The sequence below is a fragment of the Lepus europaeus genome, chromosome 9, assembly GCF_033115175.1.
Source record: "Lepus europaeus isolate LE1 chromosome 9, mLepTim1.pri, whole genome shotgun sequence".
NCBI lineage: Eukaryota > Metazoa > Chordata > Mammalia > Lagomorpha > Leporidae > Lepus > Lepus europaeus.
In genome coordinates this window covers 94,266,725-94,337,826 of record NC_084835.1, presented here as the reverse complement: position 1 = coordinate 94,337,826, position 71,102 = coordinate 94,266,725, and the positions used below count along the sequence as shown (strand labels likewise).

Here is a 71,102-nt window from a genome sequence, read left to right as displayed (position 1 = left end):
TGGTTTGGTTCCTGGGGTGACTGCTCTCAGAAGGGATTAATGTAGTTATCATGGGCCTCAGTTAGTTTCATGAAAGTGAGTTGCTTTAAAAGATTGAGCCTGACCCTTCCCACTCCCCCCTCTTCCTGTCTCACCAGCTGGCTCCTCTCCCAGGTGCTCCCACATTGTGATGCCATCTACCACGAGGCCAGTCAATGGGGCTATGTGAACCTGACCTTCCAGCCTCCAAAACTATGAGCTAAATAAACCTCCTTTCTTTATAAAGTACACACACAGCCTCAGGAATTTTGTGATAGTAATGGAAAACTGACTAATACAGTATTCCTGTGTAGCTTTTGCTGCTCAGCATCACCTAGAATTTTGGCTCCTTCCGACTCAGAGTTTTGCAGGATCACTTGACTGCCATAGAAGCTGACAACCAATTGCTCAATAGCTTCTTATCCCCCACACTGGAAAAAGAGAAAGTTGCCTTAAATGAATACTTGGGACAGCATTGAAGGGTGAAGAAAAGTTACTCATGGGCAGCCTGGTGGTAGTGTTGCGTCATGCTTTTGGGTTTAATGTCCCTGACTGTGGTTAATGTTCTTAAGTCTCACTACTTAAGGAGTGACCTACAGACCACCAGCATGGACATCTGCCGACCTTGTTCAGAAGTGAGGAGTCACAGCCCTACGCAGGGCTTCTGTATGTGAACCTGAATTTTAGCCAGATCCCCAGGGGGCTGGTATGCACATTGCAGTTGGAAAGCGCTGCTCTAAAGCATCCTTGACCTGAGACTTGCAGAAAAGGGATGAATTCAGGCCCCTGGAGTGGTGACAGCTTACAGATTCCAACGTCTTTGCTGGAGATGCCATGGTGGCCCCAAGTGAGTCACAGTTGTAGTCCAGCCAGAAGCATGGAACACGCTGCCACACGCTGGGCCATGTCTGCCCAACATTGCGTTAGAGTACATCAGGCCTCGCCCTCTTCCTGGTGTGGTTGCTTCACACAGGCCATCAGTCACCAAGAGAGATTGTCATAGGTCACAGGAGGAGGATGCTTGCATGCATAGAGACAGGTCTTTCAGCCAAGGGAGCCTGACAGTGCTCCCATGGTCCAGACAGAGGCCTCTGTGCCTGGCCACTCACAGGACTAACACCTCCTGCCCTTCAGGAGAACCCAGGGTCTCGGGGATCTTTCCTAAATATTTTTCTGGTGTCCCTCCATACCTCCTAGATCTTTGTTCTGCATCTTGGATTCCTTGACAATTTTTTAAAAAGATTAACTTATTTATTTGAAAGGCAGTGAGAGAGAGAGAGAGAGAGAGAGAGAGAGAGAGAGAAACCTTCCATCCGCAGGTTCACTACCCAGATGGTCACAATGGCCAGGGATAGGCAGGCCAAAGCCAGGAGCTAGAAGCTTCATCTGGGTTTCTCACATGGGTGGCAAGAGCCCAAGCAATTGGGTCATCTTCTGCCGCTTTTCCCAAGCCACAAGCCCGGAGCTAGATGGGAAGTGGAGCAGCCAGGACTCAAACTAGTGCCCATATAGGATGCTGGCATCACAGGCAGTGGCCTTACCTGCTACGTCACAACACCAGCCCCTTCCTTGACCTTTTAAACATAGGACCTCTGCAAAGACTCCCTCCTACCATATCCCAGTTTATAACTCCTTTGGCCCAAAGTCCCCCAAAACTATGGAACTGTTCTTTCCACAGCCCATACCACAATTAACATGTTAAGAACATTGTTCCAAGCTCTACCTGCCTTCCTATTTACTATCCCTCCTAGCTAAGGGCAGAGGTGGGCCTGTGTTTCCCATTAGGGGCCACTGGGGAAAGGGGAAGCTTCAGGCTCTGGCGTGCATCTCCCAGAGTATTTCTCTTGCCTCTCACTGTGCTTGTCACTGCTTGCAGTACATAATTGGAGAGTCTTTGCTTTACTGAGAATGCCCACTAGTCTGGAAGCTTCCTGAGGGTGGAATCTAGGCTGGTCTCGTTCACTGCTCTAGCCTCAGCTTCAGGCTCACTCTGTGGCTTGTGGTGATTCTCAGTAGGTATTTGTTGAGTCTATAGTTGAATAACTTGGAGTCTTGCAGGGACAAGCTCTTCCACAGAGTCAGGAGTGTGTGTCATTGGGGTGGCAAGGCGGTGGGGGGTAGATTTCCCCCAGATATAGCTCTCAAGGAGGGTCCAGCATTATAATGTGGACATGCAAAGTAGCCATGCCCCTGCCATATGGGCACCTGCAGATGGCCCCTGTTCATTTGCTTTTGCTGTAGGATAACCAATCCAGTCACCAAGCACCCAGCACCCCAGCCTTGCACACCAAGGTCAGAGGTTTTCTCTTGCCTCTAGAACTTTCCTGAAATTGAGGAAGGCTGAGCCCCCGGCAGCAAGTGTATAGACTGGCCAGTTCTGGGGATACATGAACCATCTTGAGGGTGGCAAGCAAAAAGGAATCCTAAATCCCCAGGGCTTCCTTGGTGGAGATCAATGTGGATAATACAGGTGGTTCCAACCCCTGCCAAACCAAGCTTGCTGAACCCTGGCTCAACCAAACTCAAGAGGCCTGGGGTTCCAAGCATTGGGCGTGGGGTATGGCTGGTGTGTCTGTCTTCTACATCCGGGTCATAGGCTGTAGGTGCGTGATGCCTTGGGCAGTTCTCTGTCCTCCTACTACTCAGGACTCAGCATCTCTTCTCAGGCCATGGGCCACATCCCTTTCCAGCCAGCCACCATTTTCCAGTCCTCTGTGTACCCAGGTGAGTCTATAGGATGCTAGGAGCTGGCATGAGGTATCAGAGAATTCTCACATTCTAGGGCAGCAGCAAGATTCAGGGAGGACTGATATCAGCGTCAGGGCCGTATATGATCAGTGGTTATGCTGTGGGAAGAATTGTGCTTTATCCTTAGCACAAAAGAGATTCGTAATATCCTCAGCCCAAGAGGCACAGGTGCTTCCCTTGCAGCGAGGGACTGGTGCCTGTCGAGTTTAATAAAGAATCGTCAGATTTTAAGGCTTGCCTAAGTGACACCAGGTGATGCACAATTAATGCTAAATTGCAGACTTCAGTGTTCTGAGGGTTTGGATAACATCCTCCATGTCTAGAGAAGCTGGAGCCAGCCTTACTGCAGAAGGCTCCGCCCATTTGAGTAGCATTTGGTGAATACAGAAAAAGGGGGAACAGCCTCCCAGGCGGAGATCTGTGTATCCGCTGAGAGCAGTGGGGCCCGTGTGTGGTGCCTTGTCCTCAGACTGAGGGCATTTGCTGTGAGTCATGGCCCACAAACGCAGCCCCAGCTTGTGACCACGAGGAAAGCCATGCTTCTTCATGTTCGTGGAAGGCACCAGAACTGAGGGTGCACTCTGACCATCACCTCCTCCGGGGATGCCATGACCAGGCATTGAGCCCCTGCTGCCTGTACCTGGGTGAGGAACAGACCTCATCCTACAGATGCAACTATGATCTCTAGAAACCCCAAGTTCTATCATATGGACACTATAAACTAGAAGGTACTGGGTCCCTTGTACAAGATACACATTCGAGTGATAACCATCATAGCATCTAAACACACAGTGGCTTGATTTTCCTTGAAACGTGGGAGAAATAAGCACCATTTTCCTACTCCTTATTTTCCAGGCACTTCTGTGATCCCTGCAATGACAGGAGATCTCACGACCTTTCTCCAGCCACAAACCTCCATCCGTGTGACAGACACGTGACAGCTGTCGCTGATGAGGGAGGTGCTGTCACCGAGAAGCCGTTTGGAAAGTAGGGCCTTGGACCTTCTCTTTGTTACCTGCTCATCCCCCGCTGTCAGTCAATATCCAAAGCTCCTCTGGCTTTCAGGACAAATAGAGGCCACCAACAAGTGAGAAGTGGCAGTTGTCACTTTAAGAGAGTCATGGAAACAGAGCTTTTTTGTTTTGTTTTGTTTTTAAAGTGCTTTACAGTAGGGCCGGTGTTGTGTTGTGTCGCAGCAGGTGAAACTGCTGCACGCGACCCATACAGACACCGAATCAAGGCCTGGCAGCTCCACTTCCGAACCAGCTCACTGCTGATGGCCTGGGAAAGCAGCAGAGGATGCCCAAGTCTTTGGGCCCCTGCGCTCAATGTGGGAGACCTGGAAGAAGCTCCTGATTTCTGGCTTTGGCCTGGCCCAGCTCTGGCTGTTGTAGCCATCTGGGGAGTGAACCAGCGGATGGAAGATCTCTCTCTGTCTCTCCCTCTCTCTCTGTAACTGCCTTTCAAAATAAATAAATAAATCATAAAAAAAAATTCTTTACATCTTGGGGCCTCTTGGAAAACAAGGGTGTTGAACAAGCTCTAGGAGCTTCTGCGATACCAGCCCTCTGGAACCAGTTGGGGGGTGCCTCTTACAGAACTGCTGGCATAGAAGACGGAGAGCCTGCCAAGCAAGCTGCCGTCTGAAACTCACCAGGACGGGGGATGCCGCATTGGACCATGGTGTGTGGGATGCGTGAACAGCACCGAAGGCTGCAGCCAACATGGCGTCAGCTTGGTCATCGACCAAGTTCGTCACTAGCCAGTCAAATAAACAGACAGAACTCCAAGGTAAAGAGCAATGGTAATAATAATAATGGTAATAGAATTCTAAGGTAGTGGGTGATCTAAAGTAATGGGTGACCAGGAGCCATGGACATTCTGTGGATGAAGCAGCATCGTGATGAGGGTGGCGTTTGGAGAGAGGAGTGGGGAACTGTCCATGGGAGGCTTGCTGTGTGCTCACAGCCACCTGCAGCAGGCCAGTGCTCGGGGGACAGGACCGCAATGATGAGGCAGTGTGGGAGGAGAAAGGACTTCCGATAGGTACGGGTTAAAGGAAGGGTGGGCGGCTCGGAAGTGGGCACCAAGTGCTGGCGAGGAGGTGGAACAAGTGGGACCCATGTGCCCTGCTGGTAGAAACCAACATCAGCCCTGCTGCTGTAGGGACTGCTGGCGGTGCCTCTGACCACAGATCCTGCCCACAAATCCTTCCAAGGACTGGACAGCAAACAGCTGGGTGTGTGTGCTCACAGTGGAGGACTTGTACAGTCGCAAGCCCAGGCACAGCAGTGCTCACTGCAGCATGGGACCAGCCAGTTGCCCTTCAGTGCTGGAATGGATTGGTAACAATCCACTGGCACAGCCGGAGAATGAGCGTCTACAACTCTGCGTGACCATAGTCACGAGCCTCGCACGGCAAACCCAGCAGAGCGGAGACTGTGTGTGTCCGTTGGTAGGAAGTTCAGAAACAGCCTACACAGAGAGGGTCAGCGTATCTGTCGCCCCTGGCAGGGGACTTCTGGGTGCTGATGGTGTTCTGTTGGCTGAGCTGGGGGCTGGCCCCCTGGGTGTCATTTGTGATAAGTAGTAAGCTGTTCACCTGTGATATGGATGCTGACCTGTAAGTCTGCTACACTTCATGAAGACGCTAAAGTGGGGCAAAGGCCGTCGGGTGCTGAATCTGAGAAGTCTAGACCGACAGGAGGAAATGCCCTGGAAGTGGCTGCTGATGTGGGACCCTGGGGATTCCGGTCTGGGTAGAACTCAGGGCTGGAGACGCTGACCTTGGGGGTCATTTACGTGGAAGCAACAGGGAGGATGAGCCCAGGGTGTGTCTCTCCAGGGACTCTGGGGAGCCGACAGAACCAGTTAGCAGGGGGAGGATCCTCGCCAGGGTCCCTCTTCTTGGTCCTGCCAGCCACTGGCTTATCCCAAGAATGCATTCTGATGGGGTGGGGGCCGACGCCCCTTCACACCTTCAGGTGCCATCGTCGTCCTTTGCAGAGCTGAGGAACCAGAGGCTTGGTGGAGTGCACCAGGGCTGTGAGTGGGGGCGCCAGCCAAGGCTTCCTTCTCCAGGGCCCCCGCACTCTCAGCCCTGCCGCAGCCAACGGCAGAGGGAGGGCAGCTCTGCGGACCTGGCTGGGAGGGCAGCCCGAAGGGCATGGCACTGCCCCCCGGGGCGCAGGTGCCTCTCCAGATAGAGGGGGAGTGTGCTGGAATGGGCGTGCACACGCAGCGGCGACGCGGGTTTGCAGTTGCTGTCGCACTGCCTCCCGCGCGGCTGCCCGGCTTGGCTCTTCCTGTCCGCACGGCAGGGCGGGAGGTCAGGGTGCCATCCCAGATCCAGGCATGCTGCGGGGCGGGGTGATGTGCCAGGAGCAGGACCAGTGCATTTCCCCTAATGGAAAATACCAGGGCAGGGGGGAAGCCTCAGGCACGTGCGGAATCGCAGAGGGAAAATTACTACCAAGGGGTCACTCCTTCCCCCCGCCACGCCGAGCGAGGACCTCACCGGGAACTCTTCGCCGTCGCTCAGGGAAGGGCAGGCAGGGCACCATAGCTGCTTGGGCCGGTGGGAGAAGCTCTGCATTTGCTCTCTGCCTCCTCCGCGGGCTGCTGCCCCACCCTCCCTCCTTAACGCTCCTTACTCATGCCTGGGACATCACACAGGTGTGTCTGCTCCCACAGGGGCAGGGTCCTGGGACAAGCTGGCCCTATTCCTACCCCAGCTGCTTTTGCTTTTGCTGTTCCTTCTTGAAAGATGCACTTGGGAGCTGGAGAGTTGAAATCCTGGTTCCGAGTGTAAGAACGTGTCGATTTGAGACAAGTCTTGTGCTCTCTCCTTGGCTTCCCTTTCTGTAAAATGGGCATGGCCCTTTCAGTGTTGTCACAGATGGCATGTATGACATCCCTAGTGGAGAGGCCGGCACAGAGTTGGCGAGTGGCCATTTACAGTTGCTCTCTATTTCTGCCTGTGACTCCACATTGTGTTCTCCAAACACTGCTATGATTTCACTCAATTGGAAAGTGCACCTGCCTCCCTCCGAGGCCCAGATGTGTCCACTGTGGGGCCCTGGCCAGCCCAGGGCTTGGGTTTTGCTTTGGAAAAGGAACAAGCACAGCGTCTTCGGATCCCCAGAGGCCTTTTGGCTTCTGTAGGGTCTAACGTGTTTTGGGAAGGCTAGTAACTGCACGTGTACTTGAAGTCTGGTGGTGCTTGGATTCTGCAGGAAGCTCCACTTGGCCTTGAGAACCAGAGCAGAGCTCAAAGAAGACACTCGTGGCATTTGAACTGGGTGCTGCAGACTGAAAGGAGTGTTTCTGGTGGAAAATGAAAGAAAGAGATAGACAAGAATAGCATGAAACAAGGCAGAAAGAGATGCCGGTGCCCTGGCTCTGAGGCTCTGCTGAGAGGGGAGGATAAGGAGTGAGCAGTGGACAGATGGTAAAGTCCTGTGGCTGGGAAGCTCAGGAGTTAGGGCTTTATCCTTGGAAGGATGCTAAGGAGGAGTCCATTGCCACCTCAATCACTACCAAGTCTACTGCCACCAACTTCTCTCCCGCCATCCCTCCCCTCTCCCCTCCACCATCATTCTGTATTACGAGAATTGTCTCTCCGGAGTGAATTATCATCATGACAATTAAAGCATAATTAAGTAGGGAACATTTAAAGCACATCTAGTTTTAATTTTTTTAAAGATTTATTTATTTATTTGAAAGTCAGAGTTACACGGTGGGGGGGGGGGGAGAGAAAGAGAGAGGTCTTCCATCCGCTGGTTTACTCCCCAATTGGTTGCAATGGCCAGAGCTGCACCGATCCAAAGCCAGGAGCCAGGAGCTTCCTCCGGGTCTCCCACATGGATGCAGGGGTCCAAGGAGTTAGGCCATCTTCTACTGCTTCCAGTGGTCACAGCAGAGAGCTGGATCAGAAGTGGCGGAGCCAACACTTGGACTCAAACCGGCATCCATATGAGATGCTGGCACTGCAGGCAGCCTTTACCCGCTATGCCACAGCGCTGGCCCCCATCACACCTAGTTTTTAAATAACTAGCACAGTCCAGAGAGAGCTGAGGGAGGCGTGTGAGGCACAGGGCTGAGCTGATCAGCCCGAGCGAGACACCTGCTCTCTACCTGGTGCTCTTCAGCTTGCTGACGGCGCTGTGAGTGGAGCTGCAAGCCACACTTCAAGGTCAGGACCCCAAGTCACAGAGGCGATGGAAAATTTTCTGAGTATAATGCATGAAAGACAGCCATGACTGAAATTAGATTTGTTAGCAATTTCTTCACAAAAAACCTGAAAATACCACTCAACTTATAAGCAATGCCAATCAGTGCCTTATGGTGGATTGGTAGCCAGGAGCTAACTAAACCTTACCTCCACTATCTCATTTAATAGTGAAAAGACCTCCAATTACAGATCCATATTAACTCCTGGTTCAGATGAGAAGCTCAGGCTAGGAGGCATTCTCAGGTTCCCCAGGCCTCACAGCTAACAAGTGCTTTTCTTAGCAGCTGTATGCTTTTATGCACTCTAATGTCCTTGATCAGGGACAGATGGGGAGAGCAGGTGCTGAGCTGGCCAAGCCTGTGTACGGAGCGCTGACTGCTAGAGAAACCTTGGACGGCTTTTGGAGGTGCTCTGGCGCCCTCTTGTGCCTGTTTTTAGGTGTCACAAGCCAGGGCTCAGCGTGCCTGCGTTCAGCAATCAAGGTGAACTCGGGATGAACAAAGAGGAAATGGGCCAAGAAGTGGGCGGTGCTGCTGGGGAGGGGAAGAAAGTTCCGGAAGAGCTGTCTTGGTCTTGGACACTGCTTATCCTGTTTCCCATCTCTCTATGGGTGGCCAGGCTCTTTCTTAATTCAGGGGTGAGTGTGGTTCTCGTACTTCGGCGTGCACGGGAGTCGCAGGTGAGCTTGTGGGTACAAAGCCTGGGTTCCAACTGCAGAGTGTGTGATGCGAGGTCTGAAGGGGCCCTAAAGGTCTGCATTTTATAACCCCCCTGTAGAGTAGCTGGAAGGTCAATTCACGATCTTTCTAATTTAGGAGAAACTTCCCCTGTGTGCAAGTCTTTTTTCCAAATCGTGCTAGCACAACTGGATATCTACTTGCCAAAGAGTGAGCACTCTGCTCACACCATGGACACAAGTGGAGTCAAAAAGGGTGGACTAAAACTATGAAACCTCAGAAGAGTTGTTGTGATTCTCCCAGACTGAGCCCCTGGACATTCAGGTACCTCACTTCTCTCCATGGATGCCCACCCGGCACCCCCACCCCCCACTGCCCCCTGGGCCCAGGAGTCCACACACACACAGAGCCCGGCCATAAGGACATCTTGTGCTCCTGATGTGTTTATCCCCAAAGTCTGTTGTGCCTCAGTAATGATAAGACGAGGGCCCCAGGCTCAGAATTTGCCAAATGAGAACTGCTCAGGTGACAATTGATATCAGACAACATAAAGTTAGTGCTAAACTGTAACCAAAGTTGCATTTCCGGTGAAAATTATACTTTTTTTTTTTTAAAGAATAAAGAAACTACCAAGACATTCATGGAAGAGAAACACATGAACATTTATACATGAGGACTTCAAAAAGTTCATGAAAAATGGAATTAAAAGAGAAATTTGTTTCTGTGAGCTTCATTTTTTTTTGAAAGGCAAAGTTACAGAGAGAAAGGGAGAGCTATAGAGACAGACAGATCTTTCATCCCCTGGTTCACTCCCCATATGGCCACAACTGCCGGGGCTTGGCCAGGCTGAAGCCACTCTGGTTTCCCATGTAAGTGCAGGAGCCCAAGTACATAGGTCATCTTCTGCTTTTTCAGGCACATTAGCAAGGAGCTGGATTAGAAGTGGAACAGCTGGAACTTAAACTGGCACCCTTATAGGATGCCAGTGTCATGTGGGGGCTTAACATGCTGTTCCACAATACCAGCCCCATCCAAGAACTTTTTGGACTCCTTGTATGTTTCTCAAGTTATGCTAAACAGTACTCATATTTTGATGCTTCCCCCAGTGTTAGCAAGAAACTGTGGCCCCAACAAGCTCTCTCTGGGTCATCTGGGGACTGATGTGTTAGTGGGGGTGGGGCATGGAACCACCTGAGGTCTGCTGTGGCTCTGGCAGATGGTAGCCACAGCTCAGACGTCTCCAGGAGAAGACTTTGCCCTCCAGTGATGAGCAAGCTGCCCCCCTGACCTGCAGCCACTCACACCACTGGGTGACCCCTGACCTGGTCTTTTGCTCTCTTCTTATTCTAGCAGCCCCAGGCCCATCAGCACTATTCCCCGGGAACTCTGTGGTGCATTTCACCTACCCTTAACCACTTAGCTAGATGTTACCTACTCAGGTAACATGCATGCAGGTCTCCATGGAGCCCCTTCTCTATTGACATCACCTGCCTACATGTCCGCTCGCAGAAGCTTCTGCTGTCAACACCTTCCTCCCCCTCCACCTTTTTCTTCTTCTTCCTCCTCTTCTTATTTTTTTATTTATTTGAAAGGCAGAGTTAGAGAAAGAGGGGGAGAGAAGATCTTCCATCTGCTGGTTCACTCCCCAAGTGGCTGCAATAGCCAGAGCTAGACCGATCCGAAGCCAAGAACCAAGAGCTTATTCTGGGTCTGCCATGTATGTCCATGTGTGTGCAGAAGCCCAAGGACTTGGGCCATCTTCTACTACTTTCCCAGGGGCATCAGCAGGGTGCTGGATTGTAAGTGGAGCAGCTGGGACTCAAACTAGTACCCATATGGGATGCAGGTGCTGCAAAGGACGGCTTTACCTGCTATGCCACAGTGCCGGCCCCAATCCCTCCACCTTCTAACCCCATCCCCCGGGCAGCACTCTACCCCACCCCACACCTGCACCTGCTCACATGGCGGCCTGCTGCCTCTCACCTGCAGCACTCCTCTGGAACAGGCCAACTCCCAGAGAGGTGGCAAGGCTAGCGGGCAGCTGACAGCTCCATTATATTACTTTTCCTCTCTGGGGCCAAGATGCTCATTCAGCAGGCTTCCAGCGCCCATGGAAAATGCTGCTGCTTTGCCAGTTCAGCTCTCTGGGCTAGATGTTTCTGGTTAGTGTCTTCATTTGTTTTTTTGTTTACCCAATCTCCATTGGGGTGTAGGTTGGCCTTACCAATACTTGGAAAAAGACTTCATTTTTTTAAAAAAAGATTTATTTATTTATTTGAAAGTCAGAGTTACATAGAGAGAGGAGAGGTAGAGAGAGAGAGAGAGAAAGAGAGAGAGAGAGAGAGAGGTCTTCCATCTGCTGGTTCACTCCCCAATTGGCCACAATGGCTAGAGCTGTATCTATCTGAAGCCAGGAGCTAGGAGCTTCTTCCGGGTCTCCCACATGGGTGCAGGGTTCTAAGGACTTGGGCCATCTTCCATTGCTTTTCCAGGCCACAGCAGAGAACTGGATCAGAAGTGGAGCAGCTGGGACTCGAACCAGCACCTATATGGGTTGCCAGCACTGCAGGTGGCTCTATTCACTACAGCACAGTGCCAGCCCCAAGACTTCATTTTTGAGGATTCTCCGTGCTAGGCAGGCCCTGCCTGCCTCCAGGTGTCCAGTGCTTCTCTCTGCCCTCCAGGGGTCTTCTGCACCTATCACCCCCCTTCCCCAGTCGGGGAGGGGGGCTGAGAATAGGGACTGAGGGCTTAACAGCCTCCAGGAACATCTCTGATTGGACACAAGTTGGGACCCAGGAAATGGACATTATAGGTTGTCAACCTTGGCTGCACATTAAAATCACCTCCAGAACTTAAAAAAGTGCTCAGGCCCACTGTTGACTTGATGATCTGGAACAGGTCCTGGGCATCAGAATCAGGAGGTTCTAATCCAGCCAGGGCTAACATCCTTTCATCCTATGCAATGATCTCGAAGTCTGGATCTTGATCCAGTAGAATCTGTATGTAGTCCAAGAGTTTGTGGGAGGTTCAGATCCTGGCTCTACCCAGATCTATTGTACCCAAGTCTAAGCCCCATAGATTGGGGTGGTTTTGTGGCACAGCTGGTTAAGCCCCTGCCTGTGTCACCAGTATCCCACATCAGAGTGTCAGCATGAGTCCTGGCTGCTCCACTTCCAATCCATCTCTCTACTAATGCACCTGGGAAGGCAGTGGAAGATGCCCCAAGTGCTTGGGCCCCTTCCACTCATGTGGAAGACATGAGTGCAGTTTCTGGTTCTTGGCTTCAGCCTGCCCCATCTGGGCTGTTGCAGCCATTTGGAGAGTAAACCAGCAGGTAGAAGATCTCTCTCTCTCTCTCTCCCTTTCTCTGTCATTCTGCCTTTCAAATAAATAAAATAAATCTCTTTTCCAAGATTTATTTTATTTATTTGAAAGGCAGAGTAATGGAGAGAGAGAAAGAGAGAGAGAGTTAGAGAGAGGAGAGAACAGAGAGAGATCTTCCATCTGAGGATTCATCCCCCAAATGGCCATAATGCTGATCTGAAGCCAGGAGCCAGGAACTTCTTCTGGGTCTCCTACATGTGTGCAGAGACCCAGGGACTTGGGCCGTCTTCTGCTGCTTTCCCAGGAGTATTAGCAGGGAGCTGGAATTGGAAGTGGAGCAGCTGGGACTTGAATAGGAACCCATATGGATGCTAGTACTGTAGGCAGCAGCTTTGCCTGCTATACCACAATGCCAGCCCCAAAATAAATCTCTCTTAAAAAAGCCCCACAGATGCGGCCTATACATTACAATGTGCAATGAAGGGGGGAAGGAATGCTTGGAGGTGGTATCCTAATTTTAAGTCTACACCAGTGGTTCTCAGGGTGTAGACTCCCAGACCCAGGCATCAGCATCATCTGAGAACTAGTTAGACTCAAGTTCTCTGCTCTAGATCTATGGAATCAAACCCTGGGAATGGGCCCATTTATCTGAGATAAACTCCTAGGGGATTTTGCTATACCCTAACATCTACCTGTATCACCTGAGACTATTTCACAGATGATCTGAGATCCAAACTCAAGAGGTTGTGTAAGGAAGGAAACGCTTGTCACAAAGGACTGCTGGTAGAGTTCTGGAGCGGCTGCCCAAATGATGACGAAATGCTTGGCGTTGGAGGGTGTGCTCCGTTCTGAAGAGTTCTGTCCCTGAACACTGTTCATGGGCATTGGGAGGAGGCTGTGAGCAGCAGATTTTAGAGCAAGATTCAGTCAACTGGCTTGAGAGGTTGTGTGTCTGCTGTAAGTCTGTTGTTGGGTGAAACAGATTTCAAATTCTAGCCAGTGGGAGTGAGTGGGAAATCATCAACTATTTCTTGGACAATCATGTGCCACCAATGAGCTAGTTCTAGGAGGGAAAGAGACAAAACCAGTTGTGTGTGCATGTGTGTGTATGATATATATGTGTGTATGTACATGTTTTATTTATTTATTTATTTGAAAGTCAGAGTTACACAGAGAGAGAAGGAGAGGCAGAGAAAGAGAGAGAGAGTGGTCTTCCATCTGCTGGTTCACTCCCCAATTGGCTGCAATGGCCAAAGCTGGGCCAATCCAAAGCCAGGAGCCAGGAGCTTTTTCTGGGTCTCCCACATGGGTGCAGGGGCCCAAGGACTTGGGCCATCTTCCACTGCTTTCCCAGGCCATAGCAGAGAGCTGGATCGGAAGTGGAACAGCCAGGACTTGAACCGGTGCCCATGTGGGATGCTGGCACTGCAGGTGGCGGCTTTACCCACTACGCCACAGTGCTGGCCCCCACATTTCTACATAGTACACCCCTCATGCCACACATTAAAAGCATTTCTTTTTCTAACAAAGTTAATTTTATGCCTTACCCCCTGGCAGTTTATCTCCGTTGGCCTTCTCTTGGGTGTGTGCTGTGAGGTCTTCCCACCATGGCTTGCTTCATGCTATTGATATGATGTCAAAGAATGGCATGGGAGGAATATGCTCACTTGTACTGTCGGCTCCCAGAGTTGCAGCAGCTGGCTCCAGCTCTCTACTGTTGGTACTTAATTGAACTGCTGGTCTACACTGACTCCTTCGGTATCCTGTAGACAGCGAGTGTTTTCACAGGTTGAATTCTTTTACGCCATCACTTTCGATCTTGCTTGCCATCCTGGATCAACTCAGGTTGCTTTATGGCAATAATACTGCACACTTAGAATGGCTGACAAGTTTTTTCAGTAGTCAGTAATTAGAATGGCATGCTCAGAGAGGGCTTCTCGCTCTTAATACAACCAGATCATAATGCTTTGGTGGGAAAACGTATGACAGTTGATACTTTAACAATTCTCTGTCATCACTTGGAGATTTTGGAGCTGCTGAGCGAGCTGTGTGCGTCAGCCGCCTGCTGGTGAAACTCCTGGATACTCACTCCCCAGACAGCTATAATTCTATGGTTGTGAAAATACAGCCTGAGACCTTCTTGGCCTCAAGGTGTGATTGCAAACTCAGAGCTGGCCTCTGGAGTGTGACTTGCTCCCTTTCCTGCATGGAGCACGCGTCCCTATAGGCGAGTGCTCCGTTTTCCTGGAAAAGTCAGTGTGCACTGGCTGTGATCTGGCAGAGAAATATGCTGCCCAGTACTCTTGGGCTGGTGAAAGATGGCTGGGATCTTGGGACAGCCAGAGAAAAGAAAAATGTAGAAACTAGCTTTTTCTAAAGGATTGATTTTAGTAAAATGTAATTCTTTCTGGAAAACTGCATCCAGAGCTGGTCTGTCTCCTCCCTCTTCCCTCCCCTGCTCCCTCTGCTGTCATCACCCATCATGCTAAACTGGAAGCGTGTGTGTAGAGGGGTTCTCACTGTGGCACTAGAGGAGGCTTGTCCTCCTCCTCTGAGGAAGGGGTGGGGGGGCTGCCACGTGGCTTGCCACAGCAGAGTTCTGAGGTTTAGGAGCTCAGTGCTGTAATCAGAGTGACGAAAGACATTCAAGAGGGATTGGGTTGGGCTTGGGAGGCCTAAGTCTAAGTTCTCCCTGAAAAAGCAAGACAGATTATTAACAAACTGTGGTTAACCCAAACAGATGACAACGTCCCTGCTTGTTGCTGTATAATTCTCTACATAATCAGATCAAAGCCTTTCTGAGAATATTGTAGCCCATCCTAGTCTCTTTCCAGACACATACTTGGCTGTGGAAAACCCCTCAAGGGGGCAGTGCTGAGCCCCATTGTAGGGGAGCTCTTGTAAGCACACCCGACACCTGCTGGCATCCTTAAACACTTTAATGACAGCATGATTATGAATACAACAAAAGGAAAGGCATTTGTTTACAATGTGATTTGAATACTGAAAAAAATCAGTTTCTAAGGACATTTCCAGCGATCTCTGTGTTATGTAAAGGAAGGCACATTGGCTTTGTCAGTGAGTTTAGGTTCTTAACCCCGAATCTGAAGAGTATCTTCCCATGATCCAAGAATAACCCTGCATGGAACATTAACATTTTTTTCTGCCTCTTCTCAGGGTAACCCCTCTATCTTTTCCTTAAGGCAATTACTGGTCAACACTGATTTCATCAGTTTATAGGAGAGAGAATCAACAGTTCTAGAGTTGAAGGGACTTTGGAGACCCTCCCTGTCATGAAGAAATCCCTGCCAGGCAGAAATCAAGGCTGAGTGGGAAAGGACTCAGTGGAGCCAGGAGCAGAACCCAGCCCTCGGGCCTGCCAGGCCCAGGCACGTTTCCTGGCACTGTGCTTTGCTACACTCAGTGACCATATCATCCATCTCTGCCCTCTCCTTGGGGACTTCCCTGTACATAGGACACTTCTTCTGCAGAAGAGGGCACGTTCTTCACATCGGGAGCTCTTACAGGCCCAGCTATGGGTACAAAGTCCGACATATCTGATAAGGGTTGTGCATTTAAGAAGGGAGAGCTTCTTAAATGGTGACCACACATGTTTCCCTGTGTTTGGGAAGAACTGTGGTGGAGGCTTGATTGGCAGGGGTGGGGGAGAATCCCAGAATAGTCAGAAGGAGAGGTTGGGTGGCTTTTGGCCTGGGGACCCGGGCAGCCTCGTGAAGGCTGAATTTCCAGTGTTTTGGAAAGGGTAACTTAGGAGACATCATAGGCCTGATACTTCGTTATGGTTGATGACCTTCTGTTTCTCTCCTGGGACAGGTAGTAGACGCGGTTGGCTTCCGGGTAGGTGACTTTGCTGAGCGGGAGTTTGTAGATGGCGGGGTTGTTGGTCGTCAGGAGCAGGAAGATGAGTGCCGAGATGCAGAAGGGCCAGGTGCAGGTTGGTAATCCAAACTGGAGGCAGAGAGAACATGAGAGAAGCCTTGGTTACATCAGATGGTTGTGCCTGTTTAATCAGCTCTTACCAATCACTGCTGTCTTGGGTGCTCTGTGGGCATTGCTAAGGATAGTGTTTGATTGACAACAAATATAAATAAAATTGTTCCAGTCACCTAGTTCTGTATTGTAATAAGTGAGCACACACTCTTCAACATGTGGGCACTGGAACCCTAATAGGGCTTAATATGCCTTTATGTTGTTTCATCTGAGGGCTGTGGCTGACCAGGCTACATCCTCAGCTTTAAAAACTACGACCATTCTATCCCATCCCCCAACACCCTGTTGAAGGACCTTTTTCTCTTTGGTCACAGCTGATTGGGCTGGAAATAGGCACCTAACTCAAATGCAGCTTCCCAATGGTAGGTGACCTGAGCTAAGAGAATCCTTCTCTGAGAATTTGAACTAAGAAGCATCGACAGAACGCTTATAGGGCTCTTGAACAGAAAGGACTGAAGAACAACCAGCAATAGGTGGTCATCTGGGGGCCATGTGCAGTAGAAATCCATCCTAGAGAGACACAAGGAAGAAGAGCAGACATATGGGGAGAGGTCGAGGTACCACATTCAGTTCCAGGGAGCTGGGGGTGGAGAGTAGCTGCTTCTCTTCTTAAGTTCTCTCCAATCCCCAGTTACCTTTCTCATCATATTGATATGATTTTTACTATTCATTTAGATGCCTTTAGGCTTTTTAATACTCCTTCCAAATCTTCATTTGAGATATCTTAGTGGATTTCTAACAAAGAGTACAAACTCAGCTAGGAGGCAGATCAGACCATGACCCCTCTTCTCCAAACATTACTTTATCAGAAGTAGTACAAGCCTAAGATAAGACCATGGGAGTAACAATGCCAGTCATCAGGTGTCCAAAGATGGCACAATCAGATGAGACTTGGGGAAGGACAAGGACAGCTTGGTACCAGAACTGAGGCTGTAAAGAATATTCATGAGTGATGAGCTCCACTCAAAGAGTCTTGCCAAAGCCCTACTGGGGACTGCAAAGGTGTTTGGGAAAACATCCCTTGGGGTCCTACAATGGCACAGGTGTGAGTTCGGAGTTCCACAGACATAGACCCAAGTCTCAACTCTAATCTAATCTGACATTTCCGGGAACTGTTTCCTCAATAGTGAGCTAGGGATACAAGTACCTGTAGCAGCTATCAAAAGTGGGTGCAGAGTAGACTAAGTACTTAGCAAATGGTCCTGAGTACGTGGTTACTGTCATCAAGCAGATGGTGGCATTGTTGGAGACATGGGGCCCCACATACATGTGACATAAAGAAAAAAAAAAGGCAGTTTCTAAGAGCTTGTCTGAGAAAACCTTAAATTAGACAACATTTTATATTCTGTTCCTCAGTGAGGTTGGAAATTCTGCCGGGGTGTGTTAATAGCCTGCACTTTTTTGTATCCCTGACAGTAGTTGACAGTGTGTTAAACTCTAGTAGGCACACAGGAAGTAGACTTGATTTTGTTTTGAAAAACATCCGACTTGAAAGACATAATATATAATTTCCTGGTGAATAGATGAAAGGGCCAGCCACTATGGTCAAGCCTTCCAGTTTTGCACCTCTTCCAGGGCCAAAGAAGGCACATGGCATGGATGGAAGACTGGGCAAGTGGGCGAGTGCTAGAAGAGACAGCAAAGCCTGAAGTGGAAGGGAGCTTCAGGGCCCATGATCCATCCTTTTGACTCCATCACTCTTTCTGATGGTCAGCTGTTCATCCCCAGCTCTTGTATTCTCCATGGTGGAGGCTTACCATCTTAGTGCTTCATTTAATCAGTATTTCCTGGGCACTCACTACATACTGGGCACTGCAATACGTAAAGATAAAGATAAGAATATGACACAGCCCCTGTTCTGCAGGAGAACATGGGCTGTGCTGGAGAAGGGCCAGTGAGTATAGACTTGTCACAAACCATACGTCAAGTGTAATAGCCAAGGTGTGTACAAAATGTAATGGTGCTCAGAGGAAGGACTTGGTCCATTGCAGGAGACAGTATAGTATCAGAGATGGCTAACTCTACTGCTGAGAATGTCCCCTTCCATGCTAAGCCCAAGCTATCATTTCTTTTTTTTTAACTTTTATTTAATAAATATAAATTTCCAAAGTACAGTTTATGGATTACAATGGCTCCCCCCCCCATAACTTCCCTCCCACCTGCAACCCTCCCATCTCCCACTCCCCCTCCCATTCCATTCCAAGCTATCATTTCTACCAGAAGCTAGGAAGAGATTTAGTCATGCATATCCATCCTGTCCTCACCTGCAGCATCAACAGCATTTTTCCTGGTTGTTCATGAGAAATGTGCTCTTATTGCCTTGTCTAAGATGAAGAGGCATTGACTGCAAGATGAGCCATGAGCACTCAGTGCAGGGCCTGGGCTGGCCAGACAATTCCTTCTGTCCTCACCCACCAGTCTATGCTGGGGCCCAGATGAGGAAGGGTTTCTGGGACTGCTTCATGTACCCATTAGCTAGCAGCTCTGGCTACTCTCTGGCTTGGTGAGGGCTTGGTTTCCCCCTCTTCCCTGAAGCCTCTCATAGTGTCCCCCCTAAAACATGATGATTTCTAGAGGACAAGAAAGATGTTTACTGACCCGCAAGCCATTTGGGAGCGTGATTTAGGAACACCCACAACATTGAGAAAAGGATTAAGAATAGTTCTAGAGGATGATACAACTGAAAGGAGTTAGTTTGTCCTATAAGGAGGCCATTGGCAATGGACTTGGTTGACTGGCAGTTGACATTTAAACTTCGAGACCCAACTTGTCTGTCTTGGAGATGATGAGGTGGATGGCGTGATCTGAAACAAATGGGATGAACCAGGGAAGGGTTTCTGGAGGAAGGGTTTTGGAGCTAGCTTTGGAAGCTGAGAGAAGGCCAGGGGATTCTGTGGGCACACTCATAGCCCTCCCTCGTTGACTCACCACAGATAACACGTTGGTCAGGGCAGCACCCACATAGGCCGCAAACAGGGCTGGAAAAAGAACCAACAAGACTCCAGTAAGGATTTAAAAGTGCCTCAAGCTTAGTCCACATATATTCTCCCCATATATTTTATGCTACAAATGCAGGTTCTCAGATTAAGACAAAGTTGTATTACATTTCCATTGCTTGGTAGCTTTAAAAGGGCTAAATTCCATGCAAATGTCAGCACAGTTAAGATAGCAGATGAACTTTGTTCAAAAGGGCCAGAATTTAGCTGTTATGGTTCTCTTGGGTCCTACCACCTTGCATTCCTGCTTAGAAACATTTAACAGTATAAACCATAAGTGGAAATTTTACTACATAGCAAAGGCAAGTGAGTCCCAGAACTCCTTGCTGGAATATTTCATCACAAGTAATTAACATGATATGGGTTTCCATGGAGGAGTGGCCTCCTGCAAGCTTGAGGAAGACCAAATGCACCTGCCCGCCTTTTTTTCTAAGCTATATGGGGGGAGGGGTTGAGCAGGTTGGCTACCAGAAAGACCCAAGGGCACTGAAGTGAGAAGCTATAACAATGGGTCAGTGTCATTGGGCTTTGTATCTGAACTCTTAATTTCTCAACTGAGAGCCTCCCAATTGTCCTTAAGATGTTAACAATGGTTAACCTTTCTTAGAAAATTGCTATTAGCAATGCCAACCATTTTCTATAGCATTGCTCCAACATAAGTACGAGTATTATCTTCAGTTCACAAATGAGAAAACTGAGGTGCAGAGAGGATAATAACATGACTGAACTGTCTGTCTTTGAGTTGGAGATGTCACTATTGGTTTAGAGGTGGGGACTCAAGGTGAAAGAGTTGGAGGAGATTAAATATGAGTTTTATGAAGCATGGGGCAGGTAAAAGTTTCATGGTTTCATGGGTCACACTGGACAACTGATTTTTCAAGAGGGAATGGGAGCCCATGCCATTCTTTGTAGTCCTCAATGACTATAGATGATAAGGGCTCAACACTTCTTGGGCACTGCCTATGTTTCAAACGTTGTTCTGCTTATATTCATGAATTACTGGGTTTGATCCTGACATAGCTTGAAGAGGTGGGCGTGGTTAGTGTCAGAGAGTTCAAGTGACTTGCTCAAGATTACAGGGTTGGGGCCAGCACTGTGGCTTAGTGAGTAAGGCCATTGCCTGCCATGCTGGCATCCCATATGGGCGCCGGTTTGAGATCCGGCTGCTCCACTTCTGATCCAGCTCTCTGTTATGGCCTGGGAAAGCAGTAGAAGATGGTGCAAGTCCTTGGGCCCCTGAACCTATGTGGGAGACCCAGAAGAATCTCCTGGCTCCTGTCTTTGGATAAGCACAGCTCCAGCTGTTGCAGCCATCTGGGAAGTGAACCAGCGGATGGAAGACACCCCCCCCCCATCTCCTCTCTCTTTGTAACTGTGACTTTCAACTAAAATAAATAAATCTTCTAAAAAAAGAAATGCTGTTACTTTATAATACATTATTGGTGTATTTGGTCTAGATATTTCTTGAATGGATCATTCTATATATTATCATTGCTTTTACATGGTTGAGAAAAAGCCTAGCTGTTGTTCTAATTATCAGCTACGTGCAGTAATAATCTATTAGTGGATCCATCCAGGGAAATGAATTTCCCTGGTGACTGGGCACTTCTGGGGATATTTGGATGAGCTCTATCAGAGTAAAATTAATTGATTCATGTTTCAAAGAAGATTAAGAATTATTTAGCATTTAAATGCTATGAATTGCAGGATCCTAGATGACTAACCCAAATAGTCATAACTGCTGTGCACCTTTCTTTTTTTTTAAGATTTATTTATTTATTTGAAGGGCAGAGTTACAGAGAGGCAGGTACAGAACCCTGGCTGCTTGGCACCAGGAGTGGACTTTGAACCACTGTGCAACACAGCCTCTAGGATCTGAGGTTAGAAAGAGAACAGCACTTGGACAGGCAAATCCAAGCCCCACGAAGGCCTTAGAATCCAGGGCAGCCAGAAGGCCTTTGTGGAGCTCTGGAGTTGGTGTTTGAGGAATGGAAAGCCACAGCTGCACCTGACTCTTTCGTGTACTCTGGGATCCAGAGCCAAAAGATCCAATCTCACCTTATTCTTCCTCTTCCTCCTTATTATTATTATTTTAAACCAATTTTTGCCTGTTACTAGCAGGAAAACTCTCTGAAAACCTCAGCTTTGGGCAATTTGTTCAGCTTCCTTTAGCCTCAATTCTCCATCTATAAAACGGAGGTAGTAATAGTATGTTCCCACTTTACAGGGTGAGGATTGAATGAGATGCTGTATCTCGAGGTTTCACAACCTTGGAAACACTGGCATTTTGGATTGGGCAATATTTTTTGATCGAGTCTATCTTGAACACTGTGGGTTATTTAACAGCCTCCCTGGCCTCTACCCACTAAATACCAGTACCACTTCACTCTTGCCCTAAGTATGACCAACAAAAATGTCACCAGAAAACAGGCAAGTGTCCTTGGGGAGAATCACCTCTGGTTGAGAGTAAGTTTCACTTTCAGGACTTGTTTGGTGAACATGAATGTTCCTTAGTGTGTTAGTAGAACTTGAAGTTGGAAGGCAGGGATATCCCCTATTCTCATGTTCCAGCTGATATCCCAGACTATTGGCCTCTGAGTGCCTAGACAAGGCTAAACCTCCAGGCCTCTGACAGTGTAGACAGAGGCTATGGTTCCAAGCCCTTGACACAGCCCTTCCCACCAGGCTACCTCCCTGCTCTGATCGTGGGCAGAGTTGTGGGGCAGGTGCACTTAGAGCCAGTATCACCACCACCCTGAATCCTGATGAAGTCTTCAGGCCTCCTTGACTTTTCTACTTTTGAGTTGATAGTTTTATTTTAAATAGGGCAAGGTCAAAATCAATTTAATAATATCAATGACTACTGATTTTAAAGATGTCTGTGAAAGTTCGCAATTTTTGTCATTGGGGCATTTTAATGAATGGAAATAACTAAGCATGGGTCTGAATTTCAGGTCATGGAGTAAATTCTGGCTTATTAAAAATTAAAGTCATTGAAATTAAAATATTCACGGTGACATTGCTTTCAAATGGACCTGGTCTGCCTGATAAAGGAGCTGTCCAGACCATTGCCTCCTGGTGTCTTTCCATGGGCGCCATATCTGAGCCAGCTGACCAGTGTTCCAGATTCCCTGGGATGGCTTCATCTTAAAATCATCTGCTCATTGAATTCATGAAAGCACTTGGATATATTATAAACTTCTTTCCCGTTTTTGATCTGAAAGTTCATCGCTGGATGATTTCAGATCTTTCTCTGACTTGCAGAAGGATGGTTGACTCTGCCTGAACCTCAGGAGCCCCATCCGCAAAGCAAAGCTTGTCTCCAGCTTCCACAATGAACGGATACAATGATGTTTGTAAAAGTGTTTTTGTAAAAAAAAATGATAAACATCAGATGTTGGTATCATGTGGTCATTAAATTCCACAGGTGCACCCAAACAGACATCTTTCAGGGCCAGTTGCCCACACACTTTTTGAAGTTCCCTCATTTAATAATGTTGATAGTCTACAGCTGTGCCAAGATTGAACCTGCCTTAATTGTCTCCGTCAGAGGAGCTTTATTTGGTTTCTGTTCATGTGACATGAAGAAATGCAGGCTGTTAAAGGCCAAGAATAGGTAAATACACCAAATGGTTATGGTCTAATTTCTTAGACCTCAGAACCGGTATGTAACCAGGAGGGATCCTTTGAAGAACATGTGTCAGTTTGCATCCTTCATGGTTATTGCTTTATATGATGCAAGTCATCTGATTCCATATAGAGGACTAACTGGCATGAGTTTTCTCCAAGCAGGTAACCCACAATCATGACACAGCCATCACAGCCACCAGACAACAGCTGGCTTAGACAATCTGTCTTCATGTGGCTGAACATTGTGTCTTCAGTGGACATAGCTTTTAATGTACCCATCACTCAATAACCATTGGAAATAGTTTAAAAGAGCAACCTACTTAAAAAACAAATGACCCCTCATGTTTCTCTCGGTGAGGGGAATTGCAGAATTTTTACAGGGATAGATGCAGGCATCATTTGAGGTGGGAAGGGGATGCTGTCCATGGTACCTACCGCAGGCAATGGCGAGGAGGTGAGTCTGCCAGGTGATGACGTAGAACATGCCTCCGACAGCGATGCATGCCAGCGTGCTGTTGAAGCCACACAGGCCAAAGTAGATGGAGTCAAAGGGTGTGGCAATTGTGAGTGCTGTGGGAGAAGGCAGGTGTCAGTGTTGTGTTGGGGTCTTATAGTGGCTCCCCTGCCTGCCCCCAAACCTACCAGTCTTCAAAGCCCAGAAACGGTTATCCTCTTAAAAATTATAATATTTAATATTATAATGTAATATTAATATATATTATGCAATATAGTTATATAATTTTACATATATTATAATTATAGAATATATTTGTTAATATTCTATAATATATATTTATTATAATATTACATTTATTCTTAAATATTATAATATATAATAAATTATATAATATGTGCTATGTAAGAATATATTCTTACATATCTTTATTCATTCAATAAATATGTATTGAATAAGATCAGCAGTCCTTTGAATGCAAAGCATTTAAAGGAGCCAGATGGACATTGAGAGCCGCATGAACACCAGTAGTTAAGCCGGCATGGGCTGAAGGACTCTTTGAGGCAGGAAAACTCTAAAGTCTTACTGAAACAGTCCAGAGAACATCCTGCTGCTGCCCAAAAAGGGGCTCTTTCTGGGAATAAATCCTTCTTTTTGTCATTGGAAACGAAAGTTAAAATATAAATCTGTCTGGAAGAAATTTCTCCCAAACTTTAGATTTATATTAGGGTGGAAATGACTGATACTGAAGCCTGTTATTGAGGGCCACCTTTGCTCAAGGAAGCATGGAGACACGAGTACCAAAATGGAGAAGTAGGGCACAGTGGCAGGGAGGAAAGTTGACAGGAATCGGTGTGCATCAAAGACACATGCTACAGCTTCCTATGGCCCCAGGCACAAACAACTTTAAAATTAATGAGGGAAAGAGATGGCACAGACCTGCTAACATCCCCATGGTGGATCCAATTGCTGCATGCAAGCAAATAAGAGGTGAAGATATGAACAGAGCGATGAGGAAAATGCCTCCAGTCCAGGGGTTATCACAACCATACACTTGGCCGATTCCAACGGGGATGGCCCTCAAGAGCTGTAGGTACAATAGGGTCACAAGCTTATTATGCAGGCAAAAGAGACAATTTGAACCTTAGCTGCAAAACCTCTGGTACCCAAGCCTCTATGATAACATTTTGTAACAGATTTCCAAGATACATCTATTCCAATGGATGAACTCTATGAGGAACGAAAGCTTTAGCCTCTGAACTTTGACTTCTTAGGCCAGTAAAGAATTAGGATGTTGAGTTAGCTTTATTCAGAAACATGAATATAAGGCATTTATCTCCCAGTGAATACCTTTCAAATTAGGGTATTATTCATTAGAAAAATAATAGATGTCTCATCAGAGTTGGGGTTTACAAATCTTCTTGTATTCTCTTAAACTAAAAAGATGCCAAAAAAGATTGAATATTAGATGGAAGGATGGTATTGTGTGTTTGCAAGAACCACATGTTTCCTATTGCCCCAGGACTGAGGACAGAGTGGGGGCCTTAGCCCCATCCTGCAGGGCACAGGCCACAGGGCACAGTTAAGAGAGTTTTGCAGAGGCACAGCACTGGGCAGCTTTGTCCCCTGCCAGCTGCACCCTTATGTGGTGGTTTGGTGAGGTGGCAGGGGCTCTCCAATGCTCAGAATAACAGAGGAGTCCTTGAGGATTCAAAAGCTGGGGAATTTTAGTGTCTGACATTTGCCATGTGTTCCCCAAAAACCCAAGACTCCAATTAGAACCGTCAAAAAGACAATTGCATTGCCACGACCCATTTAATTAGCCAGAAAGTTATTCCTTAAATAACCATCACCAACATTTAAAAATTTTCTTTCTTCTTGTGCTCTGGGGTTCTAAACTGCCTGAACAGGATTATCTAGTTTTCTTTCTTCTTCTACCATTTCTAGAAAATTCCTAAATATCCTTTCTTTTCTTTTCTTTCTTTCTTTCTTTTTTTTTTTTTTGACAGGCAGAGTGGGCAATGAGAGAGAGAGAGAGACAGAGAGAAAGGTCTTCCTTTTGCCGTTGGTTCACCCTCCAATGGCCGCTGCGGCCAGAGCACTGCTCTGATCCGAAGGCAGGAGCCAGGTGCTTCTCCTGGTCTCCCATGGGGTGCAGGGCCCAAGCACTTGGGCCATCCTCCACTGCACTCCTGGGCCACAGTAGAGAGCTGGCCTGGAAGAGGGGCAACTGGGACAGAATCCGGCGCCCTGACTGGGACTGGAACCCGGTGTGCTGGCGCCGCAAGGTGGAGGATCAGCCTATTGAGCTGTGGCACTGGCCCTAAATATCCTTTCAACTATATCCTTTCAACTTAAAAAGTGGCCTGGGACAGGCCAATACCTGACACTTGAATTTTCTAACACTGTCTCTCCAAACCACACCAAGCAGAGCAACTTCGCCTCCGAGGGATGGAGAGAGACTGGGCAAAGCACGAATGTGGAACCACGTTGCTGCCCCACTGGTGTGGCCCCTTCTCGCCCTTCTGCACGAAGGTCCTTGCACACACAGATACTCAACCTGGATGCACCCAACACAAATATAACAAGAGGCTTGTTAGAGCAGTGTAGGGCTTTTCCGACTGAGTGCTGGTGACAAGAAGCATCATCATTTCTGAGAGGAAGTTCTCCCAGAAGCCCAAGTGGCTCTAGGGTCAGATGCTGCCCTGCCAGCGGCCAAGTTTCAGAGTGAATGCAAGATCGGGGGCGGGGCCTCAGCGTAGTAGAAAATGGGAGGGCCTTGGAGCGAACCTGCCTGTTAGATAAGGAGGCTGGGGACGCCTGTCTCCCTGCTGATTTAATGCGTTTAATGGGGCTTCTTACTACCCTGGGAGCCTTCCAGGGAGCAGGATGGCATGCAGGCTTCTTGTAGGGGACTTTAAAAGCTCCATTATGGTAATTTCTTACTGCAGGAACACCTGGGCTGTATACTGTGTGGGAGCCTCTGCGAGTGAATGGGACACTGGAGGACTAAAGGGTGACTTCTTAAGCCAATGGATTGGAACGTGATGTGTAAGTGTTTTTAATGATTCAATGTGGTAGGAGGAAGGAAACATACATGACATTAAACTGGAGCAAAGCAGCAAAAGTACTTTGTAAAAAAGCAAATATATATATATATATATATATATATATATATATATATATATATAAAAGAACCCAGGCTAGAAGCCAAGAGACTGGAGCTCTAGTCTTGACTTTGACTACAGGACTGTGCGACCGCGCAGGTCTCAACGTGGCTTCTGTATCTTCTCCGCTATTTCAGGGTGGGACCGAGAGAAAGGACAGTAGCTCACAAGAGTTGTCGAGCTCTCCCTCTGTATGCACAGGGACAGTTCCAGGACCCTCTGCAGATATTAAAATCTTTGGGTGCTAAAGCTCCTTATACAATGATGTAGTATTTGCACATGCCTAGCATTCATCTTTCTGTATACTTTAAATCACCTCTGGATTTCTTGTAGCACCTAATACAATGTAAATGCTATATAAATTATTGTTACATTTGGGGAATCATTGTTAGAGAATGATGATAAGAAACACTGTTTTGATAATGTTTGATCTGTGGTTGCTTGTATCCATGGACATAGAATCTTTGAGCATGCAGGAAACCACATGTAAGCTTTATAGTGTATAATTGTTAATGGTGATTACTCATGAACATGCACGATGTGCAAAATAAGTAAATGCCCTTGTAGCATTCAGTTTGGACACACATGCTGACTTTCCTTCTTCCAGGATACATACCAAGGGCACCTGGATCTCTGACCAGGTGATGTTGGGCACGGAGGATACAGGCTGCAGCAGTGTTGTGGGGAAGAAGAGGTTGTAGTGGCCTGTGGCTGCCAGGTACAGGGTCACGGCGATGTTGAAGGGCAGTGTGAAGACTGGGAGGTCCCACTTGCTGAAGATGGTGCCCAGGGCACTGGAGAGGATGGGGCTGGGGGCAGAAGCATGATGCTGGTCAGAAAGTGGGCTGGCTTCAACAGCAGACTGCAACTGCAGTGGGGACCCCTGCTCAGCCTCCCCAGGCCTGAGCAGCCCCGGGCAGGCCTTTCCCTGGACTTTCTGCCTGTGCCCAGCACAGAGACAGGGCGTGATGGCCTCACTCAGCTTCAGAAAGAGGGCTTTCTGGGAGATGTTTAGAGGCAGGGAGCCGCAGAACTTCCAGGGAGGCTCACATAGCTCCATCCCTGGGCATGAGGAGAGAAGATGGGTTGGGAATCACATCCGTCCACTCAAGTAATGTTTGAGGAGTGGCCAAGTGCAGGGGCCTGTGACTGAAGTGCCCTGTATTTTCTGGACACAAGGGCTGAACCAGGAGCTTTGAGGCTCCAGGGCTGGGTTTTGCCTCCCTTGGGAGGTTGCCATGGTCTGGGCAGGGGTCCCAGGGATGGACAAAAGCTGGGGAAACAGGAAGGATGATATTTCTAGAAACTGACAGGACATTGGAGTGCAGCTCTTGATCTGTGTGGGCCTCAGGTTCTTGCTCTGTTCTTGGGCGGAGTGAGACCAGAAATACTTTCCACCTTAAGCAAAGGCTGACAGCGAATGGGATGGTGTACGTAGATGACCGGCATGGTACTGTCACCCTATAACAGTGTGACTATTTGTAGTGTAGTTCCTGGTGGGCAGCTAACCATGCGCCACTGGAAAATGGAATGGACACAGGCAGTCCAGGGAGAAGGGTGGTTGCCCTGGCCTCTGAAGGAAACTTACCATGACATGGACATCACGATGACAGGGAGCAGAAGCCACCAGTAATAGTCGCCCTTGTCGGAGAACACGGCTATCAGCAGCCCCACCAGCACGCCGTTGTAGCCGTGGAGTCCCGAGGCGATGGCTGACCTGGGCAAGAGAGAAGAGGCATGTGGCCTGGGACTTGCCAGTGGCCTTTTACATTTCCCTTTTAGGGCTGGGGGGCATTTGGTGGGTAAGATGCAGTTTGGGACACTGCATCCCCTATTGTTCTGCCTAATTCAAGTCCCGGCTCTGTTTTGGATTCCAGCTGCCTGCAGGTGTGCACCCTGGGAGGTAGCTGGGGATGCCTCAAACAGCTGGGTCCCTGCCACCCATGTGGGAGGCCCAGATGGAGTTCCTGCCTCTTGGCTTCAGCCTGGCTGTTGGGGGACTTTTGGGGAGTGAGCCAGTGGATAGAAGATTTCTATGCCTTTCAAATGAAATTTGAAAATGAGTAAATAAACTTCCCCTTCAGAGTCCAATTTTTCTCAGTTTGGGCCCAACACCTTCGAACAGATCCCCTTCCAGAAATGGGAAGGGAGACCACAAGCCAATCAATCCTGCACAATTCTCTAGACAATGTGTCGCTGGGAATGGATAGTCGTTGTCACTTACCAGTGTCCTTATTTTGAGGATTTGGGGGCTGAGGGTGGGAAGGGGGAGAATGAGTGGCTCCCTACAGGGAGTGACCTCGGGACCTCAGGTTTGTAGGCTGGGCTAGCAGGGACTCACCTGTCCTGACTCAGGATGAGGGCAGTCAAGGTGGACATGACGGTGCCTAGGCATCCTGCGATGGCCCACCACGGGTTCTGGATAAAGAGGCCAATCACCATGAGGATGCCACTGAGGGGGTTGTTCACAAACATCACCTGAGACGTGCCTCGGAGAACCCAGTCGAGGAACTGGAACACGGGGGACTTGTCTGAAATGGACCAGGACAGGAGGTCAGCACATAGGCTTGGGGGCAGCCCTGAGCAAGACCTGCAGCAGACCGAGGGCGGAAGGGCGTCTCAGCATCCCAGCCCCTGCTGTCACCTGACACAGAAGAGGGTGCAGAACGACCTGGGGGAGGGGGTGGTATTGGAGTGGGTTAAGCTGCTGCCTGTAACACTGGTCTTCCCGTGTGAGCACTGATTTGAGTCCTAGCTGCTCCAGTTCCCATCTAGCTCCCTGCTAATGTGCCTCAGAAAGCAGGGGAAGATGGTCTGAGTGCTGGAGGTGGTGTTCAGGTTGTGTCTCCAGCGGCTGGGGTTAGAGACCCTACAACCCCATGATAGTGGCACGAATATCCCAGAAAGCTCTCTTGCTGCATGGCGGCATTCCATCCATGAGCTGAGCTCTAGGGAAGAGTGCTAAAGAGAACTTGTTGGCCTGGTAGACACCATTCCCCTTGAGACTCCAGAGGAATTGTTTGTTAGCATTTTCTCTAGAAAATTCTAGAACTTTCTAGAATCCTGTCTGTGAAGTCTGGGTGGGAAATTGGGAGAACAGAACCGCTATGTTCAGAAATAGAGCTCACCCACTTCACGTCCTATATCAATATCCCAGGAGACTGTCATCACAGTAAAGCTCCTAGCTTCTCTGAAGAGCCATGGAAACAGAACTCAGACTAACCTAAACCACCCTGTGGCCATGGGCTTCCGAGGGGGTGTCCTTTTGTGGGTCAGGTCTCACAGGATTTTACCTTTAAGTCCCTCTGCACACTCCTTCATCTCCCCGGTGATGTAACTGAGGGCCCTGCCGATCCTTTTCCCACCAGCAGCCACGGAACTCTGGATCCAGGAAGTCCTGGAGCTGGTGGTCTCCACCTTTATCTCGGAGCTGTCCTCCATGGGGCCCAGATTCTGTTCGGGATGGGAGACGAGACATTCAGAGCTTGTTGCACTGAGAAGCTGAGATTTTCACTTGGAGTTTGTGTAAGTAGCCACTTCATCATCTCCCCATTTCTGTCTTTCATTTGGTATGTTACCAGCCACCAGGAGATACAGCATCTTTACCCTCATTTTGGGGTGAGGACTCAAGCCTGCAGAGGTTCTCATTTGCAAAGGTCAAGGTCACATTTAAGCACTGAGATTAACCAAAGATCTTTAGATTTTTTAAAAAAGAAATATTACACTCTATTTTAGTCTTTTCCAAGAAATTACTTTTCTCTTGTCCAATAGGTTATTTTTGAAAATTGGTACAAGCTCATTTTGTAAATGCTTGAGTGCTGGCTTTGGAGGAAGCCTGATAATTAATCATTCAGACAAAAGGAATACGAAAGTTGGCAAAGTATGCTGTGAAAAATGGACATTTTTATCACAGGTAATAACATTTCTGAAAATACAAATTCAAGAAACATTTGGCTGAAGCTAGTATTGTGGCCAGTAGATTAACCTTAACCCTAGCCCTAGCCCTAGCCTGTGATGCTGGCATCCTATAATAGGAGCCCATTGGAATCCCGGCTGCTCCATTTTTGACCCAGCCCCCAGCTAATACACTGGGAAATCAGCGGAAGATGACTCAAGTCTTTGAGCCCCTGCTCCCACGTGGGAGATCCAAATGGAGTTATAGGCTCCTAGCTTTGGCCTGGCTCAGCCCTGGCCATTGCAGCCATTTGGGGAGTGAACCAGCAGACAGAAGAGCTCTCTCTGAGTCTCCGTCTCTGTAACTCTGTCTTTCAAATAAATAAATAAAGCTTGAAAAAAGTTTGCCTAAGTCAGAGGACTTCTTTGAGTGGCCTCAGCCCCCATCTGCCAGCAGCTCTGACAGGTGCGGGCCACTCAGTACTCACAAGCAGTTCCACTGCGGGCTTCCGGTACTGATAGGGGAGGGGCACCTTGGGCTGTTTCTCCTGCTGCTCGCCTTTCCCAAACACTGCAGGTGGAAGGAAAGCATCATCAGATGGCATGGCACCACTCTGGCTCTGTAGCCACTCATATCTCTCCAGACTCTAGCTAAGTATTCTTATTCCCCATCCCACCCGAGGAAGCAATGAGCCTTGGAGCTGGAACCTTCTTCTACCTTCTACTGGCCGTAGACCTGTTTGGGCTCTCCCTTTAGGGGAAAAGGCACATCTTTACACAGACAGAAGATTTTACAAGATTTATGGGGAATTCAGAGTCTCTTGACCTTTAACTGAAAAGTCCTGATTTAGCTCAATCCCTGTATTTTATGGATGAGGAAACAGCAGTCCAGAGGGGTGGTGATTTCTTTCTCCAATACTGCATGGAGGTCTTGCAGGTGCACGAGGAAAGGAACTTGGATGATGTGGAAGCCCTGAACTTCCTACTATTCATTCAGTCTTAGGCTTCTGGTCTTTTTTTTTTCTCTGAATTTTAGGCTTTTTAGTAAAAATTGCCAGCTGGACTGGGACAGGTGATATCCAAATATTAGTTGGAAACAAATTTTGGTGGATTTCATTATAACTCTAGACATCTCTCAAAATGTGGCTCTGGACATATTTGTCTTTACTACAGATAATTTACTTTTTGAAGATGAGCAATCTCGATTAGGGTTTTAAGCTTGGGAGAGAGGTTCGCACCCTGCAGTTTCAGTTTTGGTGCCCTGGTTCCCCCATGTGGTCATGAGTGAGAACAGCAGGCCAGGCTCCCGCTGGGTGGCTCCCAGTCTGTGTTCTGGAGCCTCAGGGTGGCTGACGTTAGACAGGATGCTTCAAAGGCACTGTGCTTGTATTTCTGAAGGAACAGCGACTACAAATATCAGTGTGGTTGGGAAGTCACAGAACTCAGGAGGAACTAATTTCAGAAGCAGAAAGGATTCTTCTGAACAGGGAGGCCAGTGTGTGTGATGTCCCAAGCGACACAGTGCTTCTGCCTGAAGCTCCCCTCTGCCTGCCAGCGACTGATCTCCCCCTGCCAGCCTCCTCTGCCTCCTCCCTCTACTCTGCCCTCTCCACCCAGTCCACAGCCACGGCCTCAGGAGGATGTCAGGAGGGAGCTTGTTAGCCTTTTGGGGCAAATCACACAGTTTTTCACACTGGCCGGGACTCCTGTCAAAGACAAACACCTGGCCTCAGGGGATGCTAAGAGCTGCAGGCCCACTCTGCTTTGTATGTTTTCCCATAACCACTCCAGGCCTGGCTTTCGGTGTGACACAGGGAGACGTAGACCAACTGGAGGCAGAAACAGCTGCTGCGCCTCTTCTGAGAGGTGTGTGATAGAAAAGGAGGGACAACCCAGGGCTCATCTGTGCGCCTTGCAGGGCTCTGAGCCAGCTGTGTGCCTCTGGGCAGTTCTGCTCCCCTCTCGGACTCTTCTCAGGGCTGCTCTAATCTTGCAGGTGTCTGGGGGCTCGCCCCAGACTCCTCCCGGTTGCCATGGCATCCTCGGGCTTGCTGTCAAAGCTCTGGCTCCCCAGCTGCTCGACATAGTTTCCCACTGGCCTCTCCCTTCCCTCGCTTTGGGAGCCCCTGGCCATCAGGGCTGTCTATCTATCCCTGGGTCTGGGCAGTCCCACCACTACTGCAGGTGAGAAGTTTTCCTCTCTGGCCTCCTCAACCAGTGTTGGCAAACAGGAATCTCATGGAGAGATTTAGAAGCTCCTGATGCCTGCCCAGGCTGCTCCCCAGGTGAAGGACATTCGAGCTGCTGGGGCAGGATGCTGGTGATCGCGATGTGTGACCATGCTGAGACCCCCACCTCTCCAGGAGCTCACATTTGTCCAGGCTCCTGTCCCCTGACTTTGAGGGAGTCATCCAGAGCCCGGGGGGACCATGAGGTGGGAGAAGAACAAGTTGATCCCAGGGGTCTCCTCCCACCCCATGAAGTAGCTACTGTCATTGCCCCACCCCTATTTGCTGAGACCAGGGAGCTGGCCCTGAGTGCCAGGGCAGGAAGCCACACCTTTGCTCCTCCTCCGTATAGATGACCACTCGATGTGGAACACGCTCCTGTGCTTGGGGCCCGCAGGCTCTGAGCCCTCCTCGGCCTTCAGGCCGGCTGCTGGTGGCTGCTCCCCGCCGCCGCCTGGCGGGGGGCAAGAAGAGACAGGTTAGTGTCTGCCCAGTCTGCACCCAAGGGCGCCAAGGAGACAGCAGGGAAAAATCAAACCGGAAGCCTGGGAGGAGAGGGCAGCAAGCCTGATGCTGGAGCCGCAAGCACACCTGTGTTTGCGCAAACACCCACTGCCCTATTTCTCCAATTCAGCCCTCACTCCTCCCCACAGTGTTCTAAGTCAAGACTGCTGAGCCAGCCCACCCTCCTTCTCAGGCAGGGAGCTGCTCTGAGCCCCACTTCCCGGCATCCTGGACCCACATGAGCAGGTGGCTCACGGGCTGACTGCCTCTCCACTTCTCTTTGGCCAGTGCTTCGGAAGCAGGGAACTGCAAAGCTAGCTGCATATTGGAATCCCATGGGTGCTTTAAAATCATCCCTGAGTCCTATCCCAGCCCAAGTTAACACAATGGAAGCTTTGCAATGCCTGTGATGGGCCAGGTGGCTCTTGTGCGCAGCTTGCTCTGAGAACTATTGATGTGGGCTCTTGCTATCCAAAGTGTGGTCCTTGGACCAGCAGCATCAGCAGATAATGGTTAGAAATGCACAGTTTCAGGCCTTACTCCAGGCAGGTGCAATCAGAACCCATTTTCCTACAGGATTCCCTAGGTGCTTTCTGTGCCAATCAATGGAGAGCTAGGAGTCTTGAATCTCTGATGAGCCACACGCAGCTCTCTGCTGGACCTCATCGTCTTTCACTTTACTCCCCACTCTGTCTAATGGAGCCAGGGTTTCTCAGTGTTTGGTCTGGGAGCCCCCAGCGCCAAATCACCTGTGTGGCTTCTTCAAGTGCATGCTCCTTGGTCCACCACAGGGCTGTCCATTGGAGGACTTGGTGACCCTTGGGGTGTGCAGTTTTAACACACTCTGCTGGGGGTGCCTGTGCACACCTGAGTTAGATGGCCCAGTGGCTTCCTGGGATAGCGGTAGTGGTAAGAGTCGCACGATTCCCTTTGCACACCTTGTAAGTGGGCCCACTCAGTCCTCTCAATAGTACCTTGAAACTGATAGGATAGGCATTATCATCACCAAGAGAGGGAAAATTGAGCCTCAGAATGATCCCTGTAGCATCCTATCAATAGTGAACCAGGCAACTCTCAGCTCCCAGTTCTCTCTGCATCTGATCTCTGCATTATTCCAGTTCATGCACCAGTTTCTTGGATGTCACAAGAGGACTCATGGAATTCAGGAGCTCAGATTCCACCCTAGACCTACTAAACTGGAATCAGCTTTCTAACAAGACCCCAAACTGATTTGTGTGCATGTTAAAGTCTGAAAGCATGGGACCAGACTACACTGCTGATGTGGAAATGTTAGCAAAGCTCAGAGTAGTGCAGAAGTGCCAGCATCCAGAGCAAGGAGAGATGTTCTGTCTACACTTCTAGATCGAAGGGTGACACCCATATGGCCAGGTCCCTGCCTGGAGGCTCAGGATGGAGAAGCAGCTCGTGTTTCTGCACGCTGTCCACAGGTCAGAACTGAGCCCTAACCCTGCAGCTGAAAGTGCTACTCATTGTGCCTTGCAGAGATGCCTGGAACATCAGTGTGCCCTGTGACATCCCTGCAGACAGTGGCCATGCAGGACAAGGGCTGAGGGGTGTCACTGCACACAGGACACAGTGGGCTATTCCACAGAGCCAGTCCCCAGTGCACATCTGCCTGTCAGGAACATCAGCTCTGCCAGTCCATTGCTTCTCGTTCCTCGCCTGCCAAGCATTGGCAGAGGTGTATGTTGACCTTGGCATCATAAATGCAGAACTGGATGGGCACTTCAAGGTCACAGGCCACTGCCCTTGTGCAGAGAAATCAACTCACCCAAGTCGCATAGCTCATTAATGTTGACAACACAGGTATTGCACCTGGATGGCAGACCCCCTGGTTACTGCTCTTGCCACACCAACGTGGCACTGTGCTGTACAACACAGACCTGTTTGGTGGAACAAAGGAACTTTCCTTTTAACCTAGGATCTGGTCCTGGATATTGGAGGCCAGGACAAATGCCAGTCACCTGTGTTATTTTTCATATACACAAAGAGGGTGCTTCAATTTAACAAAGTAAGGCAACACCAACCTGGGAAGTTTTAGAAATACATAAAGAAAAATTTTTTGGTTGTTAACATATCCCAGATTTTTTCAATCAGGAGTCAGCCAGAATAACACAGGCAAAGAGGGTGGTGGGGCTTGCGGATAGAGTTCACGGGGTGGGCGGGCGAGTGGGTGAGTGACTGCTAAGTGGGGCTGAGACTAGCCTTCTGCAGAGCTTAATGATGGCTGCAGGAGGCCAGTGGCTCAGCCTCCGCTCCCTGGTTCTGCAGCAGCTCAGATTCTACTGCCTGCCTAGAGCTGAAGAAAGTAAGACAGGATCACATGTTCATCTCTCTCACAAGGGCAGCACTAGAGACCTGACCTGAGATGGCCAGGGAGGATGGCAGCCCCTCAAGATGTGCCAGCCAGGAGTTGAGAATGAAAAGTAGGAAGAGATGCCTCAAAGAGGACTGGAGATAAAATAAACTTCCTAAGATTAAGACTACGAGACCAGAGAGAAGGTGATATCAATTTACTGCTGGCCTCCGGGACACATTCTCAGGACTTCATGATGGCTAAAGGCAACTTTGCAAATATTATGAGCCTGTCTATCCAATTTTCCAGAAATGTGATATACCACTTGTTTGCAGAGAAAAAAGAAAACAAGAACAATACTGGCTGGGAACCAGAGTTCACTAAGATGCCTGACATTTTTCAAGTCATGTGATCTCATTGACAGGTGCATCAATGGCAGACATGAGAATCTCCCAGAAAGTAGTATACAGACCCTCCCTATGGGGCTGACCTTGCAAACCCAACCTGTCAGTGATGACAGACATCTCAGAGGGAGACCTACCACTTCTTATGAAGATGAGATAATGCTTGCAGTATGTTCTGGAAGATAATGTTGCAGGGCTCACAGATCTGGTGCCTCCCTGGGGAGGACACTGCCCTCTGATGGCACCAGGCCCCTCTCCTCCAGGCGGAAGCATACCTAACAGCATACCTGGGATTTCACAGCTATCTGTCCTGTCTCTTTCCTTGCTAGGAATTAATTGTGTGTTCTTGACCTTCGCCTTCACAGGATGGTAAGATCCTTGACAGCCAGGGTTTTACCAATTTACACTGGCACCTAACCTTAATCTGGTGTACTGCAGGCACTCAGTAGTATTTGTTGAATAAATAAATGAGGGAAAATTAACCTACAGACTTTAATTTATAAATGGTATAATGAACAAGGGCAAGATATTTCAGGGCATGAACTATTTTTGAAGTAATATATCTTAAAGAAAATGGTTCATGCTTAAAAATATTGAAATAGAGGTAAGAGTGTAGCATATGTTGATAAAAGAGATTTCTGAGTTGAGTAGGATCTTGGAAATTTCAGGGTAAGGGCTGATCATTTCCAGTGTTACTGAAATAAAAGACTTGAAGTTTATAGTTGGTGATGAAATGGTTGGTTGCCTATGATCAACCAACCAGAAACCCCGGTCTTACAAGAGTGGGAGGAAGACCTTTGTTCATGAGAGAGAAGACAATAGGCCATTGAAGAGGGTGACCTGGTATGATGTGATTTGTTTTGGTCACAAAGATACCACATACGTTTACTTCACCCAGCTGTGAAGCCCTAAGACACTTGGAGTCTGGGCTGGGCATTCTATAGCTCACAAGTGAGATTTTGTTCACAATAAGCGCTCAGTAAATGTAGATTGCATTCTTCCTCTTTGCAATGGCTCTGCCTCTGAACATCAGGCACACACAGAAAACAGCACTGGCGTGGCACAGATGGTGTTTGTGGTCAGAGGGCTTGGGCTGGGGACTCCAAAGGACTCCACCTGGCTGCTCAAAGGGCCACTGTGCCTGCTTTCTTGGTACCACTGCATTTGTGCTGTGGCATCTGTTTGGGGAGTTCAGATCTCAATAGCCTTTGGGTAATCCTTAGCAGCTGAGTGACTCCTGGGCTTGCCTGCCTGGTGTAGGAACTGCTGCTCTCTCCTCCTCTAACAAGCCTTTTAAGTGTCCCAGTGCATGTAGCTTTATGCTGGGCCGTTCAGGACCATTGCCCACGAGGATTGCCACTGTCCCATGTTTTCTCAGCCGAGAGTCCAGTGATGCTTTCTTCCCATTGACTCAGAGTAGGTAAGCATAATTACGAGCCATAATGATTTGTCCAGAAACGCTTTCTCTGGGGAGTCGTGATCAAAGCACTCATGCCTCTACTGACTTCTAGTGCACAAAAAATGCCAACTGTTCACATTATCAGTGGCAAAAAAAAAGCCATCGAAGGGCACATCTTTGAAAAAGACTTTCGAAGCTTGTTACAGTTTCTTTGAGGGGAACAAAACAAATGCAAGCCACTTGACATCTTTTAGAAGGGGAAAATCAGCTAGTCCTTCTGAAAACCAACATTTACCCAAACAGGTCTATGCCCGGACACTTTCTACAAGTTGTCTTTCTCAGCTGTTGAATGAGATTTCTTCTCTCCTGGAAGTGGAATGATGCTGTCAATACATGCCTTGCAATGTCCAACATATGGAGCATCTGGAGTCTACCAGGCAGATCCAGACCCACATGTCACCTCTCCCAGATCCCTGGGTCTCTTAACTCTTTCATTCTGCTATTTATGGACAAGCACACCACAAGATGAGTTTCTGGCTACAATGCCAGGACTCTTTGTGGAAGTGACACATCAAATATGAGTTTTTTCCTAGAACTAGTGGCCATGATTTGTACAGATATTTCCCTATATAGAAGTTGAGTTTTGCACTATGTGTTGTGTTTTTGTGTGTCTCTGTGTTATGAGAGGGAGGGGGAGGAGAGAGAGAGAGAGATGCTGGTGGGTGGTATATGGGGTGATACCATTTTTTGTTACATTGTTTTAGGTAACATGTTCAAAGATCATTCTGTAAGCCATCAGAGGTGTTGGATGTTTGATTTAGAAAAAGCCATTGAGTCTTTTTAGTCAAGCCCTCTCATCTTATAGATTGGAGAACTGAGGCCTAGCCAAATGGAGTGATATGCTCAGGGCTACATAGTTATTGGCAGAGCCAGGAGTAGGCAGTAATTATGTAGCTCTCTTCTGTATCATACCTTGTAGTCTCAGATTTATTTCCCAAAACATTACTCCCTATTAGGGTTTATTTTTGGTCTGTCAATTCAGCTCTGGTTTTGAATGCAACAGCATAATTAGGTATTTTAGAATCCATTTCTGTTTAAACTGTGGCTCCCTCTCCTTCAAGAAAACCACAAGTGTCTGGAGCCTTCCTCATCTGTCTGGGTTGAGAAAGGGAGGGGATAAAGAGGATAAAGAGGAAGACCGGGTCCACAGGAACACTGGGGATAAGTGACTTGGAAACATCAACTTCTTAACAAATTAGTCATTTAAAATATTTAAAAATATTTAAAATATTTTTAAAAATATTTTTTAAGAAGTTGGGGATGAGTAAGAATGACACTGAAATAAGCGAGACTTACCCTTATAGTGTGTGTGTGTGTGTTTTTTTTTTCCTGACAGGCAGTGTTAGATAGAGAGAGAGAGAGACAGAGAGAAAGGTCTTCCTTCTGTTAGTTCACCCTCCAAATGGCCGCTACGGCCAGCATGCTGCACCAATCCGAAGTCAGGAGCCAGGTGCTTCTTCCTGGTCTCCCATGCGGGTGCAGTGCCCGACCACTTGGGCCATCCTCCACTGCCTTCCCAGGCCACAGCAGAGAGCTGGACTGGAAGAGGAGTAACTGGGACAGAATCTGGTGTCCCAACCGGGACTAGAACCTGGGGTGCTGGCACTGCAGGAGGAGGATTAGCCAAGTGAGCTGTGGCGCCGGCCAACAGTAAATATTTTAAACCCTTTCTCTTCTCCTTCCCCACACAGCTCGTTACTTGGCCAATGGACTCACCTAGATCTTGTTTCTTTTGGCGCCTTTGACTCATTGTGTGGGGAAGCTATTAATAAGTATATGTGAGTTAATACTTCATTTAGCCTCATGGTATTTTATAATAACCTCATAAATTAGATGAAAGGGTACAAAGGTCAGAGTAACCTGGATATGACTGGGATAACCCTTGACCGATTTTTCTCCAGAATGACTTTGCATTCTGCTCTCATTGTTCCAGCCCTAGCCCATACCCTCAGGATTCATATCTACATCATTAGTCTCCCTGGTTTGTGTCTTTCCTGTTCCATTCTGTGCTTCCTATCATTGTGTCACTCTTTTATTCAGTAATCTCCATGGCTCCCTTTTGCCAAGAGTCTAAAGCTCAGTCTCCTGCCTGGCATGCCAGGTGTTCCACAAAGTAGATAGCTTCATATAGAGCCTCTTCCTCTTCTCTTGCAACACATGCCCTACTCTGGCATTCTGGCTTTTTCTCTGGCCCTCTGTGTTTCTTCCATCTCTCTTCTAAGTTCTAAGTAGCCTAAGTTCTAGCTACCCTTCAAGGTCTGGTTTATGCTCTCCTCCTTCCATGACTCTGTCTGTGGCTTATTGGCCATATGGATCATTCCATTCTTTGAATTCCCATTGCAACTGCAGAAGGAACTCTAGAGCACAGCTTTGGAAATTTGGACCATACTAGAGTTTTATATTGCTAGCTATGATGCAAATCAAAATACCCAATAGATATTTTCCAATCTAGTCAAACTACTTGGAGTTATAAATTATGGATAACCAAGCGACCTTTGAGTCCAGGCATCGGTAGAAGGAAACAGAGATCCAGAGATAGCCAGCTTACCTGAGGCTGCACACCTGGTCCATTATGGAGCCAGCTTTGGAGCTCCTTATCTGATTCTTTACTCGGACAGTATAGGTGTTTTACAGACAGCTGGAGTCTTCCCCAGTGATCTTAATAGATTTTTAAACTTTTTTTTGAGAAAGATCATGAACAAGATCATATTCAAAAGGAGTAATAAAAGTTACAAAAAATAACAATAACACTTGGATAGCGTTATGTTAGTGACATCCACTAAAAGGCCAAGGAAAGTGCTGAGCCACTGTATATTGTCTCCTTTTGTGGCAATATTTTTATGGTCCCTTCCCCCACATCCTCTTTCATGTCCCTCTTATTGCCTATCACAGATGTAGCTAATTGATCACAGCACTCTTTCCCAGTAAATTTAAATACGATCTCAGAATCTTTCTTAACAATCCAGAAAACCAATAACCTTTAGAGTTGGTGAACTTATTTCTCTCTAATCTCTCAGAAGGGTGTGGATATTGTACATCTTTGAGAGAAGGGGTACTTGAAGGTCAGGGAATGATACTAGGCAGAAGTCTGATTGTAGACATCCAAGCCTCACATGTTAGCTTTTCTTCAATTAAGTTCACCCTGGCTCATATTTTTTGGGCCAGTTTTAGAAGAGATCACATATTTTACAAGGATATCCATTTTCTGATCAAATGACCCCAAAATCTTAGAATATTGCTCCTTGTTGTATGGCTATCTGTCTTCCAGAAATATCCACTCTGAGTAGCTACACAAAATAAGTCTATGGTAATCTAAGATGGGACACCATGGAGATAAGATGTCAAAGAGCTGGAATGGTCCAGTTCTACTGGTTTGTTAGGGGTATAGCACCCAAGAAGTAAGGCCAGGGAACCTGGAGCAAGTGCCTCTTTCCTGAAGGCAGTGGGTAATGGGGCTTAGGCAGAAAGTATGTAATTCTATTCATTAGCCAAAGGTTGCATCTCAGAAGCTCAATACAACATGCTGCTGCCCTGGCACCCACCCTGAAGTCAGAGCTGTGGGTCACAGCATTGAGGAAAGGAACACAGATAATATGAAACCTCATCCAGAGGGCAGGTCCGGCGGGTGAGAGGATTTGAGAGCTGGTTGATTAAGCTGATGCCATCACTAGGTGAGCAGGAATTGTTCTGGGTCATAGGCTAGGACAGCCGGATTTTTGACCAGGCTCTTTTATCACTTGATCAAGTCTCTGGACAAGCTGTGGTTTCCTCATCTATAAAATAAGGCATTAGAACTATAAACATTTAAGAATCTTTCTAGCTTGAAGCTTCCAAGATCTAGATACCCCCCAGAGTGCTGAGTGAGTTTCCCATCCCATGACTGTCTTCCCCAGATGCAGATCGAGAGAAGAGAATTTTCCTTTGAAAAACCAGATGGGCTTGTTGGCTAGGGTTGTCTGCCTGGCTCACTTGTTTCCCCCAGGGCTTCTTACCTGGGCTCCTTTTGGTTTCCTGCACAAGGCTGGAGGAATCTAGACCATCAGGGCTTGGGAAGAGGCTTCCTTCCAACTGGACGGCGTCTCTGGTCCTCAACTCCAGGCGCGGGGAATCCTCCTAAACCTGAAATCTTTCACTTCCTTGAGGCCTCCAATCCATCCTCTTGCCAACTTTCTGAAACCTCACTGACTTGCATCCCCTAAGCCTATGCCCAGTGCATGTCTGCCAGCTGAGGAAGAGCACCATGGAAGAGGAGGAGGGAGGAGAAAGACAAATGCCCCTTCTGGAGCTCTCCCACGTCCCTGTGGCCTGCGTATCCCAAGTCTCTTTTCTAAACTCCTTGGGCAAGAAGAGCTCTAACTACCATGGTTCCCCCCTCCCAACCTGGGTGGACTTGGCAGGTTTCCTTTAAAGGGTGGAGTTGGGGACTGTCTAGCAGCTTCCCTGTAGTCTCTCAGGCATTACCTCCTCTCATTAGAATTCTAGCTCCAGGACTTGTCTTTCAAGCTATTATCTACATGTTTTCTCCTTATGAGGTCAATTTGCCTTCCAACCTCAGTAAGCTCCCTTAATTCCTTGTGCAGGCCAGGCACAGCCTGGGGATCAACACTGCCATCAGCGTCTTGGTGGAAAGTTTGGCACCAGCCCCGTGCTAGATGGTGTCTTTCTGGTTCTATGAAAAATTTCCAACCTTTCCTGCTAAATCCTGCTGACCAGGGTCTTGGGGCTGATGGGGACCCTCTCAGAGCAAGAATGGTGTGGCCTAACCCCTGTATCCAGAAAGGTCTCTGAGGTCTACTTATTAGGGAACCTTCCCAGGCCCATGAGGCCCTGGAGTCTAGTGGGCTGGAGTTGGGAGAGGGGCTCCACCCTGACATGTTTTGTTTGGCATGGTGAGTGTGATGGGTCACGCATCAACCCCATACCTGTGTTCCACCCTTGCCCCAACACACGCTCAAAGATGTGGTGTGAAGTGGCCTACCAGGTTCAGAAACAAAACCTCACACTGAGGAAATTAGCTACACCTGGGTAGACAAACATCCCCGCTGACGTCAATGGCCCCCTTCCCACTGCACCAGGTGTTTTAGAACCGGGAATAGGGGTCCTGATCACAGAGAGCTTTCTGAGCAAGGAAAGCAAACAAAGAGGGGTGGGAGGAGCCCAGGGGGCCCCACATTCCAAGGAGTGGTGGGAAGAGCAGATCAGTGCCCTGCACGGGGGCCTCTCCTGGATGTGGCTTGTTCAGAACCAATGGCCTTCACTTTTCCTTGTCTTTCTCCTCAGGAGAGGGGGGTCTCCTATGTTGAATGCCAACCCTTGACCTTTTTGCTCTGGCCTCCCCTAAGGGCCCCTGAAGGTCTTGTGGTGACCTTACTCCAGCTCCCGATGCAGCCATCCTCCCCAGACATAAAGGTGGATGCCACCTGTGAACAATGCATAACCGATCTGTAAAGATGGGACGTGCTCACCCCTAAAGAAGCCATCTGGGCAGCTCACACTTGTTCCACAAGCTACATGGAACAGTTGTTCTTAGAAGGGTTGAATCCGTCATACATGCTGGACCTAGGGTGGGGCAAGCAAGGGCTGTCCTGGAAATCAATCAGCCAAGGTGGGATCTTGGCCTCCACAGGTCCTACTGAAGTTCTGGAGGTCAAGAACCACAGACTCTTTTCTTGATGGCTCAGCCAACCAGAATTCTCTCCAGAATGAAGTTTTCTTCACAGTGCTCATGGCTCCCTTCAACTCGACGAGAGGGAGGAGACCTGCATTGACAGCCAGGGCCTAACCTTGGGGAGGTCAGATCCTGCAGGGGAAAGGGCCAGGTTCACTAAGCAAGATGGAGCCAACAGTTCTCCCAAGAGCTGCTTTCTTTGCTTCGGTCTGCTCCTGCAGTCCTTGCAGCTGCAGGAGGAGGCTGAGGGCTTCCTGTTATCAACTCACAAAGGGTTAAAAAGGACCATCATTCTCTCTTCCACTTTCTCCTTGGGACCTTGGAATTTATAGTTCAAGTCAGGGTAGAAGGTTCCTGTCCCTGTGGATTCTTCTATTTTTCTCTGAATGGCCAGAGGCAGGAATAAGCATGCAAGTCAAGAAATCTCACATAATATATGAGTGCCTTTAACGTTGCCAGATAGACTGGTTTATTGAATAAAAGTCATGCCCCACTGGAACAGCTAGCCCTCACCTGGTTTTAGATTATAGCAGTCCCCAAGCCTTTCCAACCTTTGTGACATAAGAAAACAACACTCAGACTCACACAGGAGGCAGAAACAAACTGGGGCACCCTGGTTTGCTGTAACCACAAATGCAGGCCAGGGAGATCAAGTTTGTTGATGGGTGGATCTTAGAGGATTGAAGGACCCCCTTCCCCCATCCACCCACACATACAAGGAGGGAGAATTCTGGGGTAGGGGCCAGAGAAGGTCAAGAACAGTGCCTAGTTGAGTGAAGTTGGTCTTCCAGCTTGTGACCACCCAAGCAACTGTGTTGTGTGCATTTTGCAAAACTGACCAAATGACTAACTGGCCAAGTTCTTCAAAAAACTGTTAAGGCAATAATCATATACTTTTCAGTACCTCTGTTTTCCATGTCCTTATCTTTTTGCTACTTCAGTGGGTCTTCCTCATTTCTCTGTGGGAATGCAGGGCCATGGAATGATAGAAACTTGGAGGTGGAAGAAAGAGGCTGCGATGGTCATATGTGTCAGCCCCCACACTCAAAACAAGTGTTCCCAATAGGCCAGTCCCTGCTTCTGCATTGCCCAAGCAAGGAGCTCAGCGTCTCATAGGACTCCATTTCTCAGGCAAATTCTATAGTTACAAGCACTCCTCTCCATGGAGTCAAAGTCTTCCTGAATTCACACCCACCTGGCAGCCACAGCCCTCGCCGTTTCTACTCTTCAAGCCAAATACGATCAGTCTCATCATTCTACAGGAAGCAGAGGGTCTCCAGGCTCTTACTCATCCCTCCTGGCCTTTTCCCAGCATAGTCTCCTTTGCCAAAGACCCTCTAAAAATGTGTTACCCATCTTTGCTTTGCACTCTCACTCCTTTATAAGCAAACCTATTTTCAGAAATGGCTCCTTTAACTGAAGATGCAAATGATTGCTCATGCTTGATGTGTTAGCTTCCCAGGACTGTTTACATTTTAACAGGTTCAAAGCCTTAGAGCAAAGGCATGTCTGGGAATGCTTGGGCAGCAGGTGATTGCAAGACGGGGGACAGAAAAGGAAGAGCACAGAAATGTTCCTGGAATCCTTAAAATCATGCTGGACACATTTCCTAAATAGAAGACCAACCCAACCCAGTCTATTCCCTGAAGATAAAAACTGGCGCCGTGAACTTGAGTGGCTCAGGAAATCTGTGATACAAACTTCATGGTCCCCTCAGGTGAGACTACTCATCTGGGCCAGAACTCCTCTTAAAATGAACTGTGTGAAGGCAGGAGTTGCCCTGGTTCTTTCCTGGTTTACTGTCAAGCCTAGGGCTTGAGTAACTATTAATGGCTCCTCATGCAATGTCTCCTGGGTGAATGAGTGAATGAGGTCAGGCCTCAAGGCAGAGTTTTGTAGCTCATGAAAGTTGACACATGGCCCTGGGTAGCCAAAACAAGAACCCATCTGGGATAGAATAATGGGACTGGGCAGAAGTTTGGGGTCACAAGTTACCAGAATCTATGTCTGATTTGGGGAGCAAGAAGATACAGACAACAGCAAAAGAATAAAACAAACACAGATTCACTTTTAGTTCCCATCCTGAGGATTTTCTGACCCCCAAATATGATATTTTTGCATTCAAAACATCAGTGTGTCTGTTGAAAGTTTGGACTTGAATCAGTGGACTGGAAGATTAAAGAGGAAGAAACATCTCAAAGCAGAGCAAAATCACCAGTAGTAAAAACTGTGAAGAGGAAGAGTAGCAACTTGGAATAGAGATTACAGGCATCAAAGAGGTTTAACCTCTTGATACAGGAGTTCCAGAGAGAGAGAAATGAAAAGATGGAGGAAAAGCAATAACAACCAAATATTAGGAGAAAAGTAGCTGAGCTGAAGAAAGAATTGCGTTTGCAGATTGAAAGGCAGGATTGATGAGAAAAGACATACTTGTAGGCTTAACTCCACAAAATTCCTGAACACCAAAAATAAAGAGAACATTTAAAGATCATCTAGGAAGAAAGAACAGGCTATTACCAAGGGAGAATGAGATTGCATCAGTTTCCTCACAGGTAACACTCGGAAGCCACAAAGGAACAACATCTATAGACAATGAAGGGCCAAGACTGCCCCCCAGGGACTCCACACATACATCCAAGGAAGGAAACTCTGTGGACATGCAGAGTCAGAGCACATGCCTATCATATCACCTCAAATGTTATTTGAATAAAAGGCTCAAGAAAGAATGTTAAGCAAGTAAAGGGGCTGGCATTTTGTCACAGCAGGTTAACCTGTTCCCTCTGATGCTGGCATCCTATATGGGAGCACTGGTTCAAGTTCAGGCTGCTCTTCTTCTGATCCAGCTTCCTGCTAATGTGCCTGGGAAAGCAGCAGAAGGATGGCCCAAGTACTTGGGCCTCTAGGACTCATGTGGGAGACCTGTATAGACCTTCAGGCTCCTGGCTTTGGCCTGGCAGAGTCCTGGCCATCGTGGCCATTTGGGGAGTTAAACAGTGGATGGAAGATCTCTTTCTGTTTCTGTCTCTCTGCCTTTCAAGTAAATAAAATAAACTAGTAACAGGTGAACCAGAACAGAGACCACAAGATGGAAGATGAAGAACAAAGAGGGATAAAGGTAGCACATCCACTTACAATCAGCTCCAAACAGACAGTGCAGAATTTTTAGGAAACGGTGAGGTAGGGCAGAACACAGATACGTGCAAAGAGAAGAGGCATATTGCAAGACGAGAACATGAAAAGCAATAATCGACCTCAGCAAAATGTAGGGGTGGGGCATGGCTGCAGAAGTGCAGTATTGTAAGCACTGGGGCAGTGGGAAGGGGGAGAGGGAAAGTATTAAAGCTTTAGTTCCAATGGGTGGGGAAGGCGTATTGGAGAAACGGGGTCGCTGGCCAGGGTAAGCTGTTTGGCCTCTGGTTTTATATAACAATAGAGAAATACCCTGTTGATCATGGGCGCTTGGAAAAGGGCAGTAAGCTGTAGAGGAATGGAAAACAACGAATGTCCCAGACACCTTACTCAGCACTTTTAGTGTCCCAGTTGTGCTTGGTTTGACGTGACAACTCCAACAGTGTGACTTTCCTTTCCGTGTAATGCTGCACGTGCCCACCAGCCATCTCTCTGCATTCTAGGCTGCTCCCTCTCTACCAGGTCTCCCTGACCTGCCCACCGTGGGTGTGCCTGAGAACCACTCAGCAAGCTCAATTGCACAGCATCTGCTCTTCACCTTCCCAAAAGATTAAGGAATGTTTTTGTTCTAAACCAACAATAGGTAAAAGACACTGCTGGCTTCTACCTCTGGCAAGCTCATAACCAACTTCCTTTAATGTCACACAATGGATACTTGGGCAGAGAAAGACAATCAGCTTTCAGGGCAAGGGAGTTACACTTGTGTTTGATTCGATAGAGGCAAGGGCAGGCAAAGAAGCGGAGTGCGGCAGCTGATTGGCCTAGAGCTGAGATCCCAGGGGCAGACCCTAGCTGCAGGCAAAGGGCAGGTCTGCCTGGGGCTTGGCTAGTCACCGCTTGGGGACTTCTCTTCTTCGCTGCTCTTCATTGTCAGGTAGTAGATGCGGTTGGCCTCTGGGTAGGTGACTTTGCTGAGTGGGAGTTTGTAGATGGCAGGGTTGTTGGTCGTCATCAGGAGGAAGATGAGGGAGGACACGCAGAATGGCCAGGTGCCTGATGGCACGCCAATCTGGAAATAAAAGTGTGGGGTCTGAAGAGTGTTCCCAAACTCCTGTGTGGGGCCGGGAACTCTGGGGGAGAAGGATGTGGTGGGTGCTGACGATGGAGGGCCTCTCCAGTGAGGCACTGGTGTTTCTGGATTCAGAATGTCAGAGTAGCTGGTCAAGGAATCTCAGATGTTGGTATCTTTGGGCACAGACTCTTTTAAGGATGGAGCTGAAAGATAGACCCAAGGATGGTTTCCCACCTCTGGTCCCATCTGCCTGCTCCTGTTCCCCACTCTTAGTTATATTGTGCTCTCTTTCAACCCATCTCCCCACCACACACACACCCTAGAGGCACATGTACCAAATGGCCAGTCCTTCTCTGGACAAACCTTGGATGAACCCTGACACAGGCATTGAACAGAATACCAGGAACCATAACACATTCAGGAGACTTCCGTGAGTTCTTCAATGTCCAGAAATCTGGCAGGGGAGGGGCCTTTTAGGGTGGTGTTCAGGGGGATCCAAACTTACCACTGCCATGATGTTGGAGAAGGCTGTTCCCATGTATGCACAGAACAGGGCTGTGGGGGGAATAAGGACCATCAGAGGCAGCTTCCCAGCTTGCCATGTTCTTCCATGGCAGGACAGGGAGCTCAGACCAAGAGCATGGGTCCCCTCTCCTTCCTGTAGCCCCAGTGTCTGCTCCATACCCTTCGTTGGGAATGCTTGCCTGACACTATACTATTAGCTACCTTTGCAGGCAGGTGTGGCCCATCTCCCACCAGACTTTGCATTCCCTGGATGTAGAGAGGAAGTCATATATCCTTAACTCTCTCTCTGCTTTCATGGTGACCCTGCATAGAGTCTGGGGAGGAGAGCCATCTCTTGTTTGTTCCCACTGACTTTGAGGATGGGTTAGGCCAAGCTGGGTGATTTATGCCAGGGAAGAGAATGGTTACACGTTATATGAGCAGAGGACCCTTCTGTCTCAGAGGTTGAGCTGCTATTGTGCTCTTCGACCTTCTCCAAGTCTCATCAGGACTGGACTGGAGTGGGCACCTGAGCCAGTCCCCAGGAGCCAGGCAGCGGGGTTCACCTGCAGAAGTTGGGCCTCAAGCATATTGAGGGAGTTTGTCTACCCTGCTGGCGCCTCTGGACAAGCTGCTTCCACCCCTGCACCTTTCCCTTCTCCTCTGTTCAAACCACCTTTCCCTTCTCTCTGTGTCTATCAAAATACTACCCAGAAGTGCGAGATAAGCCCCGGCTTCCCCCGCGGCCTTCCCAGGCGGTTCCAGCCACTTTACCCTGCCCTTCTCTGAAGGTCAATGGTGCCTACAGTCTGAGCCCCCCAACATGTGGCACTTTTCTACAAATATTTACCAAGCCCCCTGTCTCCGTGCCTGGCCTCATGCTGGCTGTTGAGGGGGATACATGGGACATGGAAATCATTTACAGCTTCTACACTAAATGGGGAAAAGCAAAAGTGCAGCTGTTCCAGATGCTATTCTGCCCTCTACTTGTCTTTAGTTTTACTTATTCAAGTCCTTTCCTGCTGTTTTCAGGGAATGTAAGAACTCCAGGAGAGGAAAGTTGCTGGAAAGATGGGACTGGTGTTTGCCCATTCCTTCTACCATGGATAGTTGTGCTCTGGGGCAAAATTGTTCTGAGTCCCATTTCCTCTCCTGTTAAATGGGGCTGACTGTCTATGCCTGGTGGTATTCTTGGGAGGACTAAGTGAATTCAGATACTTATATAAGACAGAGCTTGGTGCTGGGGTACACTAAGGACTGGCTGATTTCTTGTCAGATGGCACATTCTCTAGTTCCTGGATGGAAATCAAGCTTCCATAACATCGCCCTATGATTATCTGAGGTCTCAGTTCTCCCAGGGACATCAGCTCATTGGGTCTTTCCAACAATCTTTGCAGATACTACAGCCTTAATAATAATTTGTACAATTACTTTTCTTTTACTGGCCTGTGGCATCATAAAGATGTGGTCAGCAGTGTATCTTCCTTGTCTAGCCTAAGGCCTGGTGTGGCCATCTAGAAACAACTATTGAACAAAGAGTTGTAGCACACAGGAAATGCATATGCGATGTCCTTGTATACTTCACAACAGTGTGTCTGTGCAAGACCCTGAGGTGGTGGTGACCCCACTGGACAGGAGGAACCACAAGTGCCCCAGCTGTTAAAGGCAGCATTGGTGTTAGGTGCCAAGCAAGTGGTCCTTCTGTCACTGCTGCTCAGTACTTCAGTGGTCACCATGGATTTCACATAACCCGAGGGAAGGCTTAGTCAGAGTGACTTGGTTGTCAGCTTTTCTGAATACTTACCGCAGAAGAGGGCCAGCAGGTGGGTCTGCCAGGTGAGAGCGTAGAACATGCCCCCGATGGCGATGCAAGAGAGGACACAGTTGTAGCTCCAGAGACCCATGTAGATGGACGGGAAGGGCGTGGCCACGGAGAGAGCTGTGGGACAAGGTGTGGTGTGTCTGGTTGGGTCTGGGCCACAGAATGAGGGCCACCCTGTGGTTGGCACCAGGTCTCAGGGTGGCCTCTGTCCCACTGTTCATCCCACACCTCCAAATCTGCCTATCAAAGGGGACTCTGCCAAGAGGCTAAGGAAACCAAGGATAGGAAGAGAGCAGTGCTTTTCAAGTTCTTTTTCAAAGCTGGAGGTTTCACTCTGAGGTCAGACAGCTTCCTGCGTGAGGGGAAGACAAGGAGGTGGAACTCTAGTCCCTTCCTGCTCCTTTGGCCAGAGCAACTGCATCTTTTTTTTTTTTTTTTTTTTTTTAGAAAGAAATATTTTAATTTTAAAAAAGTTCTGTTTCAAATGGTTCAGGAAAGTTATGTATATTCACATATAGGTATATGGGGGTATTACAAAAAGTTCATGGAAAATGGAATTAAATGTTAAATTTATTTTGGCACAAAAATTTTTTGAAATCCACACATAGTTATCTCATGTCCATGAGTTTTTTGAAGACCCCCTCAAATGTGGAAGAAAGTTACAGCCAAAGAAATAGGCAATGCATCTGGATTTAGAACTTATGGGTGCCTTTTGCATTCTTTTTGTTTTTGAAATTTTTGGAAGAGTTGAAATGAATGCCAATTCAAAGAGAAAGCAAAGGTTTACTTCCCAAAGTTTTTGGAAAACACTGGATGCAATAAAAATTAGGCTTCTCCTCCCAGTGCCCCCTGCTCCATCATCTGACCCTGCTGTCAGAAAGAGCATCATGATATAGATGGGTGTGTACGTGGCTTATATATACAAAGATGCAGGAAAAGGAAATCCCATTTGAGAAACAGCAATCCAACTTTGGGAAAGCCTTTTCCAGCTTACTCAAAATTTCCAGGTGCCAGGCCACTTTTGCACAGCTTGGTCTGTTACTGTTTCCTGCCCCCTCCCAATTCCACTCCTCTGCCCTCAGGGGCAGGGGTTCAGTTTGCAGACTCCATGGGTTTCCTCTCCACGTGTCCTCTGGCTGCAATCTGCAACCTTTGGAGCTTCGAGAGAGAGAACGATAAATCCTTACCCCTGACAGTGTTTTAAAACTCTGGGGGAAGAGCTTACGTCTAGGAGATTTACTGTGTGCCAGGGAGAAGTGACGTCTGGGAAATTGGCCAGAGGGCCTCGCTGGAGTGACGGGGCGCTGTCCTACCTGCCAGCATCCCCACGATGGACCCAATGGCTGCGTGCAAGCAGATGAGTGGCGAGGAGATGAACAGAGCCACCAGAATCAAGCCACCTGTCCAGGGATTGTCGCAGCCGTACACCTGGCCGATCCCGACAGGGATGGCTTGTAACAGCTGCAAAGTCAACAGAATCCGGGTTACTGGAGCGTGGACCCAACATGCAAAGAGCAAGCCCCCAGGCCAGGGCTGAGCCATTGCTGGGGTTGGGTAACAGGGTGGAACAAGAAATTGCTGGTGCTGGCCAAGGTGAGAGAACAGGAGGGGAAGGCACAGGCTGGAACAAATGACTCCGCACTCCACCACCAGCCAGGCATCTGAGCATCCCTCCTGCAAAGCCAAGTGGGGCCCTCAGCACATGGGCTGGGCGCTTCTGAGGAACACATGGCTTCTGCTTTAAGAAGAGAAGCTTGGAGTGGACCAGAATATCCCTCATCACTATCTGCCATTGTGGGTTTCAGAGCACTAGCAGTTTTCCTCCAGAGCTTCTGGAATCCTGGAAATATTCCAGAAATATTGGAAATGTTCTAGGCCATTGTGATAGAAGATTCAACCAAAGGTCACTCAGCTTCCCGGCAGTCAGGCACAAGCTAGAGCCTCTGAACTTGACCCCTAGTCTAAGGTCTCTAGCAAGCCTCTGTTGACACGTCCTCTGTGGTGGCTGCTGCCCATTCAGAACCAACTTGGAAGGAGGAGAGGGCATTTTCTTTGTTCTCAAGGAGTACTTAGCATGGCAGAGAAGTACTGTGTGGATCATGGAAAGAACTCACAAGGCCCACACATCCCTGAGCCTGAGAGTGACTGGTGGTGCGGGGGCTATCAGTGGTAACTATCAGCTGGGACTGTCAGTTAAGTCGGCAATGATGTCAGATGGCGTTTCTCTGGCTCAGCTGAATCATCCATATTTTTACAGTCCCTTACGAGCACAAAGGAGTGGGGAGGATGGCAGGACAGGGAGAGCACTGGCCTGGGAGTTGAGAGCCGCAGCTTCCAGGGTGCCTTGTATGTATACATTGTGCAAGCAGGGGCATGTCACTTGCTCACTCTGGGTGATGGTGTCCTGCTTGTGTACTGGCCTGGCAGGTGATCTTCCAGCTCAATAATTCTCTCATTCTGTTCTCCATTACTGGGTCATAGGACCTCTTTGAGGGCAGGGCTCTTGATGGCTGGGCACGTGAAGGGTGCTTACTAAATATGTACTGAGTAACTTAGTGGCTTCCAAATTTGCTGTACGCTAGAGTCAGATTGGGATCTTTTTAAAAATAGTGATGCCTGATCCCTCCCTGAGCATTCTGATTTGATAGGTGTGGGGCATGACCCAGGCCTCAGGTGAGTCTAACATGCAGTTTGGGGATTAGCTATAGGTAATCTATGGTAGATATGGGAAGCTAACTGGAATTACTTCTCTAGATTAAAATTTTTACTTAAAATATTCTTTTTTTAAAGATTTATTTTATTTATTTGAAAGAGTTACAGAGAGAGAGAGAGAGAGAGAGAGAGGTCTTCCATCTGCTGGTTCACTCCCCAAATGGCTGCAATGGCCAGAGCTGAGCCCATCTGAAGCCAGGAGCCAGGAGCTTCTTCCAGGTCTCCCATGTGTGCATGCAGGGTTTCAAGGACCTGGTACATCCTCTGCTGCTTTCTCAGGTGCATTAGCAGGGAGCTGGATTGGAAGTGGAGCAGCCAGAACTCAAACCATCGCCCACATAAGATGCTGGTACTGCAGTCTGGGACTTCATCCTGCTGCACCATAGTACTGGTCCCTTAAAATATTCTTTTAATATTGAACTGTGGATTCATTTATGTGAAAGAGAGAGAGAGAGAGAGAGAGAGAGAGAGAGAGAGAGAGAGAGAGAGAGAGAGAAAGATACAGAGAAAGGGGGAGAGAGGGAGAAAGAGGGTAAGAAGGGGGGGAGGGAGAGAGAGAGAATCTGCCACCTCTTAGTTCACTCCTTAAATCCTTGTAACAGCCATGATTGGGCCAGGATGAAGCTAGGAGCCCAGAACTCAGTCTGGACCTTCCAAGTGGGTGGCAGGGATGTAAATAGATAAGCTGTTGTCTGTTGCCTCTTAGGGTGTGCATTAGCAGGAAGCTGGAATCAGAAGCAGAGCCATAACCAGAACCTAGACACTCTGATGTGGGATGGATATGGGATGTGAGTGTCCCAATCTCTGTGCCAAACACCTGCTCCGAAATTCTAGACTTTTAAACAAGTTAATTCTGGAACCAATCTGATTTCTTTAGGGAACAGTGTTATGGGGGTCCCAGAGAGCTGGCACGCTTTGCTGCCTTTGTCTGCAATTGGGCGGTCTTTTAATAGCCCAACACTGGACCAGAACCCATAAACTTGTGAAAGGAATGGAATGGTGGGATCCAGTCTTATTTGTGGTACTTGGGAACTCAGCTTACCTACGGGGAACAGGCTGGAAGTCTACTCAAAAAATCTCCACGGGTTGTCAACCTCTGAGGAATGCGGGGTGCTGAGGGGAGTCCAGCTTCCACCTTTCCATCCAGGAACATGGGTTTTCAGCCCAAGCAGTCAAGAATGAGAAGAATGAGGGAACAAGAGGCCTTGGAATGGAGCCTGGGATTAGAATGAAGCTCCGTCTGCTGGGACCCATATTTCAGCCTGGTGACCTGTGCACCGGGCAGCCTGCCCTCCTCCACGCTGCACTCCTGGCCACAGCAGACACCCTGTGCTGAAGGGCAGTCGGGTGTGCGGTGGAAATTTACCGAGAACCCAGCCTCTTCTGTCCTCCTGATACTCTCATGTAACAACAGCAAGCTGGATAAACAGAAAGGAAGCCACTGCACCCTGTCGTTTGACAGAGCAGCCAGGACATGGCAACTATTCTTCAAAGCTCAGGCTGGGGAGGAGTGGAAGAGAAAGAAGCTGACTGTTGGAAAGGTGGGCTGGTGGGGTGAGGAGAGGGTGAACTGGGGCCTCAGGGGACCCTGGGTTAGGTCCAACCATGTTACAAGTGGCCATCCTGAACATGAACAAGAGACTTCTCTCTGACCTACAGCACACAGGACCCCTCTGCTGGGAGGCCTGTAGCTGTCAGTTGGACAATACCTCTAGGTAGGTCAGGGATAGTGGGTCCTTACACCCGAAGGCAGTTGGCCTAATTGCTGGGTGGCCGATCCTTGACCATTCGTCAGCTGAGAGTTTTGTCCCAGTTCTAACTGCTCTGGCCATTTTCCATATGCTGAGGTGGGCTTTTCCCTAAAGGCTAGAGTTCTGTCTTTTCTGTTTCCTTGGGTTGAGACTCTACTGTGGCTAAATTCTCAGCCCTGGACAAAACTTAAAAGATAAAGCATTAGATTTTTGCGCTGTTTGTAGCAGTGTTTAGCCACCAGGGATAGGGAGTGTTTCCTCCTCTGATGGCTTAAGTTTAAATAATTAAAAAAAAAAGCTATTTAAGGGAGAAAGAGAGAGAGAGAGAGAGAGAGAGAGAGAGAGAGAGAGAACAAACTACCATCTGTTGGTTTATTCCTCAAATGCTTGCAATGGCCAGTTATGGACCAGACTGGAGCCAGGGACCTGGAACTCCATCTGGGTCTCCTCTGTGGGTGGCAAGGACCCAAGTACTTGAGCCATCATCAGCTGCTCCCAGGGTGCACAGTAGCAGGAAGCTGGACTCAGGAGCTGGAGGCAGGTGTCAAATCTGATATGGGATGCAGACATCCTAGTGGGCATCCTAACTGCTGATCCAAATGCCCACCTGGGTTTAGGTTCAGAGTGTGGTTGTCCCTGCAGGACCCTGAATGGTAGTCCTGGGGTGCTGTGCCAGCAGCAGGGCCATGTGAGGTTTTGGTGCATGGCTGGGTAGTAAGGGCTCTGAAATTTCATCACACAAGTGGTATTTGAGGATACAGTTTGTTTTCAAATACTAACATTACTACCACAGAAGCAACAGTCTAGACTACTCTAGAAAGTAGTGCTAGAAGAGTGGGGGCAAAAGAAAAAGGGAGATAGCTTTCCAAGGAATGCAGGGAACTTGCAGACACCTAAAATACCCTAAGATGGGGTGGTCTGCATTGAGAAGTAGGGAGTTTTGTCTTATGGTGTGTGTCCTGCCTTGGGCTAGGAGGACTTCCCATGCTTTGAACACCTGTGTCAGGCTGTCTGAGTTTTAAGCACAGGCAGTCATATAGTTTGACTTTGGGCTACTAACTGTCTTGTGCTGTTGTTTTCTCATTTGTAAAATGGGGATAATGCCAGCAGTATTAGGTTATTATGAAAGTTAAATGAGTTAATATGTTAAGGTCTTGGAACACAATAAACTTGCTTTGATATTAGCTCTTGGCTATCTCTACATTCATGAACAAGGCCAAAATTTACAATTCAATACATTTAATCTTAAGTTAGATTTTAATTACAGTTCTTTATCCTCAAGGTCTAGAGATCAGTAGACTAAATGAATATGTACGTTTGTGACAGTGGGGTAGGAGGCAGAGTTTCTCAACTTTGGCCCTATTGACATGTTGGGTTTTATAATTCTTTGTTGGAGGTGAGGAGTAGCTTACCTGTGTAAGTTGAATGTTTAGAATTATCTCTGGCCTCTACTTACTTCCTAGGTGCTAGTAACACCTCTCTAGACTTGACAATAAAAAATGTCTCCAGATATTGCCTAATGTCCCCAAGGGACAACATGGCCCTGGCTTGAGCACCACTGATACCGAAAACATATGAAAATTCACCCATATCTTCTACCTTTAAAACCCTAATTTTAAAATTTAATTTAATATCTTGCCTCTTCACCAAACCATCCTATCTAACATTTTCGCTTCAACTACCACCAGTCTATATTGTCAACTTAATGCTTATCTATTCACTTGTTTGTTATCTATTTCCCTGTGTAGAACATTGGTTTCATAAGGGCTAGAGTGCTTTATTCCTCATGTAATCCCAGTATCTGAACAAATGCCCAGAACATACTAGATATTCAGTAAAGATCTGTGGAAGGGATGTATAGATATGGTCAAATTTCTGAGGTCTACCATCTTTAAGGGATGCTTCTAAAGAAGCTGAGAGCCTGGGAATCCACAGACTGGTTAGAGAGAGGGCCTGGTAGGACTTGAGGTTCTGTACTCATCACCATTGGGGAACTTACCAAGGGCATTTCAATCTCTGTCCAGGTGATATTGGGCACTGAAGACACAGGCTCCACCAGTGTTGTGGGGAAGAAGAGGTTGTAGTGGCCAGTGGCTGTCAGGTATGTGGTCAATATGATGTTGAAGGGCAGGGTGAAGACTGGGAGGTCCCACTTGCTGAAGACTGAATTCAAGGCACTCGAAACAATTGGGCTGAGGATAGAAGGGGAACAGGGTTAAGTCTGTGATTATTCTTATGTATATGTTGTCTCATCAGCCACTGGGCTCTCCTCCCTTCTCTCTGGCACAGCCATTTCTGGCTCCCTTGAAATTCTAGTGATCTATTGACTTGAGGCTGGAAATGAAATATTCAATTTAAGCTTGCCCTTGTGAGAAAAATATTTAAAAAGAGAACTCATTTTAAGTAGAATATTTTATATATAATTTAAATATTTTCCAAGAAAACTAAACTGAATGTGATCCTTACAAAGTGTAAAGATTGTTCTTGGATCATCAAGTTGTACAACGATTATTGTCCTGGGCTGGAGTCTGACCTTTTAGGAGGGGCTGCCAGAGCGTGGAGGTAATGCACAGGCTGGAATGCAGTAAAAATACTGGGAGCTATCAATATGCAAATAGAACTTTTGGTCGCTTGTACCTGCTGTCTTTTTGGCCTCTTCCTTGGAAAGAGCATGGATTCTGGGACAGAACAGGATGAAAATCCCAATTCCTACATTTAAAGGCTGAGTGAGCAACACCAGACAATTACTCTCTGTTAAATTTAAGTTTCCCTTGAAATGGACCCTATTCTTAACATCTCCCATCTCCCATACTCTGTGAACTTCTGCACAAAATAGGACATCACACAATCTGGTTGAATGGTCTACCTTTAATTAATGAGTATGAATCTCAAATGGGTACTTCTGACTGCCTCAAACCCTACTGCATAGGAAAATTACTTAAAATTTTTCACTTTTCCCTTCAAGACTTGGCTGTCTGCTTCTCTTCACTCTCAACCAACCACTTGGCTTTATTTCATCAAGAAGGCAGAAGTGGTGAAATGAGAAATGTTTTGTTTTCCTACGCCTGCTGGTTTTGTTCCACATCCCCTGCCTCTCTGCCTTTTTTTTTTTTTGACTGTTTTTTAAAAGATTTATTTACTTATTTGAAAGGTGGAGAGGGGGGAGGGAGAGAGAGAGAGAGAGAGAGAGACTTCCATCTACTGGTTTACCCCCAAAAGGGCCTCAACAGCCAGGGCTGGGCCAGGCCAAAGATGGGTCTCCCATTTGGGTGGAGCTCATCTGGGTCTCCCATATGGGTGTCAGGGGCCCAAATACTTGGGTTATCCTCTGCTAGGCACATTAGCAGGAACCTGGATTGGAAACAGAGCAGCTTGGATTTGAACGAGCACTTCGGTGTGAGATGCTGGCACTGCAGGGAGCAGCTTAGCTCACTGTACTGGACCCTCTGCCTTTTTCATATGATGGAAGCTTTTCTGCTCCTTCATCAGGAGGGTCAAGGGGTTCTTGCTCCACTCCATCATGTCAAGGACTTCACTCCTACAACCTTTTCCTCTTGCTTCTGTGGCTTCAACCACTTCCTTTTCTCCAGATTATTCTCATCACTATATAACATGCTTTAGTATCTTCTATCTTCATTTAACTTGAGGTCCACTTCAGTAACTGCCTCTTCCTCTGCCCCTCTTCTCAGCTGTACGCCTCAAAAATTCATCTGTTTTTGCCTCCTCAATCCTTCTGCTCCTACACATTCCCAAACCCAATCTCATTAGATCATGTTTTCTCATTACATCACACAAATGGCCCTGGGCCAGTTTATGGATGGCACCTATCTTGCCAAATCCTTAGCCATTCCCTGTCCCATTTCAATGGGCCCGCCCACTGTACTGAATTACTTTCTCCTCTGACTACCATCGCAGTGGACTTTATCTTGTTAGCTCATTCTCAGGATCTTTCCATGGCTTTCCCTCTTTTCTGCCAGACATTTAAATGTTTGAAGACCCTACAGCTCTGTCTTAGATCTTTCCTCTTTTTAAAAGTCTTCTGTCTGGCGGTGAGCTTGTGTAGTCTCATGATGGCATACCTTCTTTCTGCTACGACTGCCACATCTTCACACCACTCAGTTCAAGACCTGTGTATTTGATCACCTTCTCAAAATCTCTGCTTGGACAGCTGAAGTACAAAATGTCCAAACAACTCTTATTTGGTGCCCATCTCCCACCACAAGCATGTTTTTCTGTTACTCTGGTCCCTAACCCAAGGGCTGGGGGAAATTATGAGACTGTATTGAATCTTCTTTCCTTTTTCTCTCTCATCTTCCACAGCCTCTAGGCAAGTCCTGTTGTCTCTATCACCTTAAAATACCCCTCACCCTCAATCATGCTGGCCACATCACAGATAGCATCCACGTCCAAGCCTCTCTCACCCCTCTGAGGGTTACTATGGCAGGCTCCTAGGCAGCCTTCCAGCATCTGCTCTTGCTCCAGCTGGAATCTGCTTTCCACACTGCAAGCAGAGTTATTTGTTGGAGTTTAAGCTATATCTCCCTCCTCTGCTTAAAACCCTTTAACTGCTTCCTATCACAGTTGTCTTAAAAACCAGAGGACTGACTGAATCTACAGCACATATGGGGCCCAGCCTTTGCCTTACTCTCCACCTGCAGTCCCTGCCGCTTTTCTCTTCACTGGCCTCAGCCTCACTGGTCTTGCTTCTGTTTTCTTTTTCTTTCTTTTCTTTTCTTTTCTTTTCTTTTTTCTTTTTGACAGGCAGAGTTAGACAGTGAGAGAGAGAGAGAGAGAGAGAGAGAGAAACGTCTTCCTTCTGTTGGTTCACCTCTCAAATGGCTACTACTGCCGGCGCGCTGCGCCGATCCGAAGGCAGGAACCAGGTACTTTCTCCTGGTCTCCGATGAGGGTGCGGGGCCCAAGCACTTGGGCCATCCTCCACTGCCCTCCAGGGCCACAGTAGAGAGCTGGACTGGAAGAGGAGCAACTGGGACAGAACCGGTGCCCCAAGTGGGACTAGAACCTGGGGTACCGGCGCTGCAGGCCTAGTGAGCCACGGCGCCGGCCGCTTCTGTTTTCTGAACAGACCATACCTCTCTCATTGGAGTCTTCTGCCTGTGCCATCCTCCACTGAGATCTTCAGATGGAAGATGCCTTGTTATCATGTAGGAGACAGCTCAGGAGTTCCCTTGCAAAAGGGCCTTGCTTGATCACCATGTCTGAAATCACTCTTTGTCCTATTTACCCATTCTGCTTTCCTCAAGGCACTTATCACACCTCAAAATGATCCTTTTTAAATTAACTACTTTATGAGTTTATTTCTACTTTTGCCAAGAAGAGTGCAAACTCCAAGAGGAGAGACTTTCCCGTGTTTGTATCTGTAACTATCCCTGACAATAGAATGGTCCTTGTACTCGGCAACTTAACCCAGGCACTCAAAAAGTTTGTTGCATGGAGAAATTTGGAAAAATAACACCACAAATACCTACCTTGCATTTTGGTTGAATTTTGAGAACTACATGAATGGTTTAATGAATGTACTGGAGCAGTAACACAGAGCTCAGCCCAGGGTAGGGTGTCAATGTTTGCTTGTGTTTTTAATTAAAACAAAGTTATTTGTGTATTTATTTATTTGAGAGAGAGAGAGAGAGAGAGAGAGAGAGAGGCAGAGAGAAATTTTCTGTTGTTTCAGTCCCCAAATGATTGCAATAGCCAGGACTAGGCTAGGCTGAAGCCAGGAGCTAGGAATCTAGTTGGGTCTCCCATATGTGTAGCAGATACCCAAGTACTTGGGCTATCAACTGCTGCCTCCCAGGGACCACAGGAGCAGGAAGCTGGAATTAGAAGCACAGCCTGGAGTTGAGACCAGGCACTTTGATTTGAGGAATTGGGATGCGAGCGTCTTAACCACTAGGCCAAATGCTCAACTCTGTCTTTTACTTTGGGACGTGGAGGTGGGGGCAGTGAGGTCTAACAGCCACCTGGTGCAATGTGGCTGAGGGGCTGTCCAGAGGGACTTAATCCATGTACTCACAAATCAAATGTAGGCCAATGAGGACAAATTCTCCTCAGACAAGGGCAAAGGCATGTGGGGGCTTTAAGGAAACCTTCACAGAAAATGGCTGCCTTGGCATTTTGTCCCAATGGATTAAGAAATAAAGAAACCCTCAGAAGAAAAATAAATTGCCCAGAATGCTTAATGTAGTAATTTATTTGCAAGCACTACTAAAAAGTAATGAAAGAGTCCTTAAGCTAAATTAAGCTAACTGTTTTTCGTAACTCCAGACTTTGAAACCAAAGAAAGATATTTCCTTCTTAGAAATGTTAAAAATAAATCTCTGAGTCTGATTTATTGCTGAGAACAGGAATAAATCAGCATGTCTGAGAGGAGCTGAGAACAGGGAGGCACAGACACACGAAGTCAGGAGCTGGGGACAGGGTTCACCGTGACAGCAGCAAGCGCGGTGATAGCACACTACTGGGACCCTCAGACCCTCCGCAGTGACTTTTAAGTCTAACTGCAAGAGGGGGTGATTGTCCAGTAGGACTCCAAGCAATGCTTCCAGTTCAAAGACTCTATGCTTGGAGCCGATGCTATGGTGTAGTAGGTTAATCCTCCACCTGGGGTGCCAGCACCCCATATGGGTACCGGTTCTAGTCTTGGCTGCTCCTCTTCTAATCCAGCTCCCTATTTATGGGCTGGGATAGCAGTGGAAGATGGCCCAAGTGCTTTGGCCCCTGCACCCACGTGGGAGACCCAGAAGAAGTTCCTGGCTCCTGGCTTTGGATCAGCCCAGCTCCAGCCATTGTGGCCATTTGTGGAATCAACCAGCAGACGGAAGACCTTTCTATCTCTTTCTCACTGTCTGTAACTCTACCTCTCAAATAAATAAAATCTTTTTTTAAAAAAAGAGACTCTATGCTTTATACAGGCCAGTGATTCCATCACAGGCAAGCTTTCAGCTTTTAGAGCTTGGCTAAGCCACACAATGGATGATCCCCATGTGACCTGGATTACATTGGTTTAGTAGCGAATACTGTGGATTCAGAGTGCCTTTTACTGGGTGTGCACCGGGGCATGTCATTCAGCCTCTGCCTGCCTTGGCCTTCCCTTCTGCAAACTGGGGATAAACATGATCCTACCCTGCCTAGCGCTGTGTCTGGTGTGCAGGAATGACTCAGTGAATGCTAGCCTTCATGATTAACTCTATCCTTCAAGGTGATCAGCATGGTAGAAAGTAGATGACCTTTTTGTGCTTTAGAAGGTCTCTGTTAGTCCATATTCCAGAACGACCCCTTTGTGCTGCAACTGAATTCACAAGTTTTCCTGGCAGCTTGCATGACCAAGCAGCCTGGCTAGGAAGACACTGGGCCCCATAACGGTACATGGGCTGTCCCTTGTCCAGTCTAAGACACAAGTGCCTTGGGACCCTGTGGACCCATGAGCAGAGAGAGGGAGAGGTGCCTCACCAGGCCATGGTTGCGAAGATGACAGGAAGCAGAAGCCACCAGAAGTAGTCACTCTTCTCCGAGAACACAGGTATCAGCATCCCCACCAGCATCCCGTTGTACCCGTGGAGTCCGGAGGCAATGGCCGACCTGGGGGTGGAGCAGGGTTGACATCAGTGCTGCTGGGTGGGGCCCTCCCTCCTGAGAACCCTCCCTCCTGAGAACCCTCCCTCCTGAGAGTCTGAAGTTAGGCTTAGTTAAGCTGATTCCTTTAATAATAATGCTTAGCCCAGAGTCAGCCCACTTAGTGAAAACTGGGTGGTCACAGAGCTGCCATCATTTTCTCAGTGACAACACACACACACACACACACACACCCTGCCCTTTGCTTCCCGTTGCTGCTGTAGAACTAAAATGATGGCACTTTTGTCTTGTCTGTGGCTAAGCTTTTCTCTGTTTCTCAGGGAGTCTCAGACTTCTAGGTATAGAAAGAATCTAAGTAATCGAAATCTGACTCAGGGTGTGTGTGTACATGAGAAACAGGCAGTAGAGTGAGGGGAGGTGGGGGAAGATGTGACTCTGCGTTCTGTGGGGTTCTCTCTGAGGTCTGAGTGCTTCTCCTCTCTGCCGCACAGAGTGGATGCTGGATGACATGGGGGGAAAGTGGGAAATGAGAACAAGGGACCCTCCGGTTGAAGCAGACATGAAGTCTCAGCTGGGGTCCAGTTTGCTTCTCATCCCCAGACCTGCCTCCCATCCATGGACGTAAGAGGCCTCTCAGCTTGCCAGATGCAGACTGGTGCCCCAGAATGGTGCCCTAGCAGTGTGTGGGCAGCTTTTCTCTGAGACGAGCCAACCCATGAAATTAGCCTGGATGGGATGCGGACCAGCAGGTGGGTTGGGAGGGAGTGTGATATTGGTTCGAACATCCTGATGCTCTAGGCTCACCAGAGGCCTCTGGCCATGGTGACTGGGCAAGTGACACCATGGAGGCACAAGACCCAGATAATGCGCCGAGCCTGGGGCCTGCCACCACTGACTGTGGCACCTAAGATGAGCCTCCCAGGTTCGTCCCTGGCTTGTGGGTTCCACGGCCTTCACTGTCTGCCATGTGAAGTGGTATTTGGTCCTGTCTTCCCCACGCATCCTGCCAAGATGACCATACAGAAGGACTCACCTGTCTTGGCTCAAGATGAGGGCAGTTAAGGTGGAGACCGCTGTTCCCAGAATCCCAGTAATGGCCCACCAGGGATTCTGGATGACAAGCCCCACGAAGATGATGAGTCCACTGAGAGGGTTGTTGACCAGCATCACCTGGGCTGTGCCTCGCAGGACCCAGTCTATGAACTGGAGGACCAGTGGCTTGTCTGCAAGAGAAGAGCCATCAGCAGGGTCCAGCCTGTGCTGTCTTGCTGGGCCATGGTTGGCATGGCAACCATGGCAACCAGGGATGCAGAGGCCAGGGCATGTCTCCTCATTCTGGGAAGGGGGTAGTGGGAGGGGGGAGTAGGGAGAGGTAGGTGCCCAACTCAGTCTCTGAGTGGCCCAGCGATCCATCTCCAGTGGGTGGTCATTTCTGCCATGCAGGCTGACACACCGTGCTGAGTCCAGTTGAAGGCAGTTCCAGCCATTGGCTTGGTTGGCAAGGAAGCCCCAGGAGCCTACTGAGGGAAGGAGTGGGGAGGAATGGATACTCTTTGAGCACTGTGATATGGCTCAGTTGAGGACTGCGAGCTGAGCAGCAAGTTGCCTGAAGAAAGGAAGCAGGGAAAGAAATCGGCGTAGCCCAGTTGTGAAAATTATTGAGTCAGGGCCCAGACAAAACCAGAGGTGGCAGAGGGGACAAGTGTTCTGCTTGTTCCTGGGTTTGGTTTCCAGGACAACCTGTGCAGGAGGGAGGCAGGTGGGGTGGGGAGGAAGGCAGGTAGGGATGGGGAGGGTGCTGCATTTGTTCAGGGCAAAGCCAAAGGGAAAGACACTTGGGACCTTGGGAGGGTGATGTCAATGTTTTCTTGGTACACGGTAGGTGCATAATAAGTGCTGTGGAACAACAAAACAAACAACCCACTTAAGGGATGGGCCAAGGACCTCAAAAGACATTTTTCAAAAGAGGAACTCCAAATGGGCAACAGGCACATGAAAAAATGTTCAAGATCACTAGCAATCAGGGAAATGCAAATCAAAACCACAATGAGGGTTTCACCTCACCCCAGTTAGAATGGCTCACATTCAGAAATCTACCAACAACAGATGCTGGCGAGGATGTGGGGAAAAAGGGACACTAACCCACTGTTGGTGGGAATGCAAACTGGTAAAGCCACTATGGAAGTCAGTCTGCAGATTCCTCAGAAACCTGAATATAACCCTACCATACAACCCAGCCATCCCACTCCTTGGAATTTACCCAAAGGAAATTAAATTGGCAAACAAAAAAGCGGTCTGCACCTTAACGTTTATTGCAGCTCAATTCACCATAGTTAAGACCTGGAATCAACCTAAATGCCCATCAACAGTAGACTGGATAAAGAAATTATGGGGTATGTACTCTATAGAATACTATACAGTAGTCAAAAACAATGAAATCAGGTCATTTGCAATTCATTGGAGGAATCTGGAAAACATCAGGCTGAGTGAATTAAGCCAGTCCCAAAGGGACAAATCTCATATGTTCTCCCTGATCGGTGACAACTAACCGAGCTCTAAAAAGGAAACCTGTTAAAGTGAAATGAACACTATGAGAAATGGTGACTTGATCAGCCCTTGCCCTGACTGTTGGTGAATAACTTAATACTTTATCCCTTTTAGTATTTTTTTTGGTTGTTCTACTTAATACTATTGGTTGAATTCTGTAATTAATACACAGTTATTCTTAAGTGTTGAAACTTAACTGAAAAATGATCCCTGTTAAATATAAGAGTGGGAATAAGAGATGGAAGAGATGTACAATTTGGGACATGCTCAAGCTGACTTGCCCCAAATGGTAGAGTTAGAAACATACCAGGGGACTCCAATTCAATCCCATCAAGGTGGCATGTACCAATGCCATCTTACTAGTCCAAGTGATCAATTTCTGTTCACAATTGATCATAATGATAGGACTAAGAGTCAAAGGGATCACATAAACAAGACTAGTGTCTGAAAATACTAACCGATAGAATAAAAAAAAAAGGGAGAGAACGATCCACCATGGAAAGCGGGATGCACAGCAGACTCATAGAATGGCAGGTGTCCTAAACAGCACTCTGGCCTCAGAATCAGCCCTTAAGACATTTGGGTCTGGCTGAAAAGCCCATGAGAGTATTTCAGGCATGGAAAGCCAAGACACTCTGGCAAAAAATAAATAAATAAATAAATAAATAAAAAAACCTAAATGAAAGATCTCTGCAAGTGAGATCCCAGTGGAAACAACATGTCATCAAAGAAGGAGGTACCTTTCTCTGAAGGGAGGAGAGAACTTCCACTTTGACTATGACCTTGTCTAAATATGATCAGAGTTGGCGAACTCAAAAGGCTTCCATAGCCTTGGCAACTCATGACAAGAGCCTAGGGTGATTACTGATGCCATAAACAAGAGTGTCAATTTGTTAAGTCAACAACAGGAGTCACTGTGCACTTACTCTTCATGAAGGATCTCTGTCCTTAATTGTGATTTAATGCTAGAACTAGTACTGAAACAGTATTTTTCACTTTGTGTTTCTGTGTGGGTGCAAACTGTTGAAACCTTTACTTAATATATACTAAATTGATCTTCTGTATATAAAGAGAATTGAAAATGCATCTTGATGTAAATGAAAGGGAAGAGGGAGCGGGAGAGGGGAGGGTTGTAGGTGGGAGGGAAGTTATGGAGGGGGGAAGCCATTGTAATCCATAAGCTGTACTTTGGAAATTTATATTCATTAAATAAAAGTTAAAAAAAAAATAAGTGCTGTGGAACCACTGAAGAAATGACTACCCAGTTTTTTGGGAATGGCTTATCTGAGAGCACTTCAAAAAGCTCATGGGAAAATGGAATTAAAAGATAAGTCTATTTTGGTGCAAAAACTTTTAAAACCCATGCATAGTTTTTGTCATAATATGTTCACTTTCCGCAAACTTTTTGAAGGACCCTTATAGGCATGGATTTCAAAACTTGTCAATTCAATTTTCCATGAGCCTTTTAAAGTGTCTTTGTGTGTTGCTAATGTGGTATACAGAAGTTGGGGAATGCATTTCACTGGGAAACTATGGGATTCCCAGCTTGGTTGGGTATGTTGCACTCACGCGGAGTCAACTCTGAGTTGGCGTCTCCTTTCTCCCAACTGTGGGAGGCCTTGCTATGGGCAGGGGGCGGGGAGAAGCTGCCTTGGTCCCAGGTGGAGGGAGGTGGCTTCTGGCCTCGGCTGGCCACTCCTTCCTGGGGTGTTGGCCTACCTTTCAGGCAGTTCCTGTACTCTTTCATTTCACCGGTGAGGTAGCCCATGGCTTGAAAGAGGCTGAAGCCACGTTGGCCAGAGGACCCGAGAGGGGGCACCTCGCTCTCTGTCTTTTTACTCCTTTCATTGAGTTTTTCGATTTTCACAATGTGGCTGTCTTCATCAGACGACCGAAGATCCTTTTCAGAGAAGCCATAAGAAGATGCCAGAAAGATGGTGAGATAAACAGTGAGCCCTCTGTCCACTGTCTGATGCTGCCCCATGTGCCCTGAGCCAGCCCCATCTCCTTCCCAGGACCTTGGCACCTGCCTCTGAGGGGACATTACTCAACATTTTTGGGCCATGGATCCCATTTGGCAGAGTGGTGAGTTCTAAGAACTTCTTTCTGGAATCATATATATATATATTTTTTGACAGGCAGAGTGGACAGTGAGAGAGAGACAGAGACAGAGAGAAAGGTCTTCCTTTTGCCGTTGGTTCACCCTCCAATGGCCGCCGCGGTAGGTGCTCTGTGGCCAGCGCACCGCGCTGATCTGATGGCAGGAGCCAGGTGCTTCTCCTGGTCTCCCATGGGGTGCAGGGCCCAAGCACTTGGGCCATCCTCCACTGCACTCCCTGGCCACAGCAGAGAGCTGGCCTGGAAGAGGGGCAACGGGGACAGGATCGGTGCCCTGACCGGGACTAGAACCCGGTGTGCTGGCACCGCAAGGCGGAGGATTAGCCTAGTGAGCCGCAGCGCCGGCCTCTGGAATCATATTTTTAAAAAAGATAGATTTATTTATTTATTTGAAAGAGGTAGAGGTAGAGGTAGAGGTAGAGGTAGAGGTAGAGGTAAAGGTAGAGGTCTTCCATCTTCTGGTTCACTTCTCAAGTGGCTGTAACAGCCAGAGCTGAGCCAATCCAAAGCCAGGAGCCAGGAGCCAGGAGCCAGGAGCTTTCTCCAGGTCTCCCATGTGGTTGCAGGGGCCCAAGGACTTGGACCATCTTTCACTGCTTTCCCAGACTGTTAGCCAGGAGCTGGATTGTAAGAGGAGCAGCTGGGTCTCAAACCAGTACCCATATGGGGTGCCAGCGCTGCAGGCTGGGTCTTTAACCTGCTACTCCACAGTGCTGGCCTCGTGGAATCACTTTTTTAAATGTACAAAATTAAACAGGGTTATAAGGAAATTCAGTGCTACTGAAATGCAGTTATTACATTATAAAAACTTGTGATACATGAGTATATTTAACATTTAAAGAAGTTCATGGACATGGAATTAACACACATGTTTATCTTAATGCAAAAAAATGTTGAAGTCTGGGGCTTAGGCTGGCACTGTGGCTCAGCAGGTTAATGCCCTGGCCTGAAGTGCTGACGTCCCATATGGGTGTTGGTTCTAGTCCTGGCTGCTCCTCTTCCGATCCAGCTCTCTGCTATGGCCTTGGAAAGCAGTAGAAGATGACCCAAATCCTTGGGCCCCTGCACCCACGTGGGAGACCTAGAAGAAGCTCCTGGCTCCTGGCTTCAGATTGGCGCAGTTCTGGCTGTTGCAGCCAATTGGGGAGTGAACCATCAGATGGAAGACCCCCCTCTCCCCCCCCCGCCTCTCTTCTTGCTGTGTAGCTCTGACTTTCAAATAAATAAATAAGTAAATAAATAAATAAATCTAAATAAATCTTTAAAAATAAGAAATCTGGGGCTTGTATTGTGGTATAGCAGGTAAAGCTGCCACTTGTGCCAGCATCCCACATGGGTGCCGGTTTGAGTCCCAGTTGCTCCACTTCTGATCCAGCTCCCTGCTAATGCATCTGGGAAAGCAGTGGTAGATGGCCCAAGTCCTTGGAGACCCAAAAGAAGCTCCTGGCTCCTGGCTTTGCATTGTCCCAGCTCTGGCCATTGTGGCCATTTGGGGAGTGAATCAGTGGGCGGAAGATCTCTCTCTTCTTTCTCTGTATCTCTGCCTTTCAACTAAATAAATAAATCTTTTTAAAAAAAGTTGAAATCCCTGTGTAGTTTTTCCATCATATGCATTTTACACAAACTTTTTGAAGATGCCTTGTATGTATGGATGTCAACGTTGGTTTGCACCCAAATAAGCGTATCTTTTAATTGCATGTCTGTGAACTGTTTTCAGTCTCCCTGTATATCAGGAAGGGAACCTGTGCCGCCTGGGGCCCCTCTGCCTGGGCTGCTTGTGCACTGCCATGTTCAGAGAGTGCTACAGCCCTTCCTGTGGAGATAACGGAGTCATTTGGGAGAGTGAGCCAGAGGAGAAAGACTGTGGCGTGTAAATGAGTGCCTTCTCGACTCGTCAAGAGCATCACGTCCCCTCCAAGAGGGTTGCGTTTTCTATCCAAGGGCTGCTAGGACCCCTGGGGATGAGCCATGTGTGCTGGCTGTGGACCTGGTCCCCTGGGCTGGGGCAGTTCCTCCTACAACAAGTGCATTGGGAAGCTTGGGGAACAGCACTTTCCACCCTCCCCTCCCCAACCCCCCAAGGTCCTCACCTTTTCTTCCGGCATTTCCAGGAGGGGCAGCACAGGGTGCGTGTCCTGGGGGCTTGGGGGCCAGGTGGCGCTGGCGAAGTCTGACTCGTAGGCTTTGTGTCTGCTGGACAAGGGCTCGGGCAGGAGAGGGCTGCTGTGGCTGTCGCGCATCTGCTTCAGGGAGTGATCGCTCATCTAGCAGGCCGCGGGGAGGGAAAGGACAGGTGCATGAGTGCCCCATGCCACCTGCTGGGTGCCCCCTCTGACATGGCCTTTGACGCCAGGAGCCCTTTCACCCATTCGCTCCCCCAGCTGCCTGTCGTCCCTTCTCTCCTTGACCACCGTATGTCCCATCATTTTCCTCCTTTGCTCTCCCTGGTTCTTCCCACCCAGGAGGAACCCAGCCCTCTAGCCCGTCCACACCTCCATCAAGTAATGAATATGGCCAGACAGCAACCGTAGGAACCAGGTAGACTGCGTTCACTTGAGCTCTGGGAGCTTCCTTTTCTTGCTGTTAGCCCACCTCAGTCTGCTTTCTGCTCCAACGGGCTTTGCTGAGGTCTCAAGACCTCCATGAGGGCAGATCCATCACGTGCCTGTTCTCATCTCGCTAGGCTGCTCAGAGTCGCTCATCTCTCCTGGACCCCTGTGCCTCTGTCTGCTTGCTCCTCTCCCTCTCCTTGGCTGGCTCCGCCTCCCACCCACACAAGTTCCCCCACAGAATCCTGTTCCTGGTCACTTGCTCTTTTGTTTCTTTCTTTCATTTTTTTCCCTTTAATTTATTTTTTAAGGAATATAAATTTCATAAGTACAACTTTAGGAATACAGTTATTCTTCCCACCATAGCTGCCCTCCAACCTACACTCCCACCCCTCCTCCTCTCCCCTCTCCCCTTGCCAGTCCCATTCTCCATTAAGATTCATTTTCAATTAACTTTGTACACGGGCCAACTCTATACTAAGTAAAGGGTTCAACAATTTGCACACACACACACACACACACACCGTTGTTTGAGCACTAGTTTTACAGTTAACTCTCATAATACAACTCATCGAGGACAGAGGTACTGCATGGGGAGTTAGGGCACAGTGACTTCTGCTGCTAATTTAACAATTAACATTCTTATGTATGATGTTAGTAACCACCCGAAGCTCTTGACATGAGCTGCCTAGGCTGCAGAAGACTTTTGAGTCCACAAACTTTGTCAGTATTTTTTTTTTTGACAGGCAGAGTGGACAGTGTGAGAGAGAGACAGAGAGAAAGGTCTTCCTTTTCCCTTGGTTCACCCCCCAGTGGCCGCTGCGGCCGGCACGCTGCGGCTGGCACACCACGCTGATCCGAAGCCAGGAGCCAGGTGCTTCCTCTTGGTCTCCCATGTGGGTGCAGGGCCAAGGACTTGGGCCATCGTCCACTGCACTCCTGGGCCACAGCAGAGAGCTGGACTGGAAGAGGAGCAACTGGGACAGAATCCGGCGCTGGTGCCACAGGCAGAGGATTAGCCTATTGAGCTGCAGCGCCGGCCACTCTGTCAGTATTAAGACAAGGCTATAAGGGGCCAGTGCTGTGGCACAGCAGGTTAAAGCCCTGGCCTGAAGTGCTGGCATCCCATATTTGTGCCGGTTCTAGTCCCGGCTGCTCCTCTTCTGATCCAGCTCTCTGCTGTGGCCTGGGAAAGCAGTAGAAAATGGCCCAAGTCCTTGGGCCCCTGCGCCCATGTGGGAGACCTGGAAGAAGCTCCTGGCTCCTGGCTTCAGATTGGTACAGCTCTGGCCATTGTGGCCATCTGGGAAGTGAACCGTGGATGGAAGACCTCTCTCTCTATCTCTACCTCTCTCTGTAACTCTTTCAAATAAATAAATTAAAAAATCTTAAAATAAATCTTAAAAAAAAGACAAGGCTATAAGCAAAATGGATGTTATCTCCTCCCTTCAGAGAAAAGTACATTCTTTTCTGATGCCCCCTTCTTTCCACTGGGGTCTCACTCACAGAGATCCTTCATGTAGAACATTTTTTGCCACAGTGTCTTGGCTTTCTGTGCCTGAAATGCTTTCATGGGCTTTTTAACCAAACCAGGTCACCTGCTCTTCCTCGATGCTCCTGCCCCAGTGTCTCAACCCTCACCAGAGCATTGTATTCCAATGCCACGCTGACAACTCTCGGATCTAATACACCCAGCCCTGTTCTGAGCACAGATTCAATTGTCTACTTTACGCCTGCACAGGGATGTTCACGAAGCTTAAAGTTAACCAGACTACAATAATCCATCACATTGCCTCCCTGGTTCCGTCCGCCTGCACAGCACCCACCCCAATAAAATCCTCCCCCGCTTGCAAGCAGCTGCTTTAGACAACCCGCTTCTCCTCCACTCTGCAAAGGCAGTGACTCCATCTCAAAAATGCAACTTCGTGTTAATGGTCACCACTCAGCTGCTACCGTCACTGCATGCCACTTCTCCAGTGACTCTCACTTGGTCTCCAGCCCCGTCACTTTTTCTCAGCTTTCACCTCTGGGCCATGTGCCCTGGGGCAGGGCACTCATATATGCACCCAGATTCACCCGTCAGTTCCCTGCTTAAACCCTTCCACAGTTTCAGAGGAAAAGACACCCCTAGCAAGGAGCTCGAGGCTCTGCGTCCTAGGCTCCCATCGGCTTAGCTCCCCCTCTGCTTCTCTTGCTCTACGACTCTGGGCTCCACGCTGGCCTCTTGTTGCTGAGCTCTGTCTTCCTCCGGGCCCTGGCCATGCTGATCCACCGATCTTGCTCTTTACCTGGCTGACCTCTGCTAGCCCTGCAGGCTTTGTCTCAGTTATCACTCTTCAGAGAAGCCACCCCAGCCTACCCCCCAACTTCCCTTGAAGCATATTCTGCAGGAACCCAAGAGTTTCCTTATAGTAGACCTGCATATTTCTGTGTATAGTTCCTGTGTCACCACCAGAACTGAAGCTCTATGAAGGGAGTGCTGTGTTCCAAGCTTTTAGCACAGTGCCTACCATGCTGTAGGTGACCAGTAAGTGCATGTTAAAGGAAGGAAAGCAAGAGGGAAAGGATTG

The 71,102-nt window shown here is 48.2% G+C and overlaps 1 protein-coding gene across 1 annotated transcript; it reads right to left on the bottom strand.

Annotated features, from left to right (window-relative positions):
• Window positions 1–15,771: 15,771 nt before the first annotated feature.
• SLC14A2 (solute carrier family 14 member 2) lies at window positions 15,772–68,247 on the bottom strand. Its single transcript, XM_062200269.1, has 19 exons — window positions 68,074–68,247; window positions 65,585–65,765; window positions 62,352–62,541; window positions 61,196–61,324; window positions 55,725–55,917; window positions 50,576–50,723; window positions 49,245–49,379; window positions 47,442–47,491; window positions 46,759–46,933; window positions 32,715–32,837; window positions 30,644–30,726; window positions 29,555–29,714; window positions 28,603–28,792; window positions 27,850–27,978; window positions 26,878–27,070; window positions 24,034–24,181; window positions 23,076–23,210; window positions 18,943–18,992; window positions 15,772–15,972 (listed from the first exon to the last, which is right to left on the bottom strand). Exons 1-19 carry the CDS (start codon window positions 68,245–68,247, stop codon window positions 15,772–15,774), a joined length of 2,787 nt encoding a protein of 928 aa, XP_062056253.1.
• Between the last annotated feature and the right edge of the window lie 2,855 nt (window positions 68,248–71,102).

Excerpts from the sequence above, each read along its gene's own strand:
- SLC14A2 (XM_062200269.1), bottom strand. The coding sequence starts at position 68,247 with ATGAGCGATCACTCCCTGAAGCAGATGCGCGACAGCCACAGCAGCCCT. Across the intron at positions 30,727-32,714 it reads TATACGGAGGAGGAGCAAAG|TGTTTGGGAAAGGCGAGCAG; the intron begins GTGTGGCTTCCT and ends TTCCACCTGCAG. Across the intron at positions 27,071-27,849 it reads ATCGTGATGTCCATGTCATG|CCCCATCCTCTCCAGTGCCC; the intron begins GTAAGTTTCCTT and ends TTCTGCCCCCAG.